Here is a 72089-nt window from a genome sequence, read left to right on the forward strand (position 1 = left end):
AATCAAATTAAAAAAGTATTTGCATGAATTTCATGTTATTTCACTACTTACTATTCTTAATTATTGAAACAAACATATTTATAACTATTGACAAGTAAATGAAGAAATGCATAGAGTTTTCCTGAAAATGTATCCCAGTTGTGATATGTGAAATCCCTTGTGCATGCAATCTGGTAAGGTACCCAGAACTACTTTGAACCTCAATGCTTCAAGCTGCAGACACAGAGTCAGGCCCACTCGATAGTTAACCTGCATAGCAGTGAGACATTGCTAATGTAGCAAGAACGAATAGGGTAGGTGCAAATTTTTTGAATATTACAGAATTTACACTTGTACTACAAAAATGAAGCTTTTAGTAGGAGTCAAATCATTGCCTCACACACGTTCATCTTATGAAGCTCGTATGCTAACCACTTGACTACCATGAACTCTAACATCTGGCACCGAATCATATATAAATCAGTTACATAACAGACTCATAAAACTTCTCTTGTGATTTTCTCAGAATTGCCAGTTTATTGCACATCATGTTGTTTTAATGGCATACTAAAGGTGTTCAAAGGTTGAAGTAAATCCGTGATCCCAACATCGTGGCCTCTCTTTATAAGGTATGACATATTTCACCACTTCTGTGATAAGGGAAAAATCCTATTTAATTCATCATTTATGAGTTATGCACATAAGATATCTGCAGACTAATGAAAATGTATTATCACCACTGTACACAGATTAAACTTTATTGAAGAAATAGTTGGAATACTTTGGAACAGGTATTTCAACTGTCTGTCCAAAAAAAAAGGTCATGGCCAATGTTTGCCAAAGCTTGCAGTTAGATGTACACATCCATAAACACTGAAATGTCGTGGGGCTATGACCACCAGTTTTGTACCTGTAGTATGCAGAAACTGAGGATAGGCCACGCCAGTCAACAGAGTGGCTTAAGTTCATCTCATAGAAGTTGATTACTACTCATTCCAGCCCAAACAAGGTGTATACGTGGACAAGGGAAAAAAAATTCCCGGATTTCCCAGTTAAAAATACACTTTCTCCTGGGTGGAAACATAGTTTTTCCCTGTTGATTGACAGTATATTTTCTCTCAGAACTGTATAACTTATCAATCCTTTGAATGGTTACGGTTTTATACAGGGGCGTAGAATTTCCCGGCGCTTTAGAAAATGAAACTCAGGGGAAAAAACACCTTTTGGAAAGATGTTTGATATGCAGTAACATTTACGCTGCATATTTTCATATTACGAAAGTATAAATTCGAATTCCACCAAACACCGCACGTTACTTTCCGAAGCATTGAAATCGAGCTTGCGATGCCTATTTGTAAGCCAGTCATAGCTCATGTCACGTGATCTCGTCAGCTGATTACAGTGGATATTCAGAGCTTCGGACACGTGGTGTAGTCAGCAACATCACTGTTAAGTAGCGTGAACACACGAACAGGAAAAGTTAATGGTTTAAATTAATATATATAATGTTGCTACAAGAAAAACAAAGCTTTCAAATATAATGTTGGTCTTTTATGCATGTATTACATTTTAAGATATATCACACAAATGTGCCAGTAAATTTTTTAATAACAACATAAAATTGTGATCTTCTGGGCTATAAATTCTTCTAAATGGCTTGTCATCAAAGAGCTGATTTTTAAATGAGTCCCAGATTCCCAGTGAAGTAGGCATCAACCTGATATTAAGCTTTTCAATGTGGTTTCGGAATGTAAATTTCCTTGGGTACCAGTAATTTGTTATCTCATGTCTGGTTCTTTGTTATGGCATATGTGCTAGAAGGTGAAAACGTACACTTGAAATGCACCGAACAGTTGAAACTAGCCAATAGTTTGAAATTAAATCCTTTGTTTCAAATATATTGACTGACTCAGCGGAAAAGATTAATAAAAGAAAATTTCTTCAGCAAACCGATAAAAATAACTTCATTGTTCTGCATGGCAATTAATGCTTGACTGTCAGAAAGGTGGAAATAAAATAAAATCTGAAACTAATAACGTATTTTAGCCTTCCGTAATTATGTAAATGTATTTTAATTCACATGATAGCTCCAGGCCAAAGAAATCAATTTTGTTTTCATTTGACGTGAGTGTAGTAGACAAAGAGGAAACAGCAAAATCACTAAATATAAACATGGATCAAACGGAGACTACCTGCTTCCCTATTATAACTCAGACTGCTCTGCGCATCAGACCCGTACCTACGAAATTTCCAAACTGGGGCAATAGTAGAGAGTGGCGACCCTCGAGTGTTTGAGATAGGACGTTAGAAATTTATAAAAAAATCAAATTGTCAAAAATATGTTCATTTTGTAGCGCACATCTTTCTGAAGAGTCTGATACATAAAACATATGTGTCCAAGGAATTGTAAGACATGTTATTCGATCTTAAGTGTGCCAAAGTGCAGAGCCACAGCATTCTTCTATCGCACGTCACTGTATTTCGGTCTGTGGAATTGAAACGTGTATATTTTGTACTGGATGCCATCAAACTATATTCAGGACAGTGGAAATTAAAATGTCCTATGGTGCCTCTCCTGCTTCCAGTCAGCTGGTTTGACATCTTGCCCCCCCCCCCCCATTTTTGTTAAAAAAAAAAAAAAAAAACTTCAGAAAATTTGCACCCTTTATTCCCTATTAGCAAACAACTTGCTGCTTTGTTGACATAAAATTAAGTATAGGATACATAAAACCAGTAAAGAGAAGAGACAAGCAAGACAGAACACATTTCTTGAATCCTTAGCTCCTAGAATTTTTTTCTCTCTAATCTTGCTACTTCTTTACATGGCGTGCTTTCCTTTCTGCGAAAGGATCTGTTACCTCATCAAAGTTTGTCAAGCATTTTGCTACATGAAAAATCGAAATGTCGTTGTCTAATACTGAAAAAAACTATAATTACATATAGGCCCAAGACTGGTGTGGTTTCTCGAGCTGATTACCTGTGTTTTGTCACTGTCTGCGAGATAAAACAAAATAGGCCTTTATAATACTGCAGCAATTGTAATACACGCCAAATAAATGAGACTGTTTTGGCAGAAATTGTCATTTTTATAACACTGCAGAATATAATTCACAAAGTACCAATATCAAATGCCTATTAGACCTACTACATGCAAAAAGCTTTACGTTAGGAAATAGTTTTACTCTTCATTCATACGCTCCAGTTTCTCAAGCATGAGATTGAAAAGTAGTAGTGCGAAATTTTTATATAAATTTGGAATCGTCATATTCTTCCGTAATTTAAGTGATGTCACCGTTTCTTCTCCTTCCTCGTTGTAACAAACAATGTTGTCATCACGAATTCTGTATCTATTCCTGCCAATGTGAAAGCTTATTCGCCGGTTAACTTCACTAACTCTGCCAGAATCACCAGTTTAGTTAATCTGCAATTATTCTCCGGTTAGGCATTGTTACGTGTTCATACAACGCGTTTTCTGTGCTGCTTCCAGAATAGACCTTAAAGCGGCTGCTAGCTGGAGACTTTACAACTGGCCCTTGCTCGTATAGCGATCTGGTCAAAAATTTTCTGTCAAAATTTCATTTTCTTGGATACACCAAGAAGATAATACGTAATCTTTCTTACCTGTTATTCCTGTCAGTCGTTTATTCACACTCTGGTAGTCTGAATCTATGGATTTTGCTGGTAATCATAACAACGCTCATCATTCGCAAACCCAATTAACCACATAATCAGACAGTGGTTGGCTTTCTTTCATTCGGCTATACTCTGCTCAGCTCGTATAGCTCCTTTTGTCTGCAGGAAAGTTTATTTCTAGATGTGACGAGGATTCCACTGACAGAGACATCACGTACACAATACATGCACTCACAAATGAACTTATGATTCATTCAGAAATCAACTTAGAATGTGTTCAACAATGTTCAAAAACCGACAGGGACAAATTTCAAAGTCATACGAATAATCGATAGACCAACGTGCGCTGGATGCTAGGCGCTTTGTGAAACAAGGTTCTGTAGCCAGAAGCGGAAGAAGATACTACTCAACTGTGCACGCGCAAGATCCCACTTGTAACTGCTAAAACAAATCTAATGTTAACAATTGTGACATCACGCTCATCGGATGCAATTTGTTGTTATGAAGTATTGCATAGTCTTCCTAAAGCCTTTGACACGTTTTGCTGTTGGCAGATACTTGTATGAGCACTGTGTTTTGTTGCTGTATATGGCGCATTTCCTTTGCAATTTGAGTTTTATTTTAGTTTTTTCTCTTGTTCATGTTTTATTGCTGCAGTATTATTCTGCAGTAGCAGGATACAGTAATATCCTTTGTTAGATTATTGGTTCTTACCAGTCAAATTTACAAAAATTTAACTGAGAACAAAAACAATGGCAAATTCCCAGAATTCAAAAAAATTCCCGGGTTTTTCCCAGATCTCCCGGGTCGTAGGCACCCTGCCAAAACAGAAAACATTGTCAGCGAGATGTAACGCAATCACAGGGATGTCGACACTATGCCGTCCAGTGACACCACAGTTGTGTCATGCGTGAAATAGTGGTCAACGGCCGGCGACACCACAATGGTGTCATCTGCATAGTATCACTCAGTGGCTGGCGACACCACAGTGGTGTCGAGAGCATAGTATTGAACAGTGGCCAGCGACAGTGCTTTAGTATCTTTTGCATTCTGTTGGTGTTTTGTTTAGGTAACAATAAGCTACACACAAGTTTTTTTGTTTTTATAAGTACTTGTGCCCTTTCATCATGGCGGACAAAAGAGACAATAGGATTATTTACGTTGAATGCGTGGACGTCTCGTCTGACATTCCGGACGACTTGGCCGATTGGGAAGAAGACATTGGATATGAGAAAAATGAAAGTGAAGCAGAATTGTAGGAAAATTAGCATGGATTGATGATTTTGGTCAACAAATCCATTGATACACACACCGATATGTCGCAAAACGATGTCCCGCAACCGATTCAGACAAATAATATAATTTTCACATTTTTCCGACAGCAACATGAACTGGATAATGCCGACCGACTTGTCAAAGAGCAATACATAATTGATTATTTTTCCAGAAAGTTTAAAGAAATGTTCAATCTAAGTCAAAACATCTCAAATTGGAGGAATGATATTGTGGTGTGGATGGTTAAATTTTAAAGTTTACAATCTGTCAAAAATTACGAAATACCGCATACTCATTCAAATACTGTGCGATTCGAGTATGGGATACATTTCCTCATTCAAGATATATTCCAGTGCTGGACAGCCTTTAGCAAAAACAGTTATGGAACTATTGACACCTTGTGATGGAAAGTGGCATCACCTCTGCATGGATGATTATTATAACAGTGTAGAATTTGCAGAGAAGTTACTTGAAAAGAAAATTCGAGTTTGTGGAACGATACAGAAAAATAGAGAATTCCAGGAAAATCAAAGTGCGCAAAAGTCATTGTGTTTGAAGCTTGTCATCAACGGAAAGGTGACAAGTGGCTGGTGACAAGCCAAGTAATCCAAACTAGTGCTGCTGGCACCAAGCGAATAAATTTGTATGAGATGTGCGGACGTCAAAGTGTTGACATAGTTCCAGATGTGACTATTTCAACTAATAAAATAACTGACCTACATGAAGTATGCCTCATCTGTGATTAAAATTTGCATGGTGGGCAGAATTAGCGTTTTAATGAAACCGCAGCACAAAGTCCATACAAAGAGTGAAATTTGGTGGTCCTAATGTCCACACACTTGGAAGGTGGTACATGTATAGCTTGTACTTCTGCAACTTTTTCCACATGGTTACGTGACCTGGGTTAAAAGAATCTGTACTAGTTAATGGTGCGTTACTAAGCCTCTCTACAACCGTCTGCTCAAAATTTTCGGTTCTCCATCACATATTTTACAATCACCATGCACACAACTACGATCCTGTCCTTCAAAAGCATTGACACAGAGCAGCAAAGGTACTGTGTTGTGAAAACATCAGGTTATGAAACTGATGCTCGCAGATTTGGCCAGCATCTAGTGTCAGTGAGGTCAGACAATGCAAGAGGCAAAAACTCAAATGTTAAGCAACAATACAATGATTACAAGGGAACTATTTTGTTTTTCTTTACTAGAGAATAAAGGCAATAAAAATTATAACAAACTTGACCACTTATCATCCACCTTCAGTTCATTACCCCCCTTTTGCAGTTTTATCATTATCTACTAGTACTACTTTTATTCCTCTTTCCTCAACATCAGAAGAGTGAAGGTCAAAACATTTTTTCTTAAATATGCCATTAGTTGTTTGAAATTACACTACATGATTTTATTTGTGATCTTGTTACAATAATTTATTGGAGTTTTGTGTTTCCACTGAGTTCTGTGTAAGTAATGGGAGTGGTCAACTTTGCACTGGTACAATATACAGAGAAAAAGTTATAACATTGTACTGCTTTATGATAATGAAACGGAATGAGCATGTAGAGTCGGTAGTAAGGGAGGCAAAAAGTTGGCTCTGGTTTATTGATAGAATTTTGGAAAAAATGTAACTTATCCATAAATGAGAACATGTATAACCCAACCCATTCTTGAGTACTGTTCATGAGTTTGGGACCCCCACAAGGTTGGATTAAAGGAAAACATCAAAGGAATTCAGACGCATGCTGCTAGATTTGTTACTGGAAGGTTCAAACAACATGTCAATATTACGGAGATGCTTCATGAACTCAATCGTTACTGAAAGGTTCAAACATGTCAATATTACAGAGACACTTCATGAACTCAAATGGGAATCCCTGGAGGGAAGATGGCACTACTGAAATATTTAGAGAACCAACACTTGCAGCCGACTGGAGAACGATTCTGTTGACGCAATCTACATTTCAGTTGAGGATTCCAAAGACAAGATAAGAGAAATTATGGCTTGTACATAAGCATATGGAGAGTCTTTTTCCCTTGCTCCATTTGTGAGTGGAATAAGAAAGGGTTATGAAGTACCCTCTGAGAGACACACACACACACACACGTAAGTAAATGAACCCATCAATATTATTTCAACTGCAGTGAGGAAGTAGTAATTGTTTGTTAGTTACATAGTCAGGATATATTCATTATTCCCTGAAATATGCATACAATTTTTTTTTTCTTTTTGCGTTTCAGTGTTCTGGCGATTTTTCTTGAATGTGAAGGACTTTTCCATCATGTATAGCTAACATGAGCTCTAAAATGCTGAACTGGAAATGGGGAGGAGGGGGAGAGGGGTGTTTAGTCTGTAGAGAAGCACAGAGTCAATTTTCCGCTACACAAATGCAATGGGGTGAAAAAACTCATAAATATGTTTCAATTGTAACATGTGCCATTGGCCATGCACTATAAGAATGATTTGTCAAGTATAAATACAGAACTTCAAAAAAGATTCCCAGGAAATTTTGAAATTCTCTGTAAGCTGTATCGTCAAATTCTCTTTCCTGTGATGTTTATGACACCTGTTTCTCTGACACAGCAAATCTGAAAATGCTAACTGTCTTTTCAAAGAGTGTACCTCTGCATTAAATAAAGAGAATGAAGATTACAACAGCAATATGGTTTACTGCATCTATATCATTACAGTGTGTTACATATAACATTTGACAATACATTAACATCATTATTAAAAAGAGAGGTTATGAAATGATTCTCTGCTTCAAAATATCTGACATGTATTCAACTCATTTACATAAAAATTAATGTTTGTGACTTTGAAAGTATGTGCTGGCGTGGAAAAAAAAAAAAAAAAAAAGGAACAAATTCTACAGATCAGAACACTTTGGCAGTTATGTCCCACAATGTGAATTCCTGTATCTATAGCACAAAAATCAAATATTCTTCCAATTTATAAAATGGGACACTTTAATTTGCTTTAAAATGGATTTACATCCAGTATAATGTGTGGACAAATACAATTTTACAACAAAATTTTGAAATAAGATAATTTTTCTGTATAATGTAAACATGGATTGCACAAAGAAGGAAAATTTGGAATTAATGTCCTGTCTACAAGGGTGTCATAGAGACAGAGTAAAAACACAGAATGGACAGGGATGGGAAAGGAAATCTGTCTGTATACTTTATACAGTTAGGAAAAAATTAAAGCAGGGAATACACACATTTGTTGAGAATATTAGTATCTTAAGACTAACAAATAATACATAGTGTTTTGAACAGATTTGGATGATATGCTACCTCTCTCCTATGTCACAGCCAACTATATAAATCTCCATTCTTTACAGCAACATGCCTGTATTAATTATTAGGTGAAACCATAATATACATATTTTCTTCAATAATAGTAGTTTCATCTACAGTGCATAAAACAATTGTTTTACACATCACCTCAAGCTTCAATCTTTAGAATGCTGTGTTCAAGGAAGAGTTCCAGAAAATACTGGTTAATCCTAGCTTTTTAATGCAGATCTAGTGCAGTCACCAATGGCTATGCTTAGTAGCACAGACTTCCCTAATCACTCTGTAATCGAAGCCTCAAGTGATGTATAAATATTTGCAATAAATATACCTTTTCTTTCATGTCAAATAAAACTGGGTTGTTCATGGTAACTTTAAAAGACACCTTAGTGCAACAGCCCTACTCCAAAAATATATAACATACTGGCCATTTATTCTTCTGTTAAAAGGGGAATTTTATGGATCCATAGAGTAGTTATATATAAGAAATAAGTCATTCTCACTAGCACCAAAATATTCATGTCACGATGACTTCAAAATTATAAAACAAATAATTTTCATATCTACATCATCAATATGCTCTGAAGTACTTCACAATGCTTTGAATTGCCAACTCTTCAAGGTTTCATTGATGTAAAAGAAAATTATCATTAGTATAAATTATTACCTAAAATTCATTTGACTACATGCTGTTTTTCAACAGTAACATAGGTATAACTTTATTTTTTATAAACCATTAACCTCTAAAATCATAGAAAGAAAAATATGCTTTTTTGGTCTGTTAATGTGAAGAATGTCATTAACTGTAAATTTGCACTTCAATCACAACTTTTGTTGTTACATCCATCATAGCTATAGGGTACACTATTTTCCCTTCTCACAAGGGAACTTTTGATTTGTGCATTCAGAAGCAAAACATACTATGAACATTTAAACCGAATGCCAATAAACTCCTAGTAATGTAAGTTGTAAGAATCACCAACTGTGTTACATAAATAACTTTTCTGTTGCTACATGACATACCAATCATTATGTGCAAGACTTCTCTTCCTCCCTGATATGACAGCAGGCTGGGGAGTATCTAAGGCATATTACTGTTCAAGTTAAGAAAATGCTATTACACTTAAGGCCATTCACTGTAATTGCTTCCATGCCCTAAGACATTTTTCTTCAAAAAAGTATATAGTTTTTAAAAACAGATAAACCAAAATGATCACAAAAACCAAAAACTGTCTGAGATTATGATCCTATACCTTTGCCCTTTAACAGCATTAATGTAACAGCTTGCTCAAAAAGAGCAATTATTTAGCATAGAAACAATTCATAGACTCTAGGCCGTAATACAAAACGACATCACTGAATTAAGTGGGTCTACCATCACATTTAACAAAGGACACTAGCACAACTTCTTGGACAGACTACTATTCTCCTATGAACAACTGAAATCCAAATCACTTCTGCAACAAGATAGATTCAAGTGACTCTAAGCACTATGGGACTTAACATCTGAGGTCATCAGTCCTCTAGACTTAGAACTACTTAAACCTGACTAACCTAAGGACATTACACACATCCATGCCCAAGCCAGGATTTGAACCTGTGACCGCAGCAGCCGCGTGGTTCTGGACTGCAGTGCCTAGAACCGCTCGGCCACCGTGGCCGGCAAACAAGATAGGAAATACAGCACTGGCAGAAATTAAATGTTTTACATTTTAATCCAAACAAATGTAATTAATGCTGCCTTTTCATTCATACAAAAAGAAAAATCTTATTGAAATACCTCCAACAAGAAATTCACACTTGCTGTTACACAGTAGATGGTCAGCTCATTTATTTTAATCACTGAATGCCTATGAAAAATAATTTTTGTCAAGACATTTTGGAGGTGTGGAGTGTATTGTACTACGAGTGAAGAATTTCCAGTAATTATGCTTATACCTATTCACCATTCTCCAGCATGCAGCAATCACAAGCTGATCAAAATCCTGGATATTGCATCTGGAGTTTACAATGGGGCATTACATACAGTGAAATCACATAATAATACTGCATTGTAAACATTAACCCTTTGAATACTTTAAATACAAATTAAATTGATATGACTCAATAACAAAATATTATGTATTTCAGTAACAGGACATTGTATGTCAACTTTTGGTTATCCCTATTCGACTCAAACTCATCTGAAAATATTTTCAAGTGTGTGTGTGTGTGTGTGTGTGTGTGTGTGTGTGTGTGTGTAAAAACTGTAGAGATTGGTACTTATGTCTGACAGAAAATATTATATACTTTCCTTAGTAATCCATAAAGTAGTACTTTCTTGATTATTCATTTTTCAATATGTAAATATATAAATCTAACATTTATAGGTGATTTAAATATCTGTCTTTATTTTTATTTTATAGCCAACCAACATTATCCCTCACACAGTACTGTAACTATCTACATAAAATAAACCATTTGAATTTCTTTCCATTCATTCTTCTAGTTACTTCATTTATGTAAGCTACAAGAACTGCATTAAAAGTTCATAATACTAGTATATGTTTTTTGCAAATTTACAACTGATGAATAATAGTGTTGTTTTATTACCTTAATTTTGCACTTTGGCATCAACAATTACACCCATGATTTGAATAGGTTATGTTCAGTCAACTTAAGAAATACTGGTGATGGGAGGAGGGTATATCAACGTGAAGTTTCAACAACATACCTTTAATAATGAACCTTCTCTCATGATATTCAGGGAGAAGTTTTGGTGGTGGTGTTTCTTCTTCTTCATTGTCTGATAAATTCCCCCTCCCCACAAGTTACATGAAAGATGAAATTAATTTCTCATGTTCAACAGTAATGTGAAATAAATGCTGAGATGGCACACGCAACCCAGTTAAAGACAAGAGAAGTGTGAAGATAATTTATCCTTTATGGAATCTGGGTGAACTGAAGTAGAACAGAAGAAAAACTACAGTGGAGAGAGAAGAATATAGTTCATGACCAACTAAAGTAATGATACAAAATTACAAGAAACACTTCCAACCTCTCGAATTTTCTTTTCCAAATACATGTCCTCCTTTTGCTTTGTGATTCCTAATCTTCAACAAACAATGATTTTACCAAATACTACTTTGATAAGAGCCATTCCCTTCATACTGTTAAAGACTATATCCTGTTTCCTTCTGATACTCCACAATATTTCCAGTCATCATTCAACTTTGTCAATGAACTCTCAATTTCTTCTCTGCACATTGCCCCTATCAAGTGCATAAACATTAATTAAGGTCCATTTTAATGAGGAAATGGCAATACATTTCTCACATGCTTTCTCTGTAAATACTTAACAAGAAGTAAATTTTTGAAATTAGATTTTCCCTTCACATCTTTTGATGAAGGCCAATAAGACATATCACATGAGTGCTAGTATTCCTTCCAAACATTATATATTTACCTGATGAATGGATCACTTCATTGAAGGGAAGAGAAAAAAGCACTCTGTAGTTCATGTAGAGCCTTAAAAGCAACAGCACAATAAACAACCATATATCACAAAAACAATACTTATATGAATGTACATATCGAGAAGACACATGATCAAGACAATTTTAACACAAGTAACAAGATAATTGCTGCTATTTCTTTCTTCTTCTATTTAATTATTATTTGTTCCATTTACACCTTACACACCAGAGTTTCACTCAAACATAGGAGCTGCCGCACCCCCCCCCCCCCCCCCCATCCGACAACATCAGCAACACAACTGGTAGTAGTGACACTTGTAAGAAAAACTAATCAACGCCCATGGAAACCCTGGCTTACCTTCTGCAACATAACATTTAATAATTATGATATTATGTATAAACTGACAACACAGAACACATTTACAATATCCAAACCACCATCTTTTATGAACTGACAATTTAAATCACTGTGATAGGTAGCAAAGCTCAGTACACTCAAAAAATTCTGTGCCACACATATTGATATCCATTGACAGTTTACTGGAGAACAGGGTATTCCCATGCTGAAATGTGTATATATGTGAATATATTTACAAAAACATATGTACGCACCGATTCTTACATTTTCAATTAAGTTAAGCATCCTATTCCCAAAAATAAATACACAGACTATGAAACTTCTTAGGTGAATTAGAGATTTGGACTAGTTTAGGAAGGTGCACCTATGCATCAAGCCTGTTATCCTACATTCACAAAGATGTAATTATAAAGTAAGTTGTAGAACTATACAATTCAGGCTGTTAATACTTGTTCTGCATAGTATGACTTCCAGTTCTTTCAAATACATTTACCATTTTACAATACAACATACAGTTCAAAGTATCAGAAACACAAATATGTACAATGAATCACACTTATAATTTTATCTTAAAATCAGTAGTCATGTCATGCAATATCGATTAAAACATGCAACATTCATTAGAATTAAATTTTTACAGCCTTCTACTCAGTTATTCACTTGTGTTCTGGGCATCGTGTCTGCACTATTCGACCTTTTGGGTGCTGAGTTCCAGAATCTGACTCCTCACAGATGTGGACAACAATTCCTGGTTGGTCTCCTGATGGAGGATGCAATTCATGTGTTTCACCTGGTAACATTTTTACCACAATTTTAATGCACAGAAATAAAAATATGAAAGAACATTATTTACTAGGCAATGCTGAATATTTGGTGTCACTTATATGAATCCATTACTATAATTTTCTTCATTTCTTCTCATACTGATAGATTCTCTTTAGATCATACAATGAGATGCAGGGCTTAAGGTAAAACAGATTAATACAAAATAACTGCACAGCTGTAGTCAGATGTCAACAGAACTTGTCCTGGACAAAAGTATTTTCCTACTTGTAACTATACGTTTGTTTGACATTGTGCAACATTGTTTCAAGAAAAGTAAAGATGAAATTAGGGTGGAGAGAGTGACGTATTCAACACAGGGAAGACCCAGAATTCAAGTGTGTGTCTTTGTAGCAGCTGCCCCTACACCATAACAGGAAATGGTAGTGGGTTGAAACCAGGAGTAGCATGCAACTAAATATCTGACAACACATGAGAGTATATCAGAAAGATACTGTAGACTCTGTGGGAGAAGGAATGGTTATAGTATTAAGTACAAATATTAAGTCTAGTGAGGTCTAAAATGACTAAGATGGACAAGAGCACCAGTGGTCAGTGAACATAGATTCAAAATCTGATGTTTCTGTGGATTTAGACAAGTCACTCACAGTCATTCAAAAACAGCCTAAACTTCATGGTATAGAAATGCCCCTAGCACACTGCAGTTGTAGATGGTGACTAATCATACCAGTATCAACTTGAAGAACTACAAATATTTTATTGGCAATAAGGACAAACAGCCTCAAGAAGTAATACCTAATACACTGGCTGGCTACTGCCTCTAACAATTAATCTGACACTCCATATCCAAAAGATACATTTTAGGGTACAGACCTTACCTTTTTCACAGTGTCACAAACAAAAGGATTAGTGACCCGACACTATTACAGAAACAATGATTACTGAGGCAAGAAAGTCATCAGGAAAATGGAGTATTTGTGTTTGGTAAGCTGTATGCTCCCAAATTAGATACATTCCTAGCTGATATTTATCGAGAATCTCTTGCACAGCAAACAATCTTGCATGACTGGTAAGGACCACAGGCCACACTCAGTTGCAAAAAGAACAAGATATCAGATGCACAGAATTTCAGACCACTATCGCTGACATCTGTCTGTCACATGATCCTTGAGCATAGTCTACACTTAAATTTTATTACTTTCCTGGAGAAAACAAGCTTCCGCCAAACAATCAGCATGGCTTGTAGCAAAATTGCTCATATGAGAAAAGCTCACTTTGCTTATACAACCAATAGACACAGGTGAATAGGTAGATTCTGTCTTCCCAGATTTCCAAAAGACATTGACACATTACTATGTTGTCAACTACTAACCTAAATACAATTTTATGGAGTATGGTTAGAGATATATGATTGCCTCAATGTTTGACTGATACAATAATGGATATTATGCTAGATGGCAAATGTTCCAAAGAAATGTTAGTAACATTGGGTGTGGTTGGTTGGTTGATTAAAGGGACCAAATTAATAGGTCACGAGTCCATTTTTCCTCTAACAGACAGGTCGACGTGACTGTACATCAGAGAGTGCCTACGGTGCAAAACCCAGGAAAAGAAGACTCCAATGTCTACAAAAGATCAATGAGGGCACGGTAAGTGACAAAAAGAAGAAAGGGGAGAGAGTAAGAAAGGCAAGCTAGGTGCCCCATCTAGGGAGCAACTGGAAGCCCCTGAGAGCAGACTGCAATGAAGGGACATACATCAACCAACCCTACCACTTACCAAAGGTACTCCACTTAGAAATTGCCTAGGAAATACTAGCAACACAGATAGGGCAAGAGAAGCACACAGAGACAAAAGATGAACAACAGGGGGAAAGAATAGTAAAAGAACAGGTGAGGGTGAGGATCAGGCTGGAACACCAAGCCCAGACAGCTGCAGTCCGGTCTGGGCAGTGGAGGCAACAGAGTGTTCTGCAAACCACTCAATGGGCCAATGAGGTTAAGCGGCTCTCCCTCAAAGACTGTGGTAAAAGGCCCCTTCATGAATAAAACTTAAAACTACCTGCTGAGGCATGATCTTCTAACACCATGGGTAGTGAGTCACAGAGATTAAGTGAAAGCCACAGGGCAGCTAGGCTGGGACAGTCCAGCAAAATGTGGACCACCATCAAACGGGAACCATGACAACAGTGGGGTGGGTCTTCGCGACAGAGGAGATGACCACGAGTCAGTCGCCTGCATGGAGGACATGCACAGATCCATAGTCTCCTCTGAAGAGTGAGCCATTCTGTATTCCTAAAACTTGATGACATAATACCAATCAGAGGTTTTTCCCCAGAATACTGATCTGAAGAGTTGGTTTGCTGGTAGCCACTTTGACAAGGCTATCAGCGAGTTCATTCCCTGGGATCCCTGGGGTCTACACAAAGGTCACTGAGCATCCACATTGCTCGTGGGCATACATGGAATCCTGAAAAGCAATGACAAAGGGATAGTTAGGGTAATACTGGTCAAGAGCTTGCAAACTGCTCAAATAGTCGCTGCGGGTTGAGAAAAATTGGTGGCAATGGGCCCCGGGAGGGACTGAGCCTTTTGGACCTTGTGATAGGTCAAGACAAAGCTGTGCCCGAGGGATGCACCATGGAGTACATGAGTGGGCCCGGAGGACAGGGGGAAGAGGAAACAATTGGAGGTCAGATAGGTCTGGCCAGATGCGGATTGGGCCACAATTGTGGGTGATGAATTTCCGTTTTTGGAAAGAGAACACGGTAGTTCGGACGCTTAGGGGAGCTGCAAACATGGGTAGCATAATTGACAAGCTGTTGTTGGTGCCTGATCCATAGCAGAGGGACCCCTGCCACCACAAATACGTGGTTCACAGGGCTAGTTCGAAGGCTTTTGTCACAAGTCAATCCCCGCAGTGGTGTATTAGATCCAGTATTTGCAGTGCTGAGGGTGATGCTGAACTAACTCCCCCTCGCTCCAGATGTGGTTAAAGCTGGCAAGGATATGATGCTGGCAATCCACCGGTAGGTGCTTTATCATTTGGTTGTGGATGCTGTCTGGCCCCAGGGTTGTATAATGGCAGTGGGCTATGACTGTTGAATTAACACTCACTGAATGGAGTATTATGTGGCTCCAGGTGGCATGTAGTGAAAGATAATTGCTTTTGCTCCATCCATTGTTTTAGAACACAAAAGGAAGGTTGATAATTCTCAGACACTGAGGCATGAGCATAATGTAGAGCAAAATGTTCAGCAACGGCATCTGGGTCAGTGTAAACAGTGCCATTCAAGGTAATACCATGTACACGCGCAGGTGTCTGGTATCCATAGAGACATCTGATCTGAGTCCAAACCTGGGAAGCAAAGGAACAGGGCTGGTGGTTGAAACTTACCGTTCCCAGCATTCTCGCTTCTGTCATTTTATTAGGTGGCAGACGTGGTCACAGAGCCACTTAAAGACAATGAGGCCATCAATAGGTGCCACTTATGGTGCTGATGAGCCTACCTACGGTCTCTAATAGCCTCTGCAATTTCTGTTGAGGTGGGCCCAAGGAACAGGGGATCGCTAAATCAGCTACCAAAAGAATGGCTGTAGTTGTATTCTGGACTACCTCATTGATATCTCCATGTGGCGGGGAGCTAAGGGCAACAACACAGGCAAAAGCACCCCAATCAGCACAGGTGACAGCCCATCTGAGCAGGAGCCCAAAGGAGTGACACTGATGGATGGACAGGAAGATTGGGAAGTGATCACCACCACACAGGTCATTGTGGACTCTCTAGTGGGTGGATGGGAGAAGACAAGGATTGCAACTAGGGGATAAATGGCCTAGACAGTTTCTTGCACCACTGAAGTGTGTGGGGGTACAAGTATTCAAGAGGCAAAGGTCATATTGTGCCAGAAAGTTTTTGAGGTCTTTACTGCTGCCGGTGATTGTGGTCCACCCCACAAAGGGTTATGGACGTTGAAATCACCCAAGATTAGCAGATGGAGGGGGGGGGGGGAGGAGGAGGAGCTATGAAACCAATGCAAATAATATGTTCTGAGACAAGTCACCATTGGGAAGGAGGTAAAATTGCAGATGGTAATATCCTCAAATTCCATTATCCAGGCAGCCACAGCCTCCAAAGATGTATTAAGAGGCAAGTTCGCTACATAGAGTGTGCCCGAGGAAGTGTAATATTACCTCTAATGTTCTCAATGTGCACAAACTACTTATGAGCTTGGATCAAGAGAAATATAAGTGTGTTTTCTGAGAATGCTGTTGTTTACTGGAAAATACTGTCGTTGGACAATCATACAGAAATGCAGAAAGTCTTTGACAAAATTTACACATAGCATAGTGTATTTAATGCAAGATAACAAAGAGAAACAGCCTGATCTGATTATAAGAGTAGTGGAGAATGTCTTGAGCATGTTACCTCCTGCAAATATTTAGTAATAATACAGTGTGTCCACGAAGACCCACAATCATTTAAAAAAATTGGAGCTTGGGAACTATTTTAGATACAGAATTGTGGTTTCTTGTAAAATGTTTAGCGGATCTCAAAGTTTTTCCTTGCCTTTTGTAGCAGATTTGACTATGAGTGCATCAAAATTGTGGCAGACCAGCAGAAGGCACAATGTGTCATATGGTATGCAGAATCCAAATCTGTGACAACAGTACTATAAAATTATCAGTGCCAGTATGGCAGGGCACCACGAGCAACTGACAATGACTCCCGAATCAAAAAATGTGTGTTTTCAGATGAAGAAATGTTCGACATTTCTGGACATTTGAATCACCACAGGATTATGATTTGGGATGCCAAAAACCCACACAGCATAGATGAACCTATCAGCAGTAGTCAAAAGCTTAATTTTTGGTGTGGCCTTATGCATCATAGTGTGATATATCCAATTTTCTTCGCGCAGAGAAAACCATAACATGAAATTTTTACTTGAGCATGCTCATATAGTTCCTGTTACCACAGAGAGAAGAGCTGCAGCTGTCCATCTTCCAGCATGATGGTGCACCTCCACATTGGAGTCTGACTGTGCGGGATGTGCAGAACAACATTTCCTGAGGCACAGATGGGTTGTCATGGTCACATCGCATGGCCTTTATGCTCTCCTACTGTCATGCCATTAGACTTCTCCTTTTATGGGGTTATGTAAAGGATACCATGTACACAACACCAGTCAATAACACTGCTACCTTTTGTGCACAAATTAATGATGCAATCAGACTGTTGATGTGGCAATGCTGACCCATACATGGGCAGAACTAATATTGCACTGATGTTCTGTGAGTGATGAGTGGGGCACACAATGAAAATCTGGGATAAGAAAGAAAGAAAGAAAAAAGAGAGAGAGAGAGAGAGAGAGAGAGAGAGAGAGAGAGAGATGATAAATGCTTTACAGCATACCAAAATGGGAGGATCATGCAAAATTAGTATTAGGAACTGGAAATGAAATAGTTTAATTTGTTGGGGGGGGGTTAGAAAGTGCAATGTATGAGGTGCGTCCAGAAAGCAAGTTTCCTGATGCTGTTTTCTTTAAAGCAGATGTATTTAACAGGGAAAATTGCACTTGTGCTGGCCGGACAGATGAGCCGAATCAACTGGTCTACTCGATATATTTGGTGAAGTGTTTGTAGTGCACTAACCGAGTGAATCCTCTCCAGTGCCATCATAATGCCATATAACTCCGCATCATAATTTGTAAATTTTTCCAGAAGATGCACTTTGAAAATCCTATCAGGGAAAACAGCAGAACAACTGAGGACAATCTCTTGCTGGGATCCAGCTGCATGAACAATGATAAAACTGTGGTATGTACTTAAAATCGAAGAAAAAATTTGTAAAAACGTAATCTGGAGTACAATTTTTCTTGTACCATGTCACGCTTAAAACCACTTTGGGCCTCTGAAGACACCAAGGTGGCAATGCGTTCCATCCCTTGCTCTGTATTCGGGGGTCTGACAGATCCAGATTCTTTAGACAGTCAGTAGCACATATCCCGAATGGCTTGGTCGCATGTGGCCAATTCCTGAACAGCCGTTCAAAGTTGGGTTGGACCACTGCACTAAATGGCAATGACTGAGGTGATACTGGGATTTTCAGTGCCTGTCAAGCCAAAGGATACATAGCTGAATCTAGAGTTGTGGTTCACCAGCCTCTGCACACAGACTCCGCACTGGGCTGGTCCAGTCAATATTCGAATGCCCTCATGGTAGACACCATCTAACATCTTGAGGTAGGAAATAGGGGCTAATCCACAGACCATGCTGCCATAATCTAAACATGATCAATCAAATGCCCTATAAAACTGCAGGAGGCAGAACCTCTCAGCTCCTCATACTTTTCCACTAAGGCATTTCAAAATATTCAAAAACTGGAAACTCTTTGTTTGTAGGTCTTTCATGTGTAAGAGGCAAGTTAATTTTGAGTCAAATAATAAGACCAAAAATGTAAAATATTGTCTCCCTTTGTGAGCACTGGTTGGATAAAACTTCAAATAGTACGGTTAAAACTGACAAATGTGGTCTTCTCTGGTGAGAACCGAAAACCAGTTGTCTTGGCCCAGGTTCCCAGCCTCCTGATGGGCAGTTGTAGCTGCCTCGTCATTATAAGATCAGAGGAGTAAAAGAAGATTGTGAAGTCATCCACAAACGAAGAGCTCATGACTGTTGAGGAAATGCCACTGCCAGCAATGGCAAACAATGTGACACTAAGTACACTGCCTTGGAGAACCCCACTTCTTGAACATTAATATTGCCTCCTTCGAAGTCATGGGGTACTATCAATCAAACGAGATCTAACTGAAATAAGAGAGGAGCTGCCCTTCTGCTTCAGGGCACAGATGACAGCGCATGGCATAATGAACCTCATCAGGTCCTGTGCAGTGTGTATGGCCACGGACAGAGCTGATTCCAGTTCCCACATGGAACATGGAATGTTCTAGATTTCCTCATTATGCAAGAAGAAATGGAGCTTCATCATCTCTGCAGTCCTACAGGACACCTGAAAAGCAGGAGCTTGCCTGGATGACACAGTGACTGTACAAAAGTGTTCAGCTAAAGCCTGAGCCATGTTTTTAGGTGCATCCACCAAGATCCCATTCCTTGCCAAGGCTGTATGGGGATGTGTACTGGCCTTGCCTGAAATCTGTCTTATTCATTCACAAACTTTTGCAGTGGAAGTGGACCACTTAATGGATGTTGTTAATTCCTGCCAGGGATCCCTCTTCCATATTTTTATCACTTGCCTTGCATGTGCTCTCGTGGATCTGAAGGCATGTGGGTTTTCTGTAGTTGGATGGTGTTCGAAGTGCCCCAGAAATTTTCATGTGGCTCTGATTTCCAAGAAACAGTCATCATTCCAACAAGATACAGGCTATTGTCTGAGGCGGTTGCTAGACTGGGGGACAGACCCTGCAGCAGCCCATTGGACTCACAAGTGATATGGGCCACCATCTCCTGTGCACAATCCTTTTGTTCAAAAATAGCCTGTCAACTTTACTGAAACCAATTTGCACTTTCAATCATCCACCTTCATTGTCTCCTGTTGACCACCATCCAAATCAGTAGATAGGTCCACACTGGGAAGCGATCACTAGAAAGGAAACCTGTAGCCACTTGCCACTGAACCGAGTCTGCAATAGCTGGAGAGCAAAAACAAAGGTCAATGATTGAAAAACACCCTTCAACGGTGTAAACGTGTTTCACCTGACCACAGTTCAAAAGGCAGATATTCTAAGAATGGGCAAGTCACTCGATAATTTGACCCCTGGAGCAAGTGGTAGCTGAGGCTCACAGCTCATTGAGTGCTAAATGTTAGAATACATGCTGCAGATTTTTACAATGTGCCATTGATTCTCCTCATATAATTCTGCACTTCTGTGATGCCCATATTTTTCCATTCTTCATGTAACTCCACAGGGTCCATCTCCATTATATCGGAGCAGGTAACCACACATTTACAGAAGTTCAGGATGTTATGCAACTCAGCCTTGACTGTATAGTCATCTAAGGCCTTACACACCAGAAGCTTACATAGTTGGTTTGAAGTAGCAGTTTCAACTAGTAGTGTTCCATTACAATGTCATTAGAGACTTTTTAGGGATCCAGAATACCCTCCAATGCCTTGTGAATATAGAAAAGGGACACCTTCTCAAACATTCCCCCTGTTCTCTTGATTACAATGAAAGTGTTATAGCACACCAGTGTCCTGTCACTATGATTCTGCAAATACTTCTTGGGACGACTGACCAACCTAGCTCCCTTTGATGAGTGGGTGTAGGAACTACCGGATGGTACACCCGTCCCATCAGGAATAGTTGTTTGATGAGGTCGATCCATAGGGATCCCATGAAACCTCATCAGCATGTAGCACACTTCGAGGTTGAGGTTTCTTTTACGGAGTTGTGTACCTCCTTCATGGGCCAGGCGGTGAAGCCAAAGACTCCCGTTCTACAAAACACACAACATTACACTGCCGTGGCACACAGTGGTCACTGAAGCGTGCCCGGAGCTTAGTAACAGAGGACTGGTGGTGCTTACCAGTCCCCAGCTCAGGAACCTGGGGTCACCAAGCTGAGCACCTGGTGGGAAGTGTTTTGGAGTACACCATTCAGTGCACATTGTTGAACGTGCGGCTCTGCAGTCGAAGGCCCCTTCCAGTTCCCATGTTGACCCAAGAATATCATCCCTTCCATTGCAGTGGACGTAGGGTTATCAAAACTGGATACAGGATCATACTGCCTGGTTGTGCCCAGATACATGGTCATCCAGGCCAATGTATACTCTACACACAAACCACGCCACAGACACAGCCTGCTGGGAGCAATATTATGCTATAGGGGACATTTGTCTGGTATTCCATGGGACCTGTGATAATAATCCAAGGCACCACACAGATTCAACAAGTCCTTTTTACGTTTCTGGAGGAATGTGGCACCAGATGTCTATGAGCCAGTCAAGCAATTCCTATAATTTATGGATCAGTGGTAGTTTTTACGCATCACAGATGCGTTCCATAGGGTGTGTTTAAAACAGGGGAGCGCGGGGGGGGGGGGGGGGGGGAGGAGGGGTTAAGGTCAAAAAACTGCTAGGTCATCAGTCCCTTGTTCCGAATAAAACAATGCCACAAGGGTGAGAATAAAACAAGCTAGACTGACGACACAAAAAGGAGAGAAAGAAAAATCCACAAGAACGACAGAAGGGCAACAAACATGTAAATGGACAAAAGGGTGTAATGCCAGAAATGCATATCCTTCTATTTCCATCTATTGTACTATAATTTTTTTTTACTTATTTTGTTACCTGAAGATATGACATTTCTGTGTCTTAATATATTGTAATTGTTTTACTATATAATTGGTTTGTTTTGTAAATACTATTTGTATTTTTACGCTGGGTCTTGTCTAGGGAAAACTATACTATCGAACGAATACATCAATAGGTCGTGTGGAGAACCAAAGTGTTTACGATCTTTGGTAGTGTTAACTCTGCCGCATGGAACGGGGGAAGAGGGAGTCTGGCTGGAGTAGGGCGGTGGAGCAGATGTGTTGTGTGACGCTCCCGCGAGTTGCCGCGCTTTTGGGGTTTGGCAGCACGTAATTGCGCTCGACTTGCTATGATAGTTTCTGACACAGTGCCGCGGACGGGAAGCATTAGCTGGCGCACATCAAGAGCCCGTTTCACCTGGTGACCATGTTGAGAAGATGGCGCGCCAACATCCAGCTTCTGCAACAGTGACAGCTGACAATGAGTGACTGTCGCCACCTCCTCGATTGACGACTTCAAACCTTCAATCAACCAACAAGGAAGACTGGAAGAATGTAAATTTTTAGAACTGTATGGCAGACCTCAGCTTTTAAAATTGTTCCATTGCCCCACAAAATTACAGCAACTTAGCATGAGCAACAGCTCATTGTCCCAATTGCATTACCAAGCAGGGTCCCTTCCTTTTCCGAAATGAACCCGAGTGTCATTGAAATTCAAACGCCCGCATTAAAGTAATATCATTCCATTTCACTGCTTTAATTTCAAAGTTCAGTTAAGGTATTCATAGCTGGCTACAATATTTAGATTACACAAGCACAAATTAAGAGTGCGGGTTTTGTTACCATATTTTAGCTTACCTGTGACTGCAGCTCAGCTTGGTACGTACTAAATTTTACTATTGTTAATTGTTCAGAATCATTTAATTCAAAGTTAAACCTCTTATTTCTAAATTGCGTAGAGTCAAGTAGCTTTTGAAATGATTGTTGAGGTAGCCCAAAACTAACCTTATTTTACTGAATTTTGTCGTGCTTCAGAAACAAAGCTCACTATTAACTTCAGTCACTAAATTAACTTTCAATTTTCTGGTTTTATTAATTCTTTTGCTAAATTAAGTCAGAGTGTAGTGAAATTTATTACTTGTGACAAACATTCATTTTTCACACAACACGTGGCAACCTTCAGTTGCCACACTTTTAGTGCTAATTATATGTGCATTAATCTTTCATTTTCAGTTATTATAGTAGTTGTCCATAGGACTGGCGACCGTAATTTTCCCCAAATCTCAAATATCTAATTAATGCCAATTAATTGTTAACGTAACGACTGCACATTTACTTTCTTTATTAATTTTACCCTTTTCTCAAAATAAATTTCCACCAATTTCATTTGCATTTTTCCTATCATTTAGATGTAACCCTTTCCTCCCTGTTTACCGACAAATTAACTTCGGTGATGATTGCTTTTCCCAAATTTCCATTAGGTGCACGCGGTTTAACGTTTCACTGTCATTAAGGTCGATAAGCGAGGGGGAGGTTACAAGGGGAGAAGAAAACCACAGAAACGCAAGAAACAGGTAGAAGAGATTAAAACAACCAAACAGATCACCATGGTTGGCTGACCATGAGAATAAAAAGGAGAAGCCAGCCACTCTGCAACACATTAAAACCTCCACCCTAAAAGTTTTAGGGTGGAGGACACAGAGAGACAAAGGACATGCACTAAAACTTAGATGAAATGATAAAACTCACCCTCACAAATAAAATGTAAAATTAAATCAGCTGATGAGACATTGCCAGATAAAATTAGCGGCAGCGAGTTCGGTAACCGAAGATTTCGTCGCAGGGCAGTCAAAGTGGGACAGTGCACCAAAATGTGGGTCGCTGTCAACCTGGCATTGCATTGACACCCGAGGCAGGTCTTCATGGCGCAGGAGGTAGCCATGGGTCGCCCAAGCATGGCCAATGCAGAGCCGGCAGGGAACCACAGTCACTGTGACAGGCCTGCATGGAGGACTGCCACACATACATAGTCTCCTTAACAATACACAGTTTGTTATGCATACTGAGACTATGCCATTCAATCTCCCAAAGCCAAAAAAACTGGCGACGTAAAAACGAACGCAGGTCAGCTATTGGAATGATGATCTCCATAAGCGGTTTCCGTATTGCCTGTTTGGCCAGCCTGTCAGCAAGTTCATTGCCTGGGATTCCGGTGTGTCCTGGGGTCCACACAAACACCACTGAACGACCGGACCATTCCAGGGCATAGATGGACTCCTGGATGGTCGCTACCAAAGGATGACGAGGGTAGCACTGGTCGATAGCTTGTAGGCCGCTCATGGAGTCAGTTCACAGAAGAAACGACTCCTCAGGGCATGAACAGATGTGCTTAAGAGCACGAGATATAGCCACTATCTCTGCAGTGAAAACACTGCAGCTATCAGGCAAGGAATGCTGTTCAATATGTCCTCCATGGATATATGGGAAGCCGACGTGACCATCAGCCGTCGTGCCATCGGTGTAAACCACTTCATGGCCTCAGTACATGTCAAGAATCGAGAGGAAGTGACAGTGGAAAGCTGCAGGGTGAACTGAGTCCTTTGGGCTATGTGAAAGGTCCAGGCAAAGCCGCAGCCTAGGTGTACACCATGGAGGTGCACGTGAATGGACCTCAAGTATAAGTGGTAAAGCCAAGGACTCCAGTTCAGATAGAAGGGATCGGACGCGAACTGCAATTGTAAGCCCTGACTTGGGTCGTCGATGTGGGAGATGAACTGCCTTGGGTGGGAAAAGGAGACGGTAATTCGGATGCACTGGAGAACTATGAACATGTGCAACATAACTGGCGAGCAGTTGCACACGCCTGACCTGCAATGGAGGGACACTCCAGCCTCCGCCAGGATGCTGGTCACTGGACTCGTCCTAAAAGCTCTCTCGTTTCTCTTTAGGGGCTTGCAGGGAAGGTTTCTCTGAAGCAGTTTCAGGCACAGAGGAAGACCGTGGAGCTCTTCTTCCAGCAGCTTTTGGCTCCTTAAGCCACTGGTGAGTGTCCGCCGTGGCATTAGTGGAGACCTTGGGAGAAAGGGCCCCAAGGGACCCCTTCCGTACGAGAGGAGCCGGAGGCGGCTGTTGCTTCTCCAGCAGGGGGGAGGGGACTGATGTCCCCTGCGGGGGGCCTTGCTCCCGAAGTAGGTGCTTCGGGAACAACAGAGGAAGATTTGCCCCCTACCACCAAGGGGGCGGATGTACTCTGGTGGCCCAGAGAGCCCACAGTTTGTGGCACTGAATGAGGAACCACTGGCACTTGAGACAGTGATGTTGATGTAGCTGCAGCATATGTCGACGTCAACCCAATGGGGTGTAATCTTTCAAATTTACGTTTAGCCTCTGTGTAAGTCAACTGGTCCATGGTCTTGTACTCCATGATTTTCCACTCCTTTTGGAGTACTGGGCATTCTGGCAAGCAGGGGGAGTGGTGCTCTCCACAACTGATGCAAGTGGGAGGAGGCGCACATGGAGTATCTGGGTGCAGTGGACGTCCGCAGTCTTGACATACAGCACTGGAAGTGCAGCGGGAAGACATGTGCCCGAACTTCCAGCACTTAAAGCACTGCATAGGGGGAGGGTTGTATGGTTTAACATCACAGCGGTAATCACCTTGACCTTTTCAGGCAATGAATCACCCTCAAAGGCCAAGATGAAGGCACCAGTAGCAACCCTGTTGTCTTTGGGTCCCCTGTAAACGCGCCGGATGAAATGAACACCCCGTCACATCTAAATTGGCATGGAGATCATCGTCAGACTGCACGAGGAGATCGCAATGGAAACAAGAAAATCACCCAGCTTGTCACAGGCGAGTAACACTCGGGATTGGGCTGGGGAAGGCTACCTGAATCAAGACTGCGCTGTTTCGCATCTTGGACAGCGCTGTCACTTCTCCAAACTTATCCTCAAGGTGTTCAACAAAAAATTGAGGCTTCGTACATAGAAAGGAGTTCCCATCAGTTCTGCTACAGACTAAGAACTGAGGCGAATATGGCTCTCTCCGTTCTGTAGCCCTATGTTCCTCCCATGGTGTAGCAAGGCAGGGAAACGATTTAGCATCATACCTGTCGGCATTGTGTTCGATCTTGCCCTTCTTGTAGACTGCTGGTGCAGTATGGTCACCAGCAAGAGATGACAGTGTGCTTCATTGCGGGACATTCGCCCTGATGCCACCCACTTTGATCAGGGGCTCTCCCCACGGCCACCACCCTGCCACAGCAAAGGCCAACTGGCATGATGGCCATTGCCAGGAGTCCTGATGCCCCAGGAAGACAAGCATTTACTCCTTGGCACACGTGGTGAGTTTACAGCTCAGGCAGCAGAAGTGCAATCACTGTGTTGTCAGGAGGCTACCAGCAAATGGACACATGACAGCCCCACCACAATGGACTGGCTAACATGCTGGATATTGGGCGCAGAGAAATCTAATATTGTCATGGGGGCGAAAGAGGACAGGAGACAACAGAAGATGACATACCCTGGAAAGGGTCCTCGCCCAAACAGTTGAAGCGCAGATGGAGATGCAAAGCCACAACAAGAGATTCAGGAGATAGAATCTAAGAGCACTATGGATAACTTGTGCACCATGTGAGGCGTCCTTCCCCACATGGCCCGCACTTCTGTAGAATTTTGAAAGTGGCAGGTCAAACTATAGGTTGGTTGGTTGGTTGGTTGGTTGTTTGTTTGGGGGAAGAGACCAAACAGCGAGGTTATCGGTCTCATAGGGTTAGGGAAGGATGGGGAAGGAAGTCGGCCGTGCCCTTTCAAAGGAACCATCCCGGCATTTGCCTGGAGTGATTTAGGGAAATCACGGAAAACCTAAATCAGGATGGCCGGACGCGGGATTGAACCATCGTCCTTCCGAATGCGAGTCCAGTGTGGTCAAACTATAGAATGGGACTTGAACTCCTAGGACCAAAAAGTGAGAGGCTCCTTTTAGTCGCTTCTTACGACAGGCAGGATTACATCGGGCTTGTTCCAACCCTTGAACCCACAGGGGGAGTTCCATCGAGCTTAGATTAAGTGAATTTGGTAGCCAATACAACAATACAAGTTCACTACCGCTAACCTCACACATCTATAGCACAAGACACCATCGGGGAAGATATATAGTGGGAAGGGATCCAGGTAGCCTGCAATAATGTTCGTGTAAGCATAGCCTCATAAAAGAGCATTCTGGTCTCTTAAGTATTTTAGACAGTGCAGTGCATGCACTCACCCTATTTGAAAAGGAGCCCACTACATCCATGAGAGGTGCACTAGAGCAACTCATGATGATATTATGGTCTCTCAAGAAGGTAATGAAAGAGGAACATAATCTTGTCCCTTACATAATTCAACTGTCCAACCTTTGAAGTGCAGAGATGTGGAGTAGCAATGTTCTTTTGCAAATGGGATGACTGAGGCCTTTGAAAATTGAACAATGGATAAGGATCAGAACTGGTTTAGTGACAAGACACACTTCTATCTCCACAGATACAGCAGCAAACCAAACTGGTGACAGTGGCGTACTGTGAATCCACACACTCAAACTGCTGCTCCATTTCAACTGCAAAAAGTCTGTTTGATGCAAAGTCAGTGCACAATGCATTAATGGACTCATTTTCATTGAGAGAACTGGCACAGCAAACAAATACAGAAGACAAGCTCAGGAATGTGAATTTGTACCAGTCACATGCTGCCACCAAATTTCTCAAAACTACTGGTTCGTGCACTACGAAAAACGTCCACACTGTACTGCGTATGACTTCAATTTCCTTCCAGCAACATTCAGAGCACGAACTGTTGCCCTCGACACCTTATCGTTCACTGGACAGTGTTGAATGGCCCACCTATAGTCTCGATCTCAACCTGTACAATATTTTTTGTAGCTTTCTCTAAACAGAAGTTTTCAAAAATGCATGTACAGCACTCCGGGTTCTTCAAACTGCCATTTCTAGACATATTGGTGCAGTCGAAAATGATGTGCTTCATAAAGTCATCAGTGAAATCAGTTCATGATCCAACACATTCACTGCTACAGAAGGAAAGCACTTTGAAAACCTTCTGTGTTAAATATCAGGTTGTCTGCTATAGCATACATGTGATAACAAGAATCTATCACCCCATATAATGTCATATTAGACAAAACTTTCGAATACCTATTTTGCACCACTTTATATGTATAGCTCTAGTTTGACAGGGATGGTACATTTAGTTTATATATACTAATAATAAAACTAAAACTGTTGTGTACGACTGTTTGAACATGCTAATCTCCAAAACTGTTAGATGAATGTTCATTGGGTTTTTACAGCTAACGTGATCACATCTTGGTGCAACATATAGACTTTTTTTCATCAAAATCGAATCACAGAAGGAGAAAATATTGTAATTTAAAGATTTATAAATGTGAAAGTGTGTGTTATCTCCTCAAGACTAAGCCAATACACCAATTTTCATTAAATTTGGTATAGAAATAGTTTGAACCCTGAGGAAGAACACTGGCTACTTTAGAAAGTAAAAGCCAATACTCAATAGTGTGAGGTAGGAGATGGAACACATTTTTTACATCAGTGAACATGAACCACATTAACAAATCATAAAATTTGTTGTATAACATACACACTGTGTGATGAATAGCTGCTTCAATAGCATGATGCAAGCAACTATCTGAGACCATATGCATGCACAGCTCAGCAGCAGCCAGCACTGTATGTGTCACATCATCATCATGTGTTGGGTAGTTGGCAGGGTGGTGGGTGGTGGAGATGTGGGGAGAAAAGGGAGAAGGGCGAGGGGTGGAGGAGTGAGGGAGGCGAGACGGGAAAGGAGCGGAGTCAGGGAGTGGAGCTGGGTGGGTGGGGGGGGGGGGGAGGGGAGGAATGGAGTTGGGGGGGAGGAGAGTACTGTCACACTCTACCTGTATTCGAGAAAACACTCGACTGTGGTGGTTGCCAGATTGTGGCCACCACGGTATGGCTAGCACCTTATGATTCATCAGTAACTGGTATATTTTCAGTTTCTCAGAAACAGAAGTCAATGAATCAATATGCATACTACCCGGCCAGCCCGCATTAAACACCTGTCTCATATAGGAGGGAAATACAATTGCACAACCCAACGTACCCCCCCTCTCCCCACCAGAATCTCCCAGCCGACCATGCCACACAATAAAATAATCAATGTGTGCTGGTAAGACCGCTCTATCTGCCTGTTGAACTCACATGCTGATACTGTGCCCTTTGTTGCTGACAAGAAATAATGACAGTTGCTGTCTTCTTCATTTGATCACATTTTACTGATTGATAGGGACAGAAAAGAATAGTTAACTCATTTGGTGTTATTTTATGGCCAGGTTCAGTGTAATTCTTTGCTAATTTTGGTATTGTTTCTGATGACCCATTTTTAAGTGTGCTATGATCCCTATTTTTGTGTTTTCAGTGTTTGTTGAAAATATACTATCAAATACTATCAATTACACTAACACTATAGATCACATTTATTTACATTACTGAAAAAATCGATTTAATGTAAAGAAAAATAGGTCTGCAACCATATACTGCTTAAAGGTTTAAAAAAAAAATTGTCGAACTCAAAATTCTCATCGGAGGCACTAGGCCCTCTGGAGTCACCATAGCACCAGACATTTGACAATGTCCACATTTCTTGTTGGTACAGAAAATTGCTTTACCACAATTGTACATATGTAGTTCGGTGACATAATTTTCAGGACAATATATTTGCCTTCTACACAGAGTAATGGTCGGATAAGTGTTTAAGGACTACAATCAACTGATCTTAATTATCACAACATTTCAGTAAAAAACAGTTGCCAAACTTTGGCAATGTTCCTTTGTTTTTCATACATCCCTAATGGAACTTTTATGTTCAACTTTGTACCACCAGTGATACACCAGCTTCATTTGTTATGTATTAATTGCATCTTGACCAACTTAATCCACAGAAATATATTAATCAGTTTTAAACGATGAAAATAAAAATCAATCTATTCAGTAAATAATTAAATGAGTATGAATAAAGCTTATTTTAACTTTGCTGTACCCCCAGGGCTAGAAATACCTTCCAGGGGTATGCATACCCCACTAGAACACCATTGCTTTAGTTCAACCAATGAAAGAACTACAACTGGTTTCACTTAGAACAATGAATGAATATCTCAGTCAACTAAAACACTAAAGAGTGTTTTCATTTGAAAGAATAAATACATTGTTCAACCAGCAGAAAAATTACAGACCAATTTCATTTGAAAAGAAAGAATAATTCAATCAATGTGCAAAACTGCAATGAACTGTATCAATTGTTTTCATTTGGCTGATCCCATCACTAGATGACAGTTTCATCTGATTCGTAGTCCAGTGTCTATGTTAGGTCGAAAGGTGACAATTTCATTGAGTTTATGAAGCCAATTAAAATGACTTCATAAGAAACTATCAAACTATCTCGGACAGCATGGCTTATATTCTTCTGTCTATAATATGTGAGGACCAATGTATGCATATGCCGCACACCCTGTGCTGTGAGTGGCCGATAGATGCCACACTGGTTTATGTGTTTGTAAAACTAAACTGTTGTATTTGGTGGTTTTGACTTCTATACTCATGTAAAAGGAAAATATGCAGTTTAATTAATGTACCATATTAAAGGGCTCTCAAAATTGCATAATTTTTGGTACAATTTGTTGTGCTAAAGGTGGGAAATGTGTCTTTGGTGACAAACTCTTACTGGAATGGAATACATTGGAAGCAGGGCTATTTTCATTTGATGTCATGTATAGAGTCATGTTCTTCACACAGGAAATGAACTCTCACTCTAATATCATACAAGAAAAACTTGAGAAAAAATGTCAAAATGCAATTTTAAAATTCACTAACTATCTGCCACCGAAATTATTACGTCTTCAGATTTACAACATTTTTACATGTGAATGGGAACATGCCAAAGTTTGCAACATTTCACAAAAACTGCCTATTTTATATTGTGTCAGTAAAAACTGCTGATTTCCCATTATTTTTTGTGCTATCCTTTACATGAAATTTTCAAGTCCCTACCAACTGAGCATGGTGTAACACTGATTTTTGTGCAGTTAGAAAAAAGTGAGGGGTCGGACTTAACCTCACATCTATGGAACAATCACTTATTGCCAGTACACTCTTTTGCACACACTCTTTGAATTTAGAGTCTTTAACCATTTCTGTTGAGTGCTGCAATTTTCAGAAACACTGAAGTACATGCTGACCACTCAACTTTGGCAACACAGTAAAGAAGGATGAGACTGGTCTACTACAGTTCCAGAGAAACCATTAATAAGACAATGAAACAGTCAATGTTGACTGTAATGACAAGAACAAAACAAAAATTTAATCTATTTTGTATATAAATCATCTAAAAGACAGAACTAAAGTGGAAAACATCATATTTGAATAGAGGATGGCTAACATAACAAATCTAGGACACAATTACTTAATGCAGTTAAGTGTATAAGCATGTAGCACAATGTGCAACAGTTAATACCAATTATCTTACTAGAAGGTACATACCTGGAGTGAGATTAGCTATCGCAGCGAGCAGATCATAGTTAACAAGTGGTTCACCCTCATCCCTTGGAACCCATCCAACAGGTGGAGATGCAGGAGGAGATATGAGAAACTGCTTTACAGGAGCTGGTGGTTGTAAGTGCTGATCTTCAAAGCCAATGGGTGAAACAGGCTGAAAAATGTATGCAAAATACTAAACCAGGCAACATACAAGTACAAAAACATTTTAACACACACTTATCAGTTAGAAATGCAACCACCTAATCTATGTAAAGAATAGTCTCTCTGAAAATATATTCTAAATCAAAATTGTATATAAAATGTTTCTGGTAACTTGAAGGAATATGCAAGCTCCTTGCATTTTTTGGAGCTTAAAATTTTAATTCATTTCAGTTTTATCACACAAGCTTGATAGGAGTATTAAGGGGAAGGGGCAAGAGTTGGAGGCATGCTGTTTACCTATACAGAACCCAGTTTGCCATATGTGGATCCACTTTGGTCATTTACTTTTTGGGACTGTGTTGTTTGAAACTAAGAACCAAGCCAAATTGTGATCACTAGAATGAACACTTGTGAGCACTTTCCACTGAGCCATACAAGCATGGGCTGAAAGGTGGCACGAGAGCTCACCACCGAGGACAATTGTGCTGCAATGATAAAATCTATTATTTGTATGTGTTCACAATACAGCTATCTTCTCATAGTTAGAGCTCTCCATCATTCAACTCTTGAGGCAACAACTGGTGGAGCTACACAGTACATCTAGTGCACCTAAGTCTCTACTGACAGAAATGGATGAGGGAGTTGGCTGAGCAACCCACCAACACTGAAGGTTCAGTAACTAGAGTTACATACCATAACGCAGGGAAGATAAGAGCAAATGTTTTAATTATTGCACTTACAAAAATAGCAATGTGTGTCGACTAAAGTGCAGCCATAGCTTCCTTTGCACTTTTACAAGTTATGTATTCCTTTCTATTGAGACTGCAGCTCTATAACACAGCTGTGTATGGTGATTTCAAAGGAGCCTCTTATGGGGTACAAATTGGTCATTGATTTTTTTGTGTGCTAGAAGCTTCAGTTTATCCATATATGTCTGAAACTCATTACTATTCCACTTTATTGGGAACTATTTAATGCTGGGGTTACCTTTTGTACTCACTTTTCATTGCCAAATTTGATGAGAAACCTAGTACAGTAACAAGCTAGTAGAACAAGTGTGCTCAAAGTTCCAGTCAGTGAACAAACCAAAGTCATTGGCGAATGAAGTTAAAAGTGTCCTCGTCTCTACAGTTCTGAGTTCTAGTCTTTGCGACATAGTGTGTCTTTCCTACAAACTCCTTCCTCCGAAGAATGTATCTAGTCAGTTTCTGTTATTGAAGGACTACTAACAGTTACTATTACATTTATTTCTGACATAATATTTTCACATTTCGGTGCATCAATTGCAGAAGTTAGGTGAGTTAGATGCAGTAACAGATGACTTACTTTCTGGAAAAAACCAGAGAACTCTAAGAGTTAAGCAGGACATGTCTAGGTTAGCCTTATACAACTAGACTGTGTCAGGAGCTGCAAAGGGTACCCAATGTCAACCATTTTGCCTCAACAGGCATTCAATTTGTCTGTTCACAACTCAACTTGACATTTGGGTTACATTTATAGAGGTTCATGTTACCTCGTAATTTGGGCCATTAAACTGAATTTGTCACTGTCTGAGATACATCACATTCTGGCATCAAACTCTGCCGTTATTGCTGAAGTGTGACCAAAGCTTACTGTAAAAGAGGATTGACCGGCCCCCAGATTGGGAACTCCCGAAGTCCCATACCCAAACCTAGCCGTGGCTGGTTAAGTTCCCTGAGGTACTCGCATTTGGCACAACTCTGAGAACGTTTAACTTAGAAATGCTATGAATGCGGTGAGTATTAAAACCAAATACTAAGTCCCCTTACAAGTGTTGTGAATATTTGTTTAATATCTAAAATGCCAGTATGTGTGAGCTATCTTATCATCTTCTACGAAAATGTTGCAACTTCGCCTACCACCAAGTACGAGACCTCTGACAAGTGCTGAGACGATTATATTCAACTGGTATCTAGAAGGAACGAACCTACACGTTACATGGTAGTACCCTATTGTGAAACAGATTAAAATTGCCTTCACTCCCCTTGGTGGCTGAAGAAAGTTGCACCACTGTCAGGAAATGCTCATAGAAGGATTTTCCAGTTCAGTTACATGAAAGTTAGCAGCTGCTTAGATTTTTGTAAGCAGCTGGCTCATCACTATAAATATCTATGTTTGCAGTTATATTTTATACATGATTACACTAGTCCAATGGACTTAGTCTTGCACTGAAGATAATCACTCTGTGATTGAAATTGATATGCAATAACAAAAAAAGTTTTTATACAACCAATGCTAAAGTTTCCCTTGTTTCCCATACTTGCTGTGTGGTCATGGTGCACAAACTCCCTAATAGAATCCAATCTAAAAAATAAAAAAATAAAAAATGTGTTCCTGACCAGGACTCTGCTACTTATCACTAGCAGTTGCCTTAACCGTGAGACTATCAGAGTACCACTCAAGCCCTGACCCAAACTTTCACTGTCACATATGTTCTGTAATAGATTGGTATGCTGAAAAAAATTAGTAATTCGTTGTCGAAACACACTGTTACAAATAATAATACTGTAAGAAATTGATATGGAGTTGACTGTAAAGTTGGCACAGAAAAGCTTTAAGAGATACAGAAATACTTGCAATTGCATATATTTACAGACAATCTTAGAAGGAAGGCTTTGCAGTAAGTCTACAAATCAAGTAACTTACATATAAAATACACTCCTGGAAATGGAAAAAAGAACACATTGACACCGGTGTGTCAGACCCACCATACTTGCTCCGGACACTGCGAGAGGGCTGTACAAGCAATGATCACACGCACGGCACAGCGGACACACCAGGAACCGCGGTGTTGGCCGTAGAATGGCGCTAGCTGCGCAGCATTTGTGCACCGCCGCCGTCAGTGTCAGCCAGTTTGCTGTGGCATACGGAGCTCCATCGCAGTCTTTAACACTGGTAGCATGCCGCGACAGCGTGGACGTGAACCGTATGTGCAGTTGACGGACTTTGAGCGAGGGTGTATAGTGGGCATGCGGGAGGCCAGGTGGACATACCGCCGAATTGCTCAACACGTGGGGCGTGAGGTCTCCACAGTACATCGATGTTGTCGCCAGTGGTCGGCGGAAGGTGCACGTGCCCGTCGACCTGGGACCGGACCGCAGCGACGCACGGATGCACGCCAAGACCGTAGGATCCTACGCAGTGCCGTAGGGGACCGCACCGCCACTTCCCAGCAAATTAGGGACACTGTTGCTCCTGGGGTATCGGCGAGGACCATTCGCAACCGTCTCCATGAAGCTGGGCTACGGTCCCGCACACCGTTAGGCCATCTTCCGCTCACGCCCCAACATCGTGCAGCCCGCCTCCAGTGGTGTCGCGACAGGCGTGAATGGAGGGACGAATGGAGACGTGTCGTCTTCAGCGATGAGAGTCGCTTCTGCCTTGGTGCCAATGATGGTCGTATGCGTGTTTGGCGCCGTGCAGGTGAGCGCCACAATCAGGACTGCATACGACCGAGGCACACAGGGCCAACACCCGGCATCATGGTGTGGGGAGCGATCTCCTACACTGGCCGTACACCACTGGTGATCGTCGAGGGGACACTGAATAGTGCACGGTACATCCAAACCGTCATCGAACCCATCGTTCTACCATTCCTAGACCGGCAAGGGAACTTGCTGTTCCAACAGGACAATGCACGTCCGCATGTATCCCGTGCCACCCAACGTGCTCTACAAGGTGTAAGTCAACTACCCTGGCCAGCAAGATCTCCGGATCTGTCCCCCATTGAGCATGTTTGGGACTGGATGAAGCGTCGTCTCACGCGGTCTGCACGTCCAGCACGAACGCTGGTCCAACTGAGGCGCCAGGTGGAAATGGCATGGCAAGCCGTTCCACAGGACTACATCCAGCATCTCTACGATCGTCTCCATGGGAGAATAGCAGCCTGCATTGCTGCGAAAGGTGGATATACACTGTACTAGTGCCGACATTGTGCATGCTCTGTTTCCTGTGTCTATGTGCCTGTGGTTCTGTCAGTGTGATCATGTGATGTATCTGACCCCAGGAATGTGTCAATAAAGTTTCCCCTTCCTGGGACAATGAATTCACGGTGTTCTTATTTCAATTTCCAGGAGTGTATTTCTACAATGCTTCATGATCTTCTTTGACAGTTCTTTTCCTTTGTACTATCACAAGCTGAACTACTGTACTAATAAAAAACTTGTTTGGAAAACTAATGGCATTAAATATAACACATATGAAGAAACAAGAACTGTTTCATAATGAGGAAGACAGTTACAGACTGCTGGTAGAAATATTTTTTACTTTTGTTATTTTCACATTGTGGCCAGTGGTATCATATTTTGAAGTAACTTTGCATTAATGAAGAAATAAGCAGTTGTAGACAGCGCTCCTGAACATGTTAATTGGGATTGGCTTTGGTTTAGGCTGCTGCAACATACAACTTCACAGACAACCTGCAATTTCAAACTTAGAACTGAGCCCATTAGTCATCTGACAGAGTTCTTCTCCATTGCCTTTATGAGTTTTAGACTGTTTCCTGAATCAGAATGGTCTCTACACATTTGACTTGAAAAATTTGTCCAAGCCTGCACCTCAAGACTGAGATTTTCTGTATTCCATGTTTCTTGCTTTCCTCTGAATATGCTGAGTTTATTAAATAAGTTAAATCCTTTGGTCAAGCAGAATTCTTTCTGCTTTTTACACATACATAACACAATCTTTGCCCAATTAATGAGTAAGTCTTATGTGGTGGCCACTCAACTACAATTCACTCAGCAGAAGGAGCCAGCAGCATACCCATTACAGTGTGAATTGCTTAGCTACAGACTGTAGCCAATGCAAATGTGTGTGTTCCAATGAGGAATGTCAATGCAACTGACCTGCACTTGAAGGCAACACAGACATTGTGACTTTCCTCATGAATGAGTAGCGAACACAAGAGCTCATTAAAAAGTCAAGATCTCTCACAATGCACTGTGGCTGGTGCCACAGGCTTACACAGTTCTCTACGAGTTTTTTAGCATTCTGGTTAATCCACTTTGCCCTCCACCTGCCTTTTCCCCATCACCTCAGCAACGAATTCTGCTGCAATGACAGCAATCTTTCCCTAACTGCTTTCTGACATCGGCTATTTGTGAGTGATCACACCAAAACATAATGCAGGTATTACCACAAAACATGCCACCTGCTTAGCACATGTCACAATAGCACTACCCAACACTGTTTCCTCCACTGGCACAACAACGGTAAGCACCACTGCAACTATGTAGATCCCATAAATTGACAAGTTGAATAGATCAGTTATTTATGTGCATATGAACTTCTTTCTTATCCTGTTTCTAGTGGTCACAGGTGTGTCAGCCTCCTTAATAAATTAGACATTCTACACTGTCCAGTCACATTAATGTGAAAACCCATCAAAAGCCTGACTAACCATCTTTTGCAGTATGGACTGCTGTGAGATATGCAGGAACAGAGTCAGTGAGGTTCTGGAAGGTACCGACAGGGATGTGAAGCCATGCTGACACCGGTGCTGTGTCCAGTTGCGCTAGATTTCTTGGGTGAAGATCTGTGGCTCGAACAGCCTGAGCAAGGCGGTCCCACAGATTATCAATCAAATTTAAGTCTAGAGAGTTTAGTGGAGACGTGTACAGTAATCTCACCCTGGCTTCAAACTAAAAACATACATTGTGAGCTGTGTGAGACACTGCATTACCCTGCTGATAGATGCCATTGTGCCAAGGAAAAACAAAATGCCTGAATGGGTGGATATGGCCCACAAGGATAAAGGCATACTTGTGTCGATCCATTGTGCCTCGCAGAATGGAGAGATCACCAAGGGAATGCTACAAAAACGTTACACAGACCATAACGCTCTCTCCTCCAGCCTGGATCCTTCTGATGATTGTTGCAGGATGTATGCTTTCAGTCCAATGGACCATAAAACGTGATTCATCTGAAAAGGTCACCTGCTGCCACTCCGTGACTCTCCAGTTGTGGTACTGGCATGCAAATTTCACCCTTTGTCACTGTGAACAGCAGTCAGCGTGGGTGCATGAACCAGGTGCCTGCTGCTGACGCCTATAAGCAACACCGTATGCTGAACAGTCGATGGCCCCTCGGTTCGTCTGGGCAGTCAGTCACTCAACAGTGGCATGTCTATTCACCCACACACATCTCTGCAGCTATTGTTCACCATTGTCAACTGTGGCCTGTGGCCCACCACAGCCCCATTGGTGCCACTTTCGGACAGCGCCATTTTTCCATGAACAGTATACTTTAACTGTGGCAGCCTGCGAACAGTTCACAAACTTAGCCATTTCGGAAAATGCTTCCACCCTCAGACAAAGCCAATGATGATGTCGTTTTGGATGTCAGATAAAACTGCTCTGTTTCTGCAATATGACAACAACTGCAGTATTTTTTGGTCTCTCTCCACTGCCAGTGATGCACCCTGCTGTCAGTCTACATCTACATTTATACTCCACAAGCCACCCAACGGTGTGTGGCGGAGGGCACCTTACGTGCCACTGTCATTACCTCCCTTTTCTGTTCCAGTCGTGTATGGTTCGCGGGAAGAACAAGTGTCAGAAAGCCTCCGTGCGCGCTCGAATCTCTCTAATTTTACATTCGTGATCTCCTCGGGAGGTATAAATAGGGGGAAGCAATATATTTGATACCTCATCCAGAAACGCACCCTCTCGAAACCTGGCGAGTAAGCTACACCCCAATGCAGAGCGCCTCTCTTGCAGAGTCTGCCACTTGAGTTTGCTCAACATCTCCGTAACGCTATCACGGTTACCAAAATCTCCCCCGTCAACCCAATTTGGTACGGATCCCACACTGATGAGCAATACTCAAGTATAGGTCGAACGAGTGTTTTGTAAGCCACCTCCTTTGTTGATGGACTACATTTTCTAAGGACTCTCCCAATGAATCTCAACCTGGTACCCGCCTTACCAACAATTACTTTTATATGATCATTCCACTTCCAATCGTTCTGTATGCGTACTCCCAGATATTTTACAGAAGTAACTGCTACCAGTGTTTGTTCCGCTATCATATAATCATACAATAAAGGATCCTTCTTTCTGTGTATTCGCAATACATTACATTTGTTTATGTTAGGGGTCAGTTGCCACTCCCTGCACCAAGTGCCTATCTGCTGCAGATCTTCCTGCATTTCGCTACAATTTTCTAATGCTGCAACTTCTCTGTATACTACAGCATCATCCGCGAAAGCCGCATGGAACTTCCGACACTATCTACTAGGTCATTTATATATATTGTGAAAAGCAATGGTCCCATAACACTCCCCTGTGGCACGCCAGAGGTTACTTTAACATCTCTAGACGTCTCTCCATTGATAACAACATGCTGTGTTCTGTTTGCTAAAAACTGTTCAATCCAGCCACACTGCTGGTCTGATATTCCGTAGGCTCTTCCTTTGTTTATCAGGCGACAGTGCGGAACTGTATCGAACGCCTTCCGGAAGTCAATGAAAATATCATCTACCTGGGAGCCTGTATCTAATATTTTCTGGGTCTCATGAACAAATAAAGCGAGTTGGGTCTCACACGATCACTGTTTCCGGAATCCATGTTGATTCCTAGAGAGTAGATTCTGGGTTTCCAAAAACGACATGATACGTGAGCAAAAAACATGTTCTAAAACTCTACAACAGATTGACGTCAGAGATACAGGTCTATAGTTTTTCGCATCTGCTCGATGACCCTTCTTGAAGACTGGGACTACCTGTGCTCTTTTCCAATCATTTAGACATTGTTAATTTGGAAGTTCTTTGGTATTTGATTTTGGAATGGATTGTGCTCAATTCATGGACAACTTGGGGTACACAGCTGTTAGAAGGGGGGGAGTCAGTGGTTATTGCATTAATGTTTAACATAGGTGGTGGTCACATTAATGTGACTGGACCGTGTATATTTGCTGTGGGTTTACAGTGCTTAAACCAGTGCAAGTGAAGTTACAGAGTGCAGAAAATTCCAAAAAAGGGGGCACATAATGGAAATGTCATATGAAGAGGTTGCACATGTACTATCATCTCATGTCCAATATCAGAACTGATTTTATTGTATTTACGGCTTGCCACTTCTCAATACGTGAACAGGTTATTTTTTTATCCCACTTGTGCTCCTGAGGACTGCGCCAGTTGCCACCAGTGTCTAACATATGGTGACTCACCTGCTGCCATCACCATCATTGCCTCACAATTGCTGGACTTGCTCTGCATCACACCACAGGCTATCCTTGATCCCTTTGATCTTCAACTCATTTCTTGAAATGGAATGCAACTTGGGTCTACCACTACTACCATATCTCTCAACATATTCCCAACTAAGGCCATCCTGCTGCATCACCATCTCCCACACCTCTGCTGCAGGACATTAATGTGCAGTACAAGTCAGCACTTACACCAGGTAAAATGTACATAGCCAACCAGGCTGCTACATTATATCCTCCAACTCCAAACAGCACTACACCCCAGCTGCAGCATTTCCACCTGTAACTGTCATTTGGGGGTGAATGTTACATCTCTGATAGACTCTGAAGAAGAAACATCAATTGGTACCCTGGAGATGCCGCTTGCCTGCAAATTACAGTCAATGCTGTGACAGCAATGTACCACACAGCAGATATGGAACTGATGGACTAGATGTTGTGAACGTGTAGCACAGTTCCATGTAAGAACGCGCTGCAGCAACAAAGAATGGCCTCACTCAGGTACTTGCTATTATGTCAAAAACCTTCCAGAGTCTGTGCTCCTCACGACATTGTTAATTTGGAAGTTCTTTGGTATTTGATTTTGGAATGGATTGTGCTCAATTCATGGACAACCAGAGTTCCAGACTTGGACCGAAGTGCCTTAGCTATTGAAGAAAGTTTCTTTCCATTTACGACGACTTATGTAGCTCATTACTGTTTCCTGGACCAGAAACTTTTTTCTGTGTTTGCAGTAAGCACAACAAATTCGAATGAGATGTCATTTCAACATAAGACATTCCCCTGATGAACATAAGCCAAATGTACAAACTACTTCCCAATATCAAAATTAACCATCACAAGGCACAGGTGGTCAAGAAAATTTGGACCTGACACAGTAAGATAACACTACAATGACTTCTAAGAATTCTTATTCAAGCACAACTACTGACAGTGACCTCAGGCAATATGCATAATTGGCAGCAATGTACTATTGCTGTATCCAGATGATACTTACGTTCCAAGTAGGAGAGAGTCTTAAAAGAAATTTTTGATAGCTGGTTCATCAGTCGTACTATTTACCACATTATAATGGCGCACATGTTCTAAACGATGAAAATTTTGAACAGATATACTGAGCACTTCTCTTAATAAAACTGATATAGCATCACACAATGCTCCTTACTAAACTCGAGTCGCAGATCCAAAGAGTGGTGGTGTGAGCATTACTCACAAGGGAACCTCCCCATCGCACCCCCCTCAGATTTAGTTATAAGTTGGCACAGTGGATAGGCCTTGAAAACCTGAACACAGATCAATCAAGAAAACAGGAAGAAGTTGTGTGGAACTATGACAAAAATAAGCAAAATATACAAACTGAGTAGTCCATGTGCAAGATATGCAACTTCGAGGAGAATGTAACCTCAAGAGTTCCATGGTCCCGTGGTTAACGTGAGCACCTGCTGAATGATAGGTCACTGGTTCAAGTCTTCCCTCGAGTGAAAATTTTACTTTCTTCATTTTCGCAGAGTTATGATCTGTCCGTTCGTTCATTGACGTCTTTGTTCACTGTAATTAGTTTAGTGTCTGTGTTTTGCGACGGCACCAAAAAATTGTGCGATTAGTAGACGAAAGGATGTGCCTCTCCAATGGGATTATCACATCCACAAGAAAACCTAAATCGGGCAAGGTAGAAGAATCTTTTTACCCATTTGCCAAGTGTACAAGTTAGGTGGGTCGACAACATATTCCTGTCATGTAACGCACATGCCATCACCAGTGTCGTATAGAATATATCAGACATGTTTTCCTGTGGAGGAATCGCTTGACCTATAACCTTGAGATCAAATGTTTTTGGTTCCCATTGGAGAAGCACGTCCTTTCGTCTACTAATCGCGCGGTTTTGCGGTGCGGTCGCAAAACACAGACACTAAACTTATTATAGTGAACAGAGATGTCAATGAATTAACGGACAGATCATAACTTTGCGAAAATAAAGAAAGAAAAATTTTCACTCGAGGGAAGACTTGAACCAAGGACCTCTCGTTCCGCAGCTTCTAACGCTAACCACAGGACCACGGCGCTCGTGAGCTCATATGATCCTTGAGTTGCTTATGTTGTACATGGACTATTCAGTTTGTACATTTTGCTTATTTTTTTCATAGTTCCATACAACTTCTTCCTGTTATCTCGATTGATCTGTGTTCAGGTTTTCAAGGCCTATCCACTGTGCCAACTTATAACTAAATCTGAGGGGGGTGCGATTGGGAGGTTCCCTTGTCAGCCAGAAGAAAGACATTGTAAGAACAGAAACATAATGTACTTCATATATTCAGCTCTGGTTAATATTCCTTCAACAAACATTACAACTTTACAATAATTGTTTCACTATGAAGCCTGGAGTTGGTTCCACATACTGATACTCGATGCACTTCAGTAGTTGCTGCTCTCCTGTTCAACACAGCACTTGCAAACCAGAACACACACAGTGAAACAAGTTACTCAGCAGTAATATGTTATTCCAAAAGGAGATCTATCACTGCCCATCAAGGATCTTGCCCCATCTGGTAGACAATACACAAATTACACTGGAGCGAACTGGACAACATACAGAAAAGGAGGCTACTCACTCTGTAGCACAAGTCTATCGTGGAAATTTAAATGCAAAACTGCAGACACATATGACGGTAAAGTGTCATCCCAGAAGAAGAAGAAGAAGAAGAAGAAGAATGAGGCTGACAGGTAATACCTCACAGCCCAAGCATTGGGGTTACTGGATTTAAATGCTCCCTATTTTAAGGCCACAACTTTATTGTATTGTCACATGTATCTCTCTAATGAAATGTTCTCTTTTTTCCACCACATATTACCAATGAAGAGACTACTCTTAGTCCTTTAGCACAGTAATTGTGAATGACCACTCAAAATTTTATGGATTACCTGCAACATCTCCATCAGGAGCTCGAGACACTACTTCCACTGCCAAATGGAGCTGCGCGTTTGCACACTAAGACTGCCACTATCGGCCACTGAGGGGGTGTGACTGTCATGTGAAATACATAGGATGTACAAAAGAAGTACAAGAAACACCTCTCTCTTATCCCCCTCCTGGCCAGGATCACAGTGGGATGAAGGGGCAGGGGCCGCCACCACCACACAGAACAACTTTCATTAAATTCAATATAATGGGATAAATAAAAGACCCACTCACCAAGTGGCAGCAGGATAAAATAGATATAGAAGTTAAGGAAATGCGTAAGCTTTTGAAGCGAGTGGCTCCTTCTGGCAGAAGGGCTGAAGGAGAAGGAAGAGAGATGAACAAAAAAGAGCTATGGAAAAGTTGCTTAGAATCCCGAGTAAGGGGAGATGGACCAGACAGAACGAGAAGGAAAGGCAGATTGTTTGGGACTGCTGCCATAATATGGCGAGTAGATTTTTTTTTTACCTATTCACTTATAGTATATTGTAATAAAATTTTCCCCAGCAATTGGGTTTAGCATTAAATGTCCATTTCCAACAAATACACTAAAAAAAAGAGATTAAGGTTTAAAGTGCTGCCAGTGCCAATACTAAAGTTTGAAAGCGTGCTTACTCGAGATTTTCTAGTTTTACCTGTTACAACTGCTAGGTACAACATTCGACAATCACACCAATAGTCTGTCTCCACAAAATTAGTACCAAATTAACACAGTACAGTACAAATACTGAGAATTTTGAGTTGCAGGTTGTCATGAACGGAGTTTAATACTGTCTTCTTTTGCAATATGACATCAGCTCAAATGCAATCTACTTTAGCCAAACCTTGGGAAGACTATCCCATATATTAATGATCTTACAATGTTCCTAATATCTCTTATATGACTGCAGGTTTTGATGGCCAGTATTTGCATTATTGCTGATATTTGTGTTATGGGCATAAGGCCGTGCTTGAAGGCATAATTCTCAACCTAATGTTTCATCTCCCAATGCTGGAGACTTCATCAGAGGCTAACAACTCAAAGCAGTTACAGCCTGAAACAAGCTGAACTGTTTATATTTATCCATGTAATGGTTTGTTTGTGACATTATCAGCCTGCTGTCTAAGACCGTGAAGTTGCAATGGGATACGTTATGGAGCTTGTAGTGTGGAAAAGCTAGTGCTGTTTGTTTTATTTAGCACTAATACCCACAGCTTAGGTAATTTGTTTTTATTTTTAACTAAGGTCACAAGCACCCACGTCAGAACCTTGGAACACTAACATGACAAAGGAGTTCAAAATGACTACACATTAATAAGCCCAAGTGATAGGAGGAAGGAGAGCTACAAACAAGGACTTCCTCTTGGAGAAAGGCCCATAAAATACGCTGTTGAGGCAATGGAGGTGGTGGTACATTCCTATGGGACCAAACTGCTGAGGTCATCGGTCCCTAGGCTTACACACTACTTAATCTAACTTAAATTAACTTACACACACACACACACACACACACACACACACACACACACACACACACACACACACACACACACACACACACACACCCCCTGAGGGAGGACTCTAACCTCTGACAGGGGGAGCCGCGCGAACCGTAGCAAGGTGCCGCAGACAGCACAGCTACCCCGTGTGGTGAGACAACAGAGGTTCCAAACTAAAGATTAAATGTCTTTCATCATATTGCTACAATGGATAAAAAGTAGAACATCGGTGACAGCCCACACGTCATTTGCTAAACAGCCAATAACTTGGATGGTAAACATACATTAGATTGTAGATGGTTAGAAAAAGGGGATTTGGTCAGGAAATGGTGATGTGTCAGAGGTTGATGACAATGCACACAAAGTGGTGGGGTATCAACACTTACCAAACGGTGATGGCTAAAATGACAGGCCCAATACGCAACCTCTCGTGGACAGAGGGCCAAGAATAGGTAGACCAAGCCACTGGGAGAGATTTAATTCCCCAAAGCTCATTTCCATGAAGGGAAGACCAATGGTCATGCCAAAGTGACACCACCTACTGACAGACAGCAACATGGAGATCATCGGAAGGAACGAAGAACTAGTGGGCCAAGATAGGATGACTCCAGCCACGGTCACAGTGTCAGCAGCCTCACTTCCTGTCGGACTGACATGACCAGGAGCCCACATAAACATCACAGTGGCTCCCTCAAGAGTGAGCAAGTGGAATCTTTCTTGGATCCACTGCACTAATGGATGGACTGCGCATAGCACACAGAGGCTCCAAAGGGCACAGAGAAACGGAGCAGGTGACGCAATTGAAAAGCCTGAGTCGCCACGTGTACTGCTGGGTCTGATACAGGGCGAAGAGCTCTTCTGTAAATACTGAGTAGTGTTCCTGAAGCAGATACTGAAAATGGGTCAGTGCTAATGATGAAGGCACACCCGCCACCACGGTTAGCCCGAGAGCCATTAGTTTACACAGAGGTATTATCACTAAGTTTCCTGTTAAGGTCAAGAAACTTCCAGTGATAGGTCGAATCTGGAACAGTTTCTTTAGGACGTGAATTAAGTGCAAGGTGAACAAGGGCCGCCGCAAATAGCCAAAGTGGTGAAGGGTTCACACCTATCAGGAAAGTGACAGGTAGTGTCACGTTAAGGTGCCAGAGCAATAACCAAAAGTGAACTCCAAGAGGTAACAGAGTAGAGGGTATGTCCCATAATGGTGGTCAAAGGAGTCGTCGAGCAAGGAGGCACAGGATAGGTGTCCGGGCACGGCAGACAAATGGTAGGCGTATCTGCTAAGTAGAACATCACGCCAGTATGACAGCAGTAGATCGGCAGCGTCTGCACAGATACTCTCAACCAGGCTAGTGTAAAAGGTATCAGTGGCCAAACGGATTTCACGATGGTGGATTGTATTTAGACAGCACAAGATGGACAGACATGCAGATGCACAAGTGAAACACCCATAGTCTAGTTTCAAATGGACATGGGATCGGTACGAACTGAACCACCAGAAATTCATACAAATGCTTTTGTCAGTGGAAAAGCAAAAGCCACAGTCAATGCTCCATGAGTAAACACGACCAGACATCGCTGAAGAAGCTGCTCAAGGAGACAAGTCCACGGAGAACTGCAACAGACTGCAAAATTGTTGAGAAAAAGGGAGCCAGAGATGCCCAGCTTGAGACAGGCCACAATAGGGTTAATAGCTATAGCAAAGAGGACGTTGCTCAGGACAGAGCCCTGAGACATCCCGTTTTCCTGGATAAAGGTGTCTGACAAGGCAGAACCCACACGGACCTTGAAAACTCGGTCTTTTAAAAATTCCTGTAGTAAAGCCACCAGTTGGCCTTAGTGAGCTGCCATCTGCATGTGCACGTAGGTGGGGTACGAGTCAGCAAACGGATCACACATGGGCCGAATCAGAGAGAAAGGACCAGTCAAGATGACGAGCAAACTGGGCAGCACAGAACGGGAGGTCCAAACGGGAATATGTGTGCGTGGAGTCTGAAAGGAACATGGATGCTTCCATGTTAAGGCAGATGAAGTTGAGTTGATTGAGATGACCAGCTAAGAGGGCACCTCTTCGACACATTCTGGAACAGCCCCACAGGGGATCGTGTGCATTAAAGCCGCCGAGCACCAGAGAGAGGTGTGGGAGTTGACCAATAAGCTGGAGAAAGTCTGCCCCGGTGACTATCAATGACGAAGGGATGTAGATGTTATAAAGAGAAAATGTGTACTGAGGAAGGAAAATGCGGACTGCGACAGCTTTCAGCCGGGTGTTCAGTGAGATGGTTTGACTACGAACATCATCCTGGATGAGCAGCACGACACCCCCAAGAGACGGCATGCCATCCTCGGAGGGAAGGTCAAAGTGGACTGGAAAGAAATGTGAGAGGTCAAAGCTGTTGCACGGATGCGATTTTGTTTCCCGGAGGCAGAAAACAAGTGGGCACTGCGATTCCAAGAGCAGTCATAATTCCTTCTTGTTGGATCCAGTGCTGTGAACATTCCACTGGAGGAGTGGCATGACGGGGAAAGGGGAGGAGGAAAAATAGAAGGGTTGACACCTCAGTGGATGGTGAGTGCCAGCCTATGAAGACTCACTGCTACAAGGCATACAGAATGGAGGATCCTGTCCCATGACATCTACAAAGGCATCTGCAGTCTCTCTAGGTCACCCTGCGGATTCCAGGGCAGAAAAACGGTCGGTGGTATGCACTGGCAAAATGGAAATCGGCCAGGTGAGAGTATCACGTGGCAACACCGTCAAAGAGGCTCACTGAGTTGGCAATGGAAAATACCATTTGCCTTTGTTTGATTTCTTGGAGCCTTTGCAAATAGCAGAGGAAAACTCAGATATTTGTTACCTGGAAGGATGTAAAAAGTCTTCACAGGAGTATTCCTTCTCTCCTTTGTGGCCTGCTGGTTGTGTAGCAGGTGATTTCACTTGCAGAGGCAAAGATTTGGTGGCTTGTAGCACAGCTGGAGAAGGAGGAGACAGGGATGCTACCATGACACTTGGCAATTTTACAACCATGGTGCCGAATTTGAGGTCGCAAGCTGTGTCCTTTGTGGATTAAAGTGTAGCAAGAGCAGTACTAAGTGCCAGATGGTAAAACTCGGGGCTTTTTAACTAGCCAACAACTTGCGAGCGTCAGGGTAAGGCACTTTTTCCTTCATTCAGATCTCACCAATGGCCTGCTCATCGAGCTACGTGGGACATTCCCAGGATGAGACTGCATGGCTGCCATTGCAATTGATACAGCAGGGAGAAGCAGGCGGGCAATCGCCATTATGAGCATTCCAACCAAAAATAACACTTTTTCTGTGTTTTGGCAGGAAATTTGAGTGTGGTTGTAGTGTTGACAGTGGTAGCAGTGCATCAGTTTTGAAAGGTACAGTCGGGCCGTGGTGACTTCATAGCCTGCTTTGATCTTTGATGGAAGCACTATCCTGCCAAACACGAGGAAAAAAGTGCATGTGGGTGCTAAGGTTGAATAAACTTTTTTCATTACCTGATGGACTGCAGTGATGTCCTGATCAGAGAGGTAAGTTTGAATTTCTGCCTCAGTCAGACCATCGAGCAGCCTACTGTAAATAACACCATGCGAAGAATTCGGGATTCGATGGGCCTCAACACAAGCAGGATAATAATGGAGGAGTGGAGTTGCAAGCAGCTGTTGGGATTGAGAATCACAAATCATCTCCAAAAGCAAAGTGTCATTATGTAAATGAGAGTAGGATTTCACAGAGTCGGCATCAACACCTTTCTGAATTATAAACAGATTAACCATAGAAAAGGACTGACCTCCTCCATTACGTGATAACATGAGGAACCGAGTTGCAGCTGGGAGTGTCTTGGAATCTTTAGCCTCATTCCATTTACGTTTAGTAGACATAGACTGAGATAGTGAATCCTCCACAATTGCCAGTGCCTTTGATGGCTTGCTCATTCAAACTGGGTTCCCCTCAGAGGGGAGGCTCACCTGCCTTAGGTGATTGTTCATACCTCAGCACACACCTCCAAAACTTTTGACAACTGGAAATTTGGGAATGTGACAGCTCAGGCCATCACCCCTCCCTGGGCCTAGCCTGTACCAGGGGGTACATCCGAACCCTACCTGTCGACCTAGGGTTGGGGACTATGCATTACACAGTCACCTGTTACGTGGCAGACATGTGGGCCAGCCTTCAGGAGTGCACAGGGAGGAAGAAGGAAAAAAAGAGGAATTTCAAACAACAAAGTGGAGGAAATATAGGAGATGGGGAAAAAGTGTGGAGACTGTTCTGATGTCAGGCTATTGAAAATGCAGAACACATCCCCAAAAATATTCCAGAAACATTCCCTGAGGGAGGGGACAAAGAACAGCAGGAGGACAGACATACAGCATGGAACGGAAAAGATGATGCAAAGGATGTGGTCCAATGGTAGCCAAGCATGAACTCATCGACGAGGGGTGAGCCCCAGCCCTCAGCCCCCCCCCCCCCTCCCAAGGGGTGGATTGTCTAATTTCAATCCTCCTCCTGTCCTGTTGAAGTTGTGCTTTTGAATTTCTATGGTCTCTCCATACATCTTAGCATACTAACAATTAGATTTTGCTAAAACCACAGCATTAGAGAAACAAATTTGGTGGTTCCCTAGTCCCAATGTATAATCTGCTACTGCTGATTTATCTGTCTTGTCCAGGTAACAGCTGCTCACATTAATGCTTCCTTATGTAGTTCCTACGTACACATGCGTGTATGGTTGCATTTCGAACAAATGCTTTTGTGATCGATTTCTTCATTTCAAACTGATGTTTCTGCTGGTGAGTAAGTTCTTTTGTAATTTAAATGTAATTTTCATCAGCTGTGTACTGCTCATAATTTCTTTCTGGCTTCTACCATCCCTTGTGATCCTGCTTCACAAACAGGTAAATTCCTTTACCACTTCTAACTGCTCTCTTGCAACTCTCATTCTTAGAGGTTCATATTCTTCAGTGCTGCATACTATCACTTTAGTCTTGCTGTAATTTATTGTCGTACCATACCAGTTACACACAATCCTTTAATTGTGCTGGGGGCCTTTTCTAGACTGGATCGGTACAAACTAAAGAAATGTTATATAAAATAAGCTTCACTTTTCAGGTACTACTGGGCTTTCTGTTCTGTTGCACTGCAGTCAAAATCATTATTATTCTTTAGTTTCCAGCTTTCCAACAACAACCATTTACAACCTATAAAATATTAAATGACTTTTTGTTTCGAATCACTTGGTTTGAGGGGCAACCACAGCTGTGACGATACATTTCAAATGACGAAAACTGAAACAGATGTGACAAAATGATTTATTAATGATGACTTGTTTAATGATGTTATAGTCATACCTTCAGGTAACTGCTGACATAAGAACAGGTTTGTTACCTGAAGATGTGAATATAATGTCACATAACTAGTTGTAATTGGTAAGTCAGTTTGATACAGCTGTTGTGGTTTCAATCATCTGAAATGTTATTGTTTATCTATGACGTTTTGGAACTCATTCTTTCCTGTACACATCCACACAATAATAAACTAATCAATAAATGATTAGCTCAACATTTTGTGTGTGATGTACTTATTAAGAATAGCATTCCAAATGACTAACCTTATGAAAAGAATGTGTGTCACAGGTCAAAACATGTACGGTCAAACATGGTACCGAGTGTAATTAGTTGAATAGTCAGTTTAAAAGTTATGTTTGCAACATTCAAACGTAAATATAGTTGTGTTAACACAGTGTACTTACTGCAGAAACAGAAGAAAATTTTCATTCTATACACAACAGTAGTCAAGCATCTGTGGTCAAAATAGAATTACTAAACTGTTTTCTTCCCCCAGGAATAAAAAGTAACTTGAGGTACACACACACAGGACCACTCACTTTAAATGTACGACAGTGAAAGGTAGTTACCTGGGCAAAATAACAGTTTATGACAGTTTCTCCAAACTGTGTCTGGTGCAACTGTATTCTGGCCTTTGCAGCAGCTGCAGGACAGTTATAATTTACCCTCAGTCTTCGGAAGCTTCGAAAATACTGAAATGAAATTGGCTCCCCAAACTGACGGAAGAGGTTTTCTAATTCTTTCTGCAACAATGATGAAAAGGAAGGAACATCAGTCAACACTAGTTGATAATTTTTAATTCTGCACATAAACAAGTACTGTAGGCAACACTAAAATTACATTAAAATTTATTTAGAATTATTATTCTAGAAGTCAGTCCCTGACATAGCTCTTGCAGGCATCTAGTACAGAAATTTAAGCACATGATTTCGATCTACTAAACGAGCTTCAACTTTTATTAAAAGGAAGCTAATTAGCTACTCTACCAAAAGCCTGGAGAACAGCATACCATTTTGAGTGTATAGATTGGGAGTACTTGGAGTTGTGTGTCCTGAAGAGAAGTACTGGCCAGTAATTCTGTCTCTCTATGAACTGAATTTTCCCTTCACATGTTACAGATTAACGTAAAAAATGTTCTCGTGCTAATTACCTAGACATTTCATGTAGTTTACATGTAATTTTGGTACTATTATTTATGCACTGTTACTTATGAACAGAAGATTACAGATTAATACTAGAATATAAGTTTGCTCTCTTTCTCTACCAGTGCTTTCAAGAGACTTGGTCTTAGATGCAGTGATTCCAGTCTCCAAAAATCACATGGTGGTCTCTGGTATTTACTTCAACTGAGATGGGGAAGAAGGAAACTTGACAATAACTGAAAATATTCACATTTTGAGATAATGAGAAATGATGAGTCAAAAGTCTGTGAAAGTCCTTTCTTGGCACACCTAATTAAGCTTTTCACTCTGCTATTTTTCAATATATTGAATTAAAAAGATTGTGTGACTAAATGCATAAATCAAATTAATAATTTAAAATATCCATATGGAAATGAAACATGAGACAAAAAGTTGAAAAAATAACAGAAGATTAAAGTTTGCAAAGGAAAATGTTCCTCATTTTATTTGCATGTCACCAATTTAGTCATCTATTCTTCCTCTCTATTCAAGGTTTTTTTTTTTTTTTTTTGGGGGGGGGGGGGAGGGGGGTGAGAGACACCATTGAAGGACACCATTTTCATCTCTCAAAGTATATGCTGAAGTGTCGAAAACCAGAACTCTCCTAAGATATTGGTGCAATGATTAAGAATCAAACGCATCAAATAAATCTTGTTGGCCATTCCACAGAATTAAATTTCACAACCTAGCATTTCTCACTAAATTCAGAAATCTGTAAGAAATTTGTCAATTAAATGGGAAGAAAACTTATTCATGAAGTACTTCAGCCTTCCCACTGCTGCCTACAGGCCACCTATATGCTTCACAGTCTTTGGAAGTATTCATCCATGTTCTCACACATTTTATAATTTCAAAATTTCCATTATGTTGTCATATAAAAATACTTTCAATCATAAGCATGAAATGATAGTTTAGATATATGTGAAATAACGATGCAAATATTTACGGCAAATTTTCTATTGTGATATACTGACAACAGATTTTCTTTTGTTTTTTGTCTTGATAAAACTCTTACACAATATTGTTTTTTATGAAATCTTTAAGTCTCATTTTAAACAAAATTTATGAAACAAATATTCTTGACCTCCAAAGATCATATACCTGCTGAAAAAAAATATGGCTGAAATACAACTTTAATATTTCTAATAATAAAACAAAAATAATGGCATTCTGGGTAAAATATTTAAGCCTTCCCCGCAGCATTATCTATGTTATCATTCCAACTTAAATTGTTCATAATTGTAATTTCTACATATTTAGTCGAATTGATAGCCTCATTGTGTAATCAAAATTTAATGGATTTATTTTTGTGCCCATGTGGATGACCTCAAACTTCTCTTTATTGAGAACAATTGTCACTTTTTGCACCATTCAGATATAATGCCTAAGTCATTTTGCAAATTATGATAGCATCATTTGCACACAATCTAATTAATGACTCCAGAACAAATGTTTTTACGAATAGTTTACAAAGGATGACCTGGGATGAAATTTGTAATGAACCCAAGTGCTGCCATAAAATTCAATCAATTCCACAATAAATTCATACAATCAGAAAGGACATTAGAGAGACATGAAAAAACATGGATCACTATATGGATTAAAGTATCTTGTGCAACGAGAAGAGGGAAGAGGGCCGTACCATTGGCAAGAACAAGTAGAGATCCTGCAGTAGTTGCATACTACAAAAATTACTCAAAATTACTGAGAAAAGTTGCTAAAAATCAAAGAACATACAAATAGTGTCAGAAATCAGTAATTACAACAATCGACCTAAGGCTATATGTAACGTAGTGAAATGAGAGAGAGAACAACCAGTCACAGAACAAGATAATATCACTACTGAACTGAACAGTTCAAGAGAAAAATCACAGCAGTATGTTGATAAAGCAACTCTCATAAAATTCAACTACATAAACATATCACCAACGTTTTCTGAAATTAAGAAAATTATGTATTCTCTCAAAAATAAAAGCTCATCTGGGTTTGATGATGTTTCCAATAGAATATTATTAATTTGTTCCCAAATAATAAGCCCTGTCTCATCTGAAATATGTAACGCATCACAAACACAAGGAAATTTTTCCCTGGCGGTTTGAAATACAGCATTGTTAAAGCCCTCTGTAAGAAAGGTGATAGAAGAGATGTCAGTAACTAATGACCTGACTTACACTACTGACATTTTCCAAAGTTTTTGAGAAGGTGATTTTTCCTGAATATCTAACCTGAGAAACAGAAATATCCTCAGCAAATCACAGTTTGTATTTCAGAAGAACTGCTCCACTGAAAATGCCATTTACATGTTCACTCAACAAATTTTACAAGCATTAAATAACAAAATAGCACGAGTTGGTATTTTTGTGCCCTATCCAAGGTTTTTGATTGTGTGAATCACAATATTCCTAGATAAACTGAAGTTTTATGGGACTGGTGGTACAGCCCACCAGTGTCAGATCTAACCAAAATAATGCAGAAAGTCATACTTAATAATTCAACCAATGTAGTCTGGGGACATTCTGCTGGGGAGAAATCACATCTGGGTTTCCCACAGGCTTGATCTTAGGTCTCCTATTGTTCCTCATATGTATAAACCATCTTCCACCTAACATACAACAAGCAGAATTAGTTCTTTTTGCTGATGACAGTAGTATTGTAATCATCCCAAACATACATACAGAAACAGAAGAAATGATAAACAATGCCCTTGAAAGTACTATTGACATCTTTTCTGCAGATGGTCACAACCTCAGTTCAGTTCAACACATCTAGGGGTATTACACCAACAGTACGCGTAATACATAGTGAGGAAATAATAAATAGGGCGGAAACTTCAAAATTCTTAGTACAACTGTAATTTTACGTTGTCTATGGATGAATAAATAAATATTTTCATTCAATACTGTCATATGGAATAATGGTCTGAGCTAACTCATATTTAAGAATAAAAGTCTTCATTGCATGTGAGCAGTATGAAAGGAAAAACATCAAAAAGCTTAAATGATAGTACATGGCCAGTCAATCCCACACAACCATCATCTGTTCATTGGTTCAAGAAACATAGATCAGAATGATTCTGGCCATTAAAACCTGTGTTATAACAGTAACATTTGTTGCAGAATCATCACTCTCCCAATGGAAATACATTACTGACGTCGTTACACATATTACAAGCTCCATTCAAGCTTCTCAATGCAATTCACGGTTTATTCACTAGGTGAATGTGCTGTGAACATCCAACAATGGTTCTTGCAATAATCAATGATACGGAACTTATCTGTTCTTCACACTGATCTCTTAACCTAAAACTTTCATATCCGAATTCACTGCCTACTTGTCACAAAACCATAAGCTTCTATACTTCCTTTTAAATACTCTACCAATACTCAAAATATAAATTGTGCTACTATAAAGAACAAACTACAGACTCATTAGCAGCCAAGAATTACACAGGCTGAACAAAGATGGAAACATTGTGCACCCCTGACAAGCTGTCAGATGTACATGAATTATTATTAAATGTGAGGGTCCATTCTTCAATGCAGTTCACATAATGTGTGGAAAACATTAAACAGGACAGTCACATCTGAAACTAATGATATGGACTTCCTTATTGCTTTTGTGATTATCTACATATCTACATTCAAAATGATCCTCACAGAACTTTTGAGGAACTGATGAAGCCCTCTTGTTGGGGACTGTAGTAAGCTGCTTCATTGCGAGTATTTAATTGTTGCTTTATCCCTACGAGGAAGTCACAGAAAATTCTTCTTATCACAGCTGACATATTAATTTTATTTAATTCTGAAGAACAGCCGCACCCATTTCTATGGAGAAACTACTGCTTACTATTTAGTCACTTGCAAAGTCTCATCTTAAACAGGTTTGACTACTCTCTACAAACAGTGAGATTACAAGTACTCAATTACAACCATGTAGGAAAACAAAGTGTTACTGTGGCTGAAATGTCATTTCACCATCTACCAAAGTCACCTGTTACATTTTCCCATAGTTGAATAAGTTATTGAAATGTCAATTGCCCTCACTACATCAAGCTTACACGTGTGAATTACTCAGAGCTTTCATACAGGCAGTCTCTAGAACAGCTCGAATTTATCGATCTGCCATTTGTCAGATAGTGTGCATGTATACTGATGGAAGTATTCATGTTAGTGCCCAATCTTCTATTTGAAATTCCCATAAGTTTCATGAAGGCATATACAAGCTCAATCATGAGTACCAGTCTGAAGACAAAATGAGAAAGAAAATCAGACAGACATCACAAAATTCAAACTCTTTTGGACAAGTATTTACGAGTATCTACATTCCGTTATTGACGAAAACACAGACTGAAGCACCACAATAAACAAAGAAGTGTATCATCTTTGTAGGTTATTCGAGACCAAGTACAACAATGAGTACAGAAATAAAGCTCATCCTTTTACAGAGGGACTAATAATGAAATCGCAAAAAACTGTATGGGGCTCATACCAGATCCTCTCAAATGAGAATTCAGTGCCACAACCACTGTGAGTGTGTGTTGTGTTGAAACACTGCAGAAGCTAATGACAAGTATGTGTAAACTGAGATCTAAATCACAGTTCACAACCACAAGCAAATGAAAAGTCCTATTTCAGAAAAAAAGCCCTAATTGATTAACCACCTAAACAGCTGCAAAAGGCATATAATTATGTTTTTGATGCTGTTTGCCTTTGTTTCCATGAGAAAAGTGAAGTACTCAATATCCATCAGGCTGTTTCTGTAATGATGGGAGAAACATCCAGAGATGACTGAAGGATAAAGGTAACACATGAATTACTGTATGATGGAAATCTCTGGACTATATTTGAGGAAAATTATCAAAGTTGTACCTCTCAGCTTTGCAGACAAGACAAAGTCAACACTTTGAGCTGTTAAGTATTCCAAAACCTTTTGATCTGCGACAAAATCGTATGCACATGGGACATGGTTGTAGGAACGATCATTATTGGTGGTAGTTTCTCTTCACACTTTACACACATTATGTAGACTACTTTTCACATGATCCAATAAGAAAAAAGTTGGTGGAGACTATTCATTCATTTGCATATGATATTTTTTAAGTCCCAGCCTAAAGGAGAGCCTTCAAGGGATGGGAACAGTTGAGTCAAATACACTGTTCATTCGAAGAGTTAAACACCAATTCAGTTTAGACAAGGATTACGGGTTAAAGAACTATTCTAACAGTTGCCTCAAGTTATTTAAGTTAACAACGGAAACCTAAACCAGGATAACATAAATCAGATTAGAGACTTTGAAATGACAGTCTAGCATTTTTTAATTAAAACATCTACTTCATTTTTAAGGAGTATGACCACCACATCTATCTTTCAGAGTAAGTCTGGCGAGGATGCTCTAACACTGTGTGGATTCCATTATAATGAACATTACGAGGTTAGATTTGGTGTTCCTTAGAAATGAGCACCAAATTCTAGTTAACTGGGGTGGAACAAAAAAGATGATCCTGTTAATTAATCCTTTACTATATAAGTCTGCAGGCTTTCATGGCCACTGACACAGAAATTAAAATCTTCTGGATTGTTAGGCCGCATATAAAAAGTGTCCTAACAACCCAGAAGATTTTAAATTCAATCCTTTGCTATGTCCACAAAGTAATCTTATCTTTGTCAGCAACTCTCCACGATGTTGACACTTTTGCCTAAATAAACAGATGTAGGACTACTTTAATTATCCAAAAGGCTTCGCAAGAGAAACAATTGGGAGCATGAAATTTAGGCTTGTTTGTACATCACTAAGCCAGAGCAGGTGAAAAAGTTCAATAAAAACATGAGGTCCAAAATCTGACTTTCCCTGCAGCCACAGTGTAGCTCTTACGATAGCAGAGTTCAATATCCACACCAACCGACATTAAACTGATCAAGAGCCCATTTACTTACTCAATAAAGCATCGTCATTTAAGACACACCTATCCCTATCCTATTTTCCTCCATTTCATTGTTATTGTCAGAAGTGACATACTACAAACCTTAACAAAGCCTGGAAAAATGGTACACTTTTGATGCCTCCTATTCACATCATATGCTCTGGCTTTGAAACAAATTTTCTAGACATTCTGACATTGTCAGTACTGTAAGCAGGAAGGAAGGCACTCAATCACAGACAGATTTCATTATGTCCTCTATCGACATGTTTTATGGTAGTTATCCATGCAATTACTCAGTTTACTATTGAGGGGCCTGATCACATCCTGAATGGTTTAAAAATTCTTTTACTTTTCATAAAAAGTAATCAGAATTGTCTAAACTACTGTCCCTTTATTGCTGCTGAAATAACAAATGAGCAATGAGAATGTTATCAAAAACCGATTTCTGAATTATACTGTAGTTCAGAACACAAATCCCTTAGCAGCACATTACTTTAATGACCAGCAATGATATGTCGATTCCGAAATTCAGTCCAAATTCTAAACTGCAGGTGACCTAAATTTAAATATTTTACAGATATCATAATCATTCAACTAATTCAGGATAAGAGAAACATGTGGAGTTGTTAAGAAAATATATTTTTAAAGCACACCAAAATATCCACAAACTTAATAGGTCATATAACAAAACCTGGAGTAAATGTTTGCCAAGGTCACAGCAGGCCATACACTATTATGATAAGAGTAATTTTCCTGTATTTCAAATCAAAGTTGTGAACATTGGGTAGTTTTTGCACGTTTATTTATAGCAAACTACTTTGTTGTCACAATAAATATTTCTTATTATACCTACATCGGGCGCTCTAGAAAATAATGCTATTTTACTGTTACATGCAGCACGACTGCTGGCAACTGCTTCTTTTAACTGTCTGGTTGATGTAAAAAGAAAAAAAAGGTGGAGAATTCAACATAAAATCAAGCTCTATAGCCTATGTAAAAGGAAAAAACCTAAATGATCTGACAAAGTAGTAACTAACGTTATTCTGTAAGTCAGTTTCATTTACATACATATAAAAGATCAGCATTGTGGTTGCAATTAGAGCTGAACAATATAGCATTTCATTAACTTTAAACAACTGAATGATAAACTTGCCACTCAGAACACAAACTCTCAAAGTAAAAATCATGAACACTTAATCAGTAACAGCTGCAGAAAATACAGCAGCGTTACCAGGTGCAGTGCTCTATATTTAAAAGCAAAGGGTACTTTAACAATACCTTCGAGAACTACAGGAATAACAGTAAATATATTCCATCACCCTTACAATTATGCACCAAGGGTGTAGACTAATAAGCATTTTAAGAGATTTTGATCAAGTTGCATAAAATCAAAACACAGGCTCCAAAGTCAACGCCACCAGGATTCTACTGAATAAATATTATATCAAATTTATGGGCAGGCACACAATAGTGGAGTACATTCAGGAATTTTGTCAGGAAAAACAAAACTGGTGGGTGCACAAGCAAAATAATACTGTACATTAGCAGCTACTGTTTAATACATGCTCAATGTGTTTTGAAATACCAGGAGTCAACATGTATTTTAACAACATAATAAAAACAATGGAACTGCAGGACTTTACATAAAAACACTACACATAATACACGCATTCACTGAATACAGTTTTAAAATATTCCTCCTGTTGACATGCACGTACAAAATAGACAACATAACAAAAACAACTTAACAGATATTTTTATTTATACTTTTCTCTCGTCGTTTTTGAAGAGTGAGCTCTCCAAATTAGTGACAATCAAGGAGGTTGGCAGATCTTCGTCGTGAATGAGGTCCTCCAACGACCGCTCACCATCTGGATTTTGATGTCTCATGTCGCAGTTCAACTCTAATTCCGTGTAGTTTGGGTGGACGTTCGGAAGTCCATCCACTTCGTTTATAATAATGTTGTTTTCATCATTGGTCATAGGCTCATCTGAATCAACAGCCATACGACCTTCTTGCTCCTCCATTTCAGAGTTCTTGAGTACAGATGCAACTGTAACAGAATGAAACAGATTATCTACAGTAAATAGTACGAATATACTAACTGCTAGTAAACCATGTACGAAATTTTGCTAACGTATACGCCACTTATGTTTACAAATCAGTATCGTCGAGTTTAGACAGGTGTCTTAATTGTTCATCGAGTAACAACTATGACCTGCCTAAAAACCCCGAGTTCTAAGCATGGCAACAACTTGTGTTTCAGCTGTAATCAGAAGCCGTCATTCCATTTATACTCACGTCGCTGCTGTGTAAACTAACGAAACGCTGATTTACCCGAAGTCAGGCCGTAATTCTCAAACTGCACGATACATGACGCATCACGAAGGATTTCGCAACTCACAGCACCTACATTTCAACACTTGGGCCTTTAAATTATACGAACTCTTCGATGATACAACGCAGAGTAACTTCGCGCTGCCGCAACTATGGTCTATGGTGCACACGGCACACCTCCAACTGTAAGACTGTCAGGCAGCACAGCAGTTGGCCCAAGCATGTGTGACACCGAGCTGTAGCTCAGCGCTGTGGGCGGTGCTGCTGGAACTACTCAGTGGCGCGCAGTTCGAATGGACTCTCTGCTGTGACGAAGCAGTTTCCAGCTACCCGAACCGTTGTAGCAACGAGAGTTCCGGTAACACGCTCTTAGTGCGCTGACAGGCTACTGGGAGCCCTGCAAGTTAATCAAATCTATCATCTCTGTTTCTTATTGGATGTTTTACAGTCTACATCTACATCGATACTCCGCAATCCGCCGTACTGCGCGTGGGGGAGGGTACGCCGTACCACTACTAGCCATTCCTTTCCCTGTTCCACTTGCAAACAGAACGAGGGAAAAACGAATGTCTATATACCTACGTATGAGCCTTAATTTCTTGTATCTTACCTTCGTCCTCCTTACGCGCTATGTATATTGGAGGCAGCAGAATCGTTCTGAGGTCAGCTTCAGATGCTGGTTCTCTAAATTTTCTCAGTAGTGTTCCTCGAAAAGAATGTCGCCTTCCCTACAGGGATTTCCATTTTAGCTCCCGAAGCATCCCCGTAATACTTGAGTGTTGTTCGAGTCTACCGGTTACGAATCTAGCAGCCCACCTCTGAATTGCTTCGATGTCTTCCTTTAATCCGACTTGGCACAGATGCCAAACACTCGAGCAGTACTCTAGAATCGGTCGCACTAGCGTCCTATATGCGGTCTCATTTACAGATGAACGACGCTTTCCCAGAATTCTACCAATAATCCGAAGTCGACCATTCGCCTTCGCTCCCACAATCTTCACATGCTCGTTCCATATCGTATCGTTTTGCAACGTTACGCCCAGATATTTTAACGTGACTATGTCAAGCGGGACACTACTGAGCAAATGGCTCTGAGCACTATGGGACTCAACTGCTGTGGTCATTAGTCGGGACACTACTAATGCTGCACCCGAACATTACGGGTTTGTTTTTCCTACTCATCAGCAATAACTCACATTTTTCTACATTTAGAGCTAGCTACCATTCATCACACCAACTAGAAATTTTATCTAAGTCATCTTGTATTCTCCTACAGTCACTCAACTTCGACGCCTTACCGTACACCACAGCATCATCAGCAAACAATCGCAGATTGCTGCCCACCCTGTCCGCCACATCATTTATGTATACAGGGTGTTACAAAAAGGCACGGCCAAACTTTCAGGAAATATTCCTCACACACAAATAAAGAAAAGATGTTATGTGGACATGTGTCCGGAAACGCTTAATTTCCATGTTAGAGCTCATTTTAGTTTCGTCAGTATGTACTGTACTTCCTCGATTCACCGCCAGTTGGCCCAATTGAAGGAAGGTAATGTTGACTTCGGTGCTTGTGTTGACATGCGACTCATTGCTCTACAGTACTAGCATCAAGCACATCAGTACGTAGCAGCAACAGGTTGGTGTTCATCACGAACGTGGTTTTACAGTCAGTGCAATGTTTACAAATGCGGAGTTGGCAGATGCCCATGTGATGTATGGATTAGCACGGAGCAATAGCCGTGGCGCGGTACGTTTGTATCGAGACAGATTTCCAGAACGAAGGTGTCCCGGCAGGAAGACGTTCGAAGCAATTGATCGGCGTCTTAGGGAGCACGGAACATTCCAGCCTATGACTCGCGATTGGGGAAGACCTAGAACGACGAGGAGGTAAGAATAAACCTCCATGGTGTAGCTGTTTTACTAACGGCATGGCAGAGTCGGAGGACCTAATTCATTTACACTGCGGCTAAAAGTGCGTTGCACACAAGAAGTCTTAATGAGGAACATATTGCGACTAAGCACCTTCTGTGTCATGTGAAGTCAGATGGTACTTAGGTTTTGACGTCTGCTACGGAACAATTATTTCCACTTGATAATGGTCACATGGTCGAAATTGCAATACTGGGTTTTGCAAATAAATTATTTTACAGTTAAAAGGCGACCATGACACTATTTAGCCGGCCGGTGTGGCCGTGCGGTTCTAAGCGCTTCAGTTTGGAACCGCGTCACCGCTACGGTCGCAGGTTCGAATCCTGCCTCGGGCATGGATGTAAGTGATGTCCTTAGGTTAGTTAGGTTTAAGTAGTTCTAAGTTCTAGGGGACTGATGACCTCAGTAGTTAAGTCCCATAGTGCTCAGAGCCATTTGAACCATTTTTGACACTATTTACAAAATTTTACTTGACTGTCCCAACTACGAGAAGTTAATCTTACTTTTTGAGTGAGATTTCTCGAATACATTACTTTGCAAGGTCACAAAAACACTGCAGTTTCGACGCACACACTTTTTACTTTATGGGTGGCCCTCGTAGTCTACAAGTAAGGGCACTGTACTTTTGATACTTTGGTGTTCTGTAGTGGGAGCGGTGGAAAAAAAAAAAAAAAAAAAAAAAAGATAGTAAGTTGTTAGTTTTCCAGCTGAAAAGATAAAATGAGAAATAATGTAATCGAATCCTATCGGCGGTCAATTATTAGCACAATATAGAAACTTTTGCCACAGTCTTCTGAGTGGTAAACATGGGAGAATGTAGCCTAAAACTACATAGCAGTGAAACAACACGCTGAAAACTCAATAGCGAGAGTTAGCTACAGCTGCAATGTTTCTATATGCGGAATATCGTACCACAAATTCTGTGAAAATGACAGAACAGTGGTGGATCACACTTCACTTTGAGGAAACAAAAAGTGCCGAAACTTTTATTATTCTGCAGTAAATTGTTCTTAACATTTTTACTTACGCCGATTTAATATTTTTTTCAAAGAACGAAAATACTGGAGAGTAAAAGGCTGCATAGTGTCTAGTGCAAACAATAATCACAATTCTGGAATAATAAATTTTTAATGGTTTGAAATAAGTACTTAAGTATTGTGCCTAATATCCCAACTCCTTAGGCAGATTTACATGTTATGAATCTGGATAAAATTCCATATTACATCATTTAGCCAAATCACTGACGAAAATATGTTAAAATGCCTTAATTATTATCCCCAGTATCCACTGGTACAAAAGTGGTGTGCGGAGATCAACGGGTAGAAATTCACATTTTCTGTCCGTACTTTATTCCATTGATTCAATGTTTTAACTGTTTTTGCTATGAGTGAGATTATGAAGCGAACAATATATGCTCTTGAACTCGAGAAAAAGTGTTTGGAAGGCGGTTGGAGAATGTCGAGAGCACAAAAAATAAAATGGGACATTATACACAATTAACCGTGGTGAATTCCGCAGAATACTGGAGGTGTTTTCTCCATGGATTCCACGCTCTCGGGGCAATCGTAGCTTCACTGGCCGTGTTTTAACTGTTAGCAGATCTCTTAGCGCTGTTTCTTCTAACCAGTTTTGCGGTCCTATACCTAATTTTAAGTTCAGTATACCTGTACAGTGTGTTTAGCTAACATGTTTTAACGCATTTTTGCAAAGTTTTTATTCACTTTGTGTTGTGTGTCCTTCATTATCATTGATTCGCAAGTGTGAAACCCAGCTCGCGCTATTCGTCCACGAGACTCAGAGGGCCATAGACACGGGTTCCCAGGTAGATGCCGTGTTTCTTGACTTCCGCAAGGCGTTCGATACAGTTCCCCACAGTCGTTTAATGAACAAAGTAAGAGCATATGGACTACCAAACAAATTGTTTAATTGGACTGAAGAGTTCCTAGATAACAGATCGCAGCATGTCATTCTCAATGGAGAGAAGTCCTCCGAAGTAAGAGTGATTTCAGGTGTGCCGCAGGGGCGTGTCGTAGGACCGTTGCTATTCACAATATACATAAATGACCTTGTGGATGACATCGGAAGTTCACTGAGGCTTTTTGCGGATGATGCTGTGGTATATCGAGAGGTTGTAACAATGGAAAATTGTACTGAAATGCAGGAGGATCTTCAGCGAATTGACGCATGGTGCAGGGAATTGCAATTGAATCTCAATGTAGACAAGTGTAATGTGCTGCGAATACATAGAAAGAAAGATCCCTTATCATTTAGCTACAATATAGCAGGTCAGCAACGGGAAGCAGTTGATTCCATAAATTATCTGGGAGTACGCATTAGGAGTGATTTGAAATGGAATGATCATATAAAGTTGATCGTCGGTGAAGCAGATGCCAGACTGAGATTCATTGGAAGAATCCTAAGGAAATGCAATCCGAAAACAAAGGAAGTAGGTTACAGTACGCTTGTTCGCCCACTGCTTGAATACTACTCAGCAGTGTGGGATCCGTACCAGATAGGGTTGATGGAGGAGATAGAGAAGATCCAACGGAGAGCAGCGCGCTTCGTTACAGGATCATTTAGTAATCGCGAAAGCGTTACGGAGATGATAGATAAACTCCAGTGGAAGACTCTGCAGGAGAGACGCTCAGTAGCTCGGTACGGGCTTTTGTTGAAGTTTCGAGAACATACCTTCACCGAGGAGTCAAGCAGTATATTGCTCCCTCCTACGTATAACTCGCAAAGAGACCATGAGGATAAAATCAGAGAGATTAGAGCCCACACAGAGGCATACCGACAATCCTTCTTTCCACGAACAATACGAGTCTGGAATAGATGGGAGAACCGATAGAGGTACTCAAGGTACCCTTCCGCCACACACCGTCAGGTGGCTTGCGGAGTATGGATGTACATGTAGATGTAGATGGCGTCACCTAAAAAGGACTTGCAATACGGCGGCCGAACTACACCGAATGCGACCTCCCAGCCAACAGTGCCATACGATCATTTCCATTTCCATTTGCTCAAAAATGGCTCTGAGCACTATGGGACTCAACTGCTGAGGTCATAAGTCCCCTAGAACTTAGAACTACTTAAACCTAACTAACCTAAGGACATCACACACATCCATGCCCGCGGCAGGATTCGAACCTGCGACCGTAGCGGTCGCCCGATTCCAGACTGTAGCGCCTAGAACCGCTCGGCCACTCCGGCCGGCATTTCCATTTGCATCTATAGTCTGCAAACCACTGTGAAATATAATTGTACAAATTGCTAGGGCTGCTACTCGTTCCATTTGCATACGGAGTGCGGCAATAGTGATTGCTCAAACGCTTCTGTGTGTGCTGTAATGAGTTCAGTCATAAGTGTCCAAGGAATAGAAAAGCAACTGAAATCACTCAACAGAGGAAAGTCCACTGGACCTGACGGGATACCAAATCGGTTCTACACAGAGTAAGCGAAAGAACTTGCCCCCCTTCTAACAGCCGTGTACCGCAAGTCTCTTGAGGAACGGAAGGTTCCAAATGATTGGAAAAGAGCACAGGTAGTTCCAGTTTTCAAGAAGGGTCGTTGAGCAGATGCGCAAAATTATAGACCTATATCTCTGACGTCGATCTGTTGTAGAGTTTTAGAACATGTTTTTTTGCTCGCGTATCATGTCGTTTTTGGAAACCCAGAATCTACTCTATAGGAATCAACATGGATTCCGGAAACAGCGATCGTGTGAGACCCAACTCGCTTTATTTGTTCATGAGACCCAGAAAATATTAGATACAGGCTCCCAGGTAGATGCTATTTTCCTTGACTTCCGGAAGGCGTTCGATACAGTTCCGCACTGTCGCCTGATAAACAAAGTAAGAGCCTACGGAATATCAGACCAGCTGTGTGGCCGGATTGAAGAGTTTTTAGCAAACAGAACACAGCATGTTGTTCTCAGTGGAGAGACGTCTACAGACGTTAAAGTAACCTCTGGCGTGCCACAGGGGAGTGTTATGGGACCATTGCTTTTCACAATATATATAAATGACCTAGTAGATAGCGTCGGAAGTTCTATGCAGCTTTTCGCGGATGATGCTGTAGTGTACAGAGAAGTTGCAGCATTAGAAAATTGCAGTGAAATGCAGGAAGATCTGCAGCGGATAGGCACTTAGTGCAGGGAGTGCCAACTGACCCTTAACATAGACAAATGTAATGTATTGCGAATACATAGAAAGAAAGAACCTTTATTGTATGATTATATGATAGCTGAACAAACACTGGTAGCAGTTATTTCTATAAAATATCTGGGAGTACGCGTACGGAACGATTGGAAGTGGAATGATCATATAAAAGTAATTGTTAGTAAGGCGGGTGCCAGGTTGAGATTCGTTGGGAGAGTCCTTAGAAAATGTAGTCCATCAACAAAGGAGGTGGCTTACAAAACACTCGTTCGACCTATACTTGAGTATTGCTCATTAGTATGCGATCCGTACCAGGTCAGGTTGACAGAGGAGATAGAGAAGATCCAAAGAAGAGCTGCGCGTTTCGTCACTAGGTTGTCTGGTAATTGTGATAGCGTTACGGAGATGTTTAGCAAGCTCAAGTGCAGACTCTGCAAGAGAGGCGCTCTGCATCGCGGTGTAGCTTGCTGTCTAGGTTTCGAGAGGGTGTGTTTCTGGATGAGGTACCGAATATATTGCTTCCCCCTACTTATACCTCGAGAGGAGATCACGAATGTTAAATTAGAGAGTTTCTAGCGCGCACGGAGACTTTCCGGCAGTCGTTCTTCCCGCGAACCATACGCGACTGGAACAGGAAATGGAGGTAATGACAGTGGCACGTAAAGTGCCCTCACTACACACCGTTGGGTGGCTTGGGGAGTATAAATGTAGATGTAGATGTAGATATCTATGGGAACCACTAGGCAATGATGTGTTAGTAAGTTATCAAAGCCGATTCAAGCAGTGACCCAGTTATAACCGGTTTCTTATCTAAGAGCCACTGACAGGGACTTCTGGTGTCAGATTACACACTTGGCCAACTTGATAACCCTCCTCCCCCTCTTCCACTGGGAACTGATCAAGTTCACCCAGGGGAATCCCCCACGCGCCTTAGGCAATCTTGCGGTTTATTGACAGTGGTCACGTGATATAATATTTTCGGGAAACCCCTCCCTATCACCCTCAGCCAAAGAGAGCACAACAAAATTGTGGTATCGATAGCAACGATGCCACGGCCTATTAGAGTTATTAGGTTGGCACTATGACAGACACCGACGACAGCGCCCTCTAGTCGGTGCTGTGCAGCTCTACGAGCTCCGCTACAAATTCTCCCCATTTGATAAAGAGCAGACGGCCGGGACACTTCGTACCTCACTGCAAAGTTATGTAACCATTTATTAACTTGTTTTTGCCTATAGTAAACATATAATTTGACAAGCAGTACCGACATGTGTCACCTTTTCCTGCTGCTACTCACTTCCTACATTCGGCCTACCCTCCAGTTTACAGTAGCAGACCCACGCCCCGCCTTCCAGACGGGATACAAAAAAATTGGCGGTAAACCCAATGGAGCAATAGTAATTGAGCTATCCCTTCCCATTCCTATATCATATTATGAATCCGGTTGGCTGAGGCCCCTAATTCGGGATCTGATATTCATAGAGATATTGTTCCAGCAGAACAATGCATCCCTGAAATGGTGGTAGTGGAATGCTGGATGAGGACACCCATATATCATTGGCCACACTGCCTGAGCAACAGTAACATCAGCAGAAGCAACCCACAGGTGGGATTCCAGATTTACAGAACCTGGTGTCAATCAACTATACTGTACCGCCACCGCCACCTTTGTTCAACTATACTATACAGCAGCAACCGCCACGTTGGAACTCACAGAACTGTAGGCAAGTGCCCCATCGGAGTACTACCGTTCGTCAGCAGTTACTGTGTGTGGATCAAAATGAGCAAATGTGGACCTGGCTCCAGGTAATGGCTTTGATTCCAAAGTTTAATATTCATGATTCGAGTGGGAATATATGAGCAAAATGATGGGTTATAAACTACTGGCCATTAAAATTGCTTTACCAAGAAGAAATGCAGATGATAAACGGGCATTCATTGGACAAATATATTATACTAGAACTCACATGTGATTACGTTTTCACGCAATTTGGGTGAATAGATCCTGAGAAATCAGTACCCAGAACAACCACCTCTGGCCGTAATAACGGCCTTGAGTCAAACAGAGCTTGGATGCTGCGTACAGGTACAGCTGCCCATGCAGCTTCAACACGATACCACAGTTCATCAAGAGTAGTGACTGGCGTATTGTGACGAGCCAGTTGCTCGGCCACCATTGACCAGACGTTTTCAATTGGTGAGAGATCTGGAGAATGTGCTGGGCAGGGCAGCAGTCGAACATTTTCTGTATCCAGAAAGGCCCGTACAGGACCTGCAACATGCGGTCGTGCATTATCCTTTTGAAATGTAGGGTTTCGCAGGAATCGAATAAAGGGTGGAGTCACGGGTCGTAACACATCTGAAATGTAACGTCCACTGTGCAAAGTGCCGTCAATGCGAACAAGAGGTGACCGAGACGTGTAACCAATGCCACCCCGTACCATCACGCCGGGTGATACGCCAATATGGCGGCGACGAATACACGCTTCCAATTTGCGTTCACCGCGATGTCGCCAAACACCATCATGCTGCTGTAAACAGAACCTGGATTCATCCGAAAAAATGACGTTTTGCTTTTCGTGCACCCAGGTTCGTCGTTGAGTACACCATCGAAGGCGCTCCTGTCTGTGATGCAGCGTCAACGGTAACCGCAGCCATGGTCTCCGAGCTGATAGTCCATGCTGCTGCAAACGTCGTCGAACTGTTCGTGCAGATGGCTGTTGTCTTGCAAACATCCCCATCTGTTGACTCAGGGATCGAGACGTGGCTGCACGATTCGTTACAGCCATGTGGATAAGATGCCTGTCATCTCGACTACTACGGATACGAGGCCATGGGGATCCAGCACGGCGTTTCGTATTACCCTCCTGAACCCACCGATTCCATATTCTGCTAACAGTCATTGGATCTCGACCAACGCGAGCAGCAACGTCGCGATACGATAAACCGAAATCGCGATAGGCTATAATCCGACCTTTATGAAAGTCGGAAACGTGATGGTACGCATTTCTCCTCCTTACACGAGGCATCACAACAACGTTTCACCAGGCAACGCCGGTCAACTGCTGTTTGTGTATGAGAAATCGGTTGGAAACTTTCCTCATGTCAGCACGTTGCAGGTGTCGCCACTGGCCCAAACTTGTGTGAATGCTCTGAAAAGCTAATCATTTGCATATCACAGCATCTTCTTCCTGTCGGTTAAATTTCGCATTGTAGCACGTCATTTTCGTAGTGTAGCAATTTTAATAGCCAGTAGTGTATAAAGAATAAGATAACGGATGGATATTATTCTTTCCCAACACCATTTGACATTCAAATGTTAGGATGTAAAGTCACCAATGTTGATACATACGGTAAGATCATGTTGCAATTAACTTCATGGGGCCCAGTGTATACACTACTGGCCATTGAAACAGCTACGCGACGAAGATGACGTGCTACAGACGCGAAATTTAACCGACAGGAAGAAGATGCTGTGATATGCAAATGATTAGCTTTTCAGAGCATTCACGCAAGGTTGGCGCCGGTGGCGACACCTACATCGTGCTGACATGAGGAAAGTTTCCAACCGATTTCTCATACACAAGCAGCAGTTGACCGGCGTTGCCTGGTGAAACCTTGTTGTGATGCCTCTTGTAAGGAGGAGAAATGCGTACCATCACGTTTCCGACTTTGATAAAGGTCGGATTGTAGCCTATCGCGATTGCGGTTTATCGTATCGCGACATTGCTGTTCTTGATGGTCGAGATCCAATGACTGTTAGCAGAATATGGAATCGGTGGGTTCAGGAGGATAAAACGGAACGCTGTGCTGGATCCCAACGGCCTCGTATCCCTAGCAGTCGAGATGACAGGCATCTTATCCGCATGGCTGTAACGGATCGTGCAGCCACGTCTCGATCCCTGAGTCAACAGATGGGGACGTTTGCAAGACAACAACCATCTGCACGAACAGTTCGACGACGTTTGCAGCAGCATGGACTATCAGCTCGGAGACCATGGCTACGGTTACCCTTGACGCTGCATCACAGACAGGAGCGCCTGCGATGGTGTACTCAACGACAAACCTGGGTGCACGAATGGCAAAACGTCATTTTTTCGGATGAATCCAGGTTCTGTTTACAGCATCATGATGGTCGCATCCGTGTTTGGCGACATCGCGGTGAACGCACATTGGAGGCGTGTATTCGTCATCGGCATACTGGCGTATCACCCGGCGTGATGGTATGGGAGCCATTGGTTACACGTCTCGGTCACCTCTTGTTCGCATTGACGGCACTTTGAACAGTGGACGTTACATTTCAGATGTGTTACGACCCGTGGCTTTACCCTTCATTCGATCCCTGCGAAACCCTACATTTCAGCAGGATAATGCACGACCGCATGTTGCAGGTCCTGTACGGGCCTTTCTGGATACAGAAAATGTTCGACTGCTGCCCTGCCCAGCACATTCTCCAGATCTCTCACCAATTGAAAACGTCTGGTCAATGGTGGCCGAGCAACTGGCTCGTCACAATACGCGTCACTACTCTTGATGAACTGTGGTATCGTGTTGAAGCTGCATGAGCAGCTGTATCTGTACACGCCATCCAAGCTCTGTTTGACTCAACGCCCAGGCGTATCAAGGCCGTTATTACGGCCAGAGGCCCTTTCCCTTTCGCAGCATTCAATCACACGCAATATAATTTTGCGAGCATCGCTACGTAATACTGGTTTCCTTCTAACCGTGGCCTACCGGTAGGGGTTGTTGGCGTTTACCGAGATGGGCCAGCAGCTGCCTCTTCACTCATTTTGATAATGTTTAGCAGAACTGCACAATAAAAACACGCAGAACCTTACAGCGCAAAACAATAATGAAGCAGACGACAGTGGCTACCTTGTACAACACAGTCATCTACGTAGTGTTGGCAGCAGTCGAAACTGCGTGCCTACAGAAGCCTCCCGACGTTTACCGACTTCTACCGATTCAGGACTAGGGAGAGGTCTGCCATCTAAAATTTTACACACTGTAGACGCCCAGGACAGTTTTACCGTAAAAAGTTTTGTTATTAAAACTACAATTACCTTGCAGGTCAATCAGTTACATTTGCACATGCACAGGGGCGCTTTCAACTGAAACGGCAAAATGGCTGTAAGATTGACAGCTTCCTCAAAACCTTTTAAAAAACTATCTTTGTAATTCTCTCAAGGCCATAATGCATTCTTCAAACCTCGCATATTCTTTGAGGGCAGTGAGCTTAGAGGAGTGGACTGCGTCTGCCAGAATGTATAACTGCTATAACGCTTTTTTCCCTAAAACCATCCACCCCCATAAAATCAGAAAGAAGTTGCTCTGCAGTCCATTGCTCTGTTTATCGATCCTGCACTCCTTCTCCGTTAATAAATTCAGCAATAGCAATTAAATCTAAAAATCGTTCCCTGACTTAACCAACGCACTCGGTAATATAAAGGGTTCATACTCTTCGTTCAGTTCCATCGGAAATTGTTGCAAATGAGAGTGGAACGCGACTTCATAAAGCAAGGCGAAGAGAAGGCACTAATGATGACTGTGTAAGTTTTGGCGCTGTCTTAGTTGGTGGCAGTAGTAGGGTAATGTCGGCGTCAGCGCAACTTTGATATCAAATTGATATGCCAATGAATTACATTGATCAATTAATCACCCCTACCCCGACCACGCCCACCTCCACCCCCAGATGACATCACGTGTTTTTATCAGCCTGCAAGTGGGCCCTAGCCCACTCCCCCTCCCCCTTTCCCGTCCCCTCTCCCCCTCCCCTAACCTACACTATTGGCGGGAATTTCGAATTTTGGTGGGAATTTCGAATTTTGGCGGGAATTTCTTTGTCCCAGAACTTTACTGACATACCCCTCCCCACCCGGGAATTGGCGGGAAATTAAAATTACCGGTACCTGTTCTGGGACTCGAACCATGGTCCTCATGGACAGAAAGCCCAAATGCACCCCCTACCACAATTAAAACAACAAAGGTACTTGGAATCGACTGGAAATTAAAAATTGGCGGTGCCGTTTTTGGGTTCCAAAGCCTGATTCTACTGGATGGAAAGCCCAAGTGCATCCCCCAACACATGGAAACTGTCCACGTGCGGGAGAGGAAGGTTAGGTTAGTGTACTTTATTTATTTTGGTCGGGAAAGTAAGTCAAAGATCGACCCTAATTACGTAGTTAATCATAAAGATCAGGCCTAATTACACAACTATATGCATAGAGCTACACGAGGGTGGCCTAAAATCGCAGTACAGCTCAAAAACTGACGATACTATACAACTGGTGTTATCCTACTCAGAAAAAATTTCGGACAACCACTTGAAACTAGTGACAGACACACTCAAACTCTACACTACACCTACAAGCTGGTGGGTAAAAGGCAGGGTGTAAGGTACTATCTTTATTATTTTTGGTGGGAAATACGTTCAACTGACGAGATACTGGTTTTGGACAGAGAGGAGTTTAAAAAGTGTATTACCTGTAAGCATACAGTATCAATCGTTGTTTGACGACAGAGTTCGCTACAGACACCTGCTCAAAAACCACCTACAGCCCAGGTAACCGATACCAATCCATGCTACGACAACTGATGGAAAAATGCGTCACAGTTTTAATTATACTTCGAAATTGTCGTGAAAAAACTAGCATTGTTAATGAACAGGTCATAACGCTAATGGGGAATATCGTCGTCATAAAAGTCTGCAGAGGGGGCAGTACATCTACATCTCTATCACGCTTACC

General features: G+C 41.4%; 1 protein-coding gene across 1 annotated transcript; it reads right to left on the bottom strand.

Annotated features, from left to right (window-relative positions):
- Positions 1-11926: 11926 nt before the first annotated feature.
- On the bottom strand, positions 11927-59448 carry LOC126248158 (protein sarah). Its single transcript, XM_049948903.1, has 5 exons — positions 59219-59448; positions 58684-58970; positions 50385-50558; positions 31639-31807; positions 11927-12789 (listed from the first exon to the last, which is right to left on the bottom strand). Exons 2-5 carry the CDS (start codon positions 58942-58944, stop codon positions 12656-12658), a joined length of 738 nt encoding a protein of 245 aa, XP_049804860.1. The 5' UTR covers positions 58945-58970; positions 59219-59448; the 3' UTR covers positions 11927-12655.
- Positions 59449-72089: the final 12641 nt, after the last annotated feature.

This window comes from Schistocerca nitens, chromosome 3, assembly GCF_023898315.1.
Source record: "Schistocerca nitens isolate TAMUIC-IGC-003100 chromosome 3, iqSchNite1.1, whole genome shotgun sequence".
Taxonomy (NCBI): Eukaryota; Metazoa; Arthropoda; class Insecta; order Orthoptera; family Acrididae; genus Schistocerca; species Schistocerca nitens.

What these genes read in the sequence shown, in the direction of transcription:
- LOC126248158 (XM_049948903.1), bottom strand. Translation starts at nt 58,944, where the DNA reads ATGGAGGAGCAAGAAGGTCGTATGGCTGTTGATTCAGATGAGCCTATG. An exon ending in TAAACTGTTATTTTGCCCAG is followed by an intron (nt 31,808 to 50,384) that starts GTAACTACCTTT and finishes TACATTTTTCAG; the next exon opens with CCTGTTTCACCCATTGGCTT. An exon ending in GATAGCTAATCTCACTCCAG is followed by an intron (nt 12,790 to 31,638) that starts GTATGTACCTTC and finishes AAATGTTACCAG; the next exon opens with GTGAAACACATGAATTGCAT.